A 72,089-nucleotide genomic window follows, 5' to 3' on the forward strand; every position below is an offset into this window, starting at 1 on the left:
TTGATAAACTCTCGATGGTTCAGAACCGAAACAAATTCAAAATTTAAATAAAAGCAAACAACAAAAGTTTTCAGATGTTAAAACTAAAATGTTCGGATCGTGACAAATACTGCGTAGATAGTTATGGTGAAGAAACAATATTTTTATAAAAAGTTTAAATGCACTTAAATGATTAAAACAGTAGGTAAAACTATTAAATAAATGCCTTTGATATTTTATAAAATCATAAACTATTTTATCTTGAGGTAAAAACTTTTTAGGGTAGTGGGTTGTTTTGGAACACTAATTTGTAGCTATTGTCATATTTTACTAAACTATGAATAAAGTGTAACTAAAATAAAACAGAAAAGGAAAAGACACCCCCCCCCGCGCGCTGGGCCAAGTGGCCCAGCTGGCCTTAGCCGCCCGAATGGGCCGGCCCACCCCCTACCTACTAACCCACTCCCCCTCCCAGCGGAACCCTAGCCCACTCCCCCGATTCCCCACTCTCCCCCTCTCCCGATCCCGATCTGGATCGGGATATTGCCCCCAACCGCGGGCGCCGACGCCCGAAGCTCACCGCTCCCGACGCCGCGATGCCGCCGCCTGGCGCGTCCCGCCGCCACCTCGCCACAGGACCGCCCTCGTCGCGCCGGACCGCGCCGTTCCCGGCCTCCTCCCCGCCGGCCGTCTCCGGCTCGCCTTCCCCCACCGCACCCACGAGACGCCCACGGCGGGGGGCTCGCCCCTCGCGTGACCTGCACGGGCGCCGGCCCCGCCCCGAGCGCCCTACGCCACTTCGACCTCCTCTTCCTCCCCGGCGAGTCACCTGAGCAGGAGCGCCTCTGCATCGAGCTCGTCGATGTCTTCTTCAACCTTCGGCCACCCGCACGTCGTCGCCGATTTCGTCGCCGTCGAGCCTACCCCGAGCCCTCTTTGCACCTCTACAGGCTCGACGTGAGCCCCCACTTCCTCCTCTCTCTCTCTCGATGTCGTTCGCTAGCTGTACGCAGCCCCCCAACTTGCCCGAGCTCGCGTTCGCCCCGGCCATCGCGCCTCTGTACCCCGCGCCCACCTCCGACCGTGAACGCGCTGGGCTCCCCTGCCCGTGCCCGTCTGCGCTCCCGCGCACCCCCTGGCCGCGACCCTGCGCCGCCTGCTCGAGCATGCGCCGCGCCCTGGCCTCACCCCGCCGCGCCCGGCGGCCGTCGCCCGCATGCCCGGGTCCGCCTCGTCGGGCGCCTGGCGCCGCCCGCCCCGTAACCCGTCGCCCTCCTACCACGCACCCGCTAAGGCCCCCCGGCCTATGACAGCAGGGGCCCAGCCCCAGAACGTTATTAAAAAAAAAAAAAGAAAGAAAGAATTTAAAATAAATAAATAAAACAATAATAATAATAATAATAAGAATAAATTAATTAATAAAGCTAATAAATAAAATAAAAATAAAATAATAAATAAAATAATAAATAAAATAAATTAATAATAATAATAATAAGAATAAATTAATTAATAAAGTTAATAAATAAAATAATAAATAAAATAATAAATAAATTAAATTAATAATAATAATAATAAGAATAAATTAATTAATAAAATTAATAAATAAATAAATAAAGAAAATAAAAGTTAAAAATAATTTTAATTAATTAACTAAGTTAATTAAGTTAATTAATTCTGTTTAAATTAATTAAACAGTAATTATTTAGCTAAACACTAATTAACCTAAACAGTGAATGACAGGTGGGTCCCACTGGACCCACATGTCAGTTTGACTTAGTCAACCCCTGTTGACTGCTGATGTCAGCATGACATCATGCTGATGTCATAAATCCATTTTCGAATTGATTTAAATGATTAATTAAATTCCAGAAATTAATAAAATCTTTAGAAAATCATATCTTTTAATCCGTAACTCGGATTAAAATATTTTCAACATGAAAATTGCTCAGAACGACGAGACGAATCCGGATACGTAGTCCGTTCGTCCACCACACCTCCCTAACATATCGAACTCGCACCTTTCCCCCTCCGGTCATCTGTCTGGCATAGGTCCGGAACCGGGAAAACATTCCCGGTTGAATTTCCCCCTTCACCTATTCGTGTAGACATACGTTAGGTCACACCCGACACGTCGTATTACCACGTTATGCTTTGTGATGCTATGTTTGCTTTATATTTACTGTTTCTTCCCCCTCCTCTCTCCGGTAGACCCTGAGACCGATGCTGCCCCTGTGATCGACTACGTCGACGACAACCCCCTCCTTGCCAGAGCAACCAGGCAAGCCCCCCCCTTGATCACCAGATATCGCCTACTCTACTCTCTACTACTTGCATTAGAGTAGTGTAGCATGTTACTGCTTTCGATAAATCCTATTCTGTTGCATAGCCTGTCATTGTTGCTACAGTTGTTTTCCCTTACCTGCTATCCTACTGCTTAGTATAGGATGCTAGTTTTCCATCAGTGGCCCTACATTCTTGTCCGTCTGCTGTGCTATACTATCGGGCCGTGATCACCTGGGCGGTGATCACGGGTATATACTATATACATTATATACATGACACATGTGGTGACTAAAGTCGGGTCGGCTCGAGGAGTACCCGCAAGTGGTTCTGATGAGGGGGCTGAAAGGACAGGTGGCTCCACCCCGGTAGAGGTGGGCCTGGGTTCCTGACGGCCCCCGACTGTTACTTTATGGCGGAGCGACAGGGCAGGTTGAGACCGCCTAGGTGAGAGGTGGGCCTGGCCCTGGTCGGCGTTCGCGGATACATAACACGCTTAACGAGTTCTTGGTATTTGATCTGAGTCTGGCCATTTGGTCTATACGCACTAACCATCTACGTGGGAGTAGTTATGGGTATCCCGACGTCGTGGTATCAGCCGAAGCTCTTTTGACGTCAGCGACTGAGTGGCGCGTGCCGTGTTGGACCGCTTGACGTAACCGCCGTGATCGTGTGGGTTGCTAGGTCTGCTCGCGGCCGCGTTCGCAACGTGCAGGTGTGCATAGGGCGATGGGCCCAGACCCCTGCGCGCATAGGGTTAGACCGGCGTGCTGACCTCTCTGTTGTGCTTAGGTGGGGCTGCGACGTGTTGATCTTACGAGGCCGGGCATGACCCAGGAAAGTGTGTCCGGCCAAATGGGATCGAGCGTGTTGGGTTATGTGGTGCACCCCTGCAGGGAAGTTTATCTATTCGAATAGCCGTGTCCCTCGGTAAAAGGACGACCCGGAGTTGTACCTCGAGCTTATGACAACTAGAACTGGATACTGAATAAAATACACCCTTCCAAGTGCCAGATACAACCCGGTGATCGCTCTCTAACAGGGTGACGAGGAGGGGATCGCCGGGTAGGATTATGCTATGCGATGCTACTTGGAGGACTTCAATCTACTCTCTTCTACATGCTGCAAGATGGAGATGTCCAGAAGCTTAGTCTTCGACAGGACTAGCTATCCCCCTCTTATTCCGGCATTCTGCAGTTCAGTCCACTGATATGCCTCTTTACACATATACCCATGCATATGTAGTGTAGCTCCTTGCTTGCGAGTACTTTGGATGAGTACTCACGGTTGCTTTTCTCCCTCTTTTCCCCTTTCTATACCGGATTGTCGCAATCAGATGTCGGAGTTCAGGAACCAGACGCCACCGTCATTGACGACTCCTACGACACTGGAGGTGCCTACTACTACGTGCAGGCCGCTGACGACGACCAGGAGTAGTTAGGAGGATCCCAGGCAGGAGGCCTGCGCCTCGTTCGATCTGTATCCCAGTTTGTGCTAGCCTTCTTAAGGCAAACTTGTTTAACTTATGTCTGTACTCAGATATTGTTGCTTCCGCTGACTCGTCTGTGATCGAGCACTTGTATTCGAGCCCTCGAGGCCCCTGGCTTGTATTATGATGCTTGTATGACTTATTTATGTTGTAGAGTTGTGTTGTGATATCTTCCCGTGAGTCCCTGATCGTGATCGTACACATTTGCGTGCATGATTAGTGTACGGTCAAATCGGGGGCGTCACAAGTTGGTATCAGAGCCAACTGCCTGTAGGAATCCCCCTTCCACACTCCTTGGCCGAAGTCGAGTCTAGTCAGTGAAAATTGTTTTACTAACATGGCTGTGTGGCTTACGGGCCCACGTCGCCATTGGGTGGTAGTAGGATCTTTTACTCCTCGACCTTTACTCTGGGACTCTGACATCTCTTCTATTCGGGTTAAATGAATTTTGCTAAATCTAACATTAGGATCTCGTTATCACTTTCACCCGGAGAGCCCCTTATTACTGATGATCGTCTGTTGCACGTGAAGACCCTGAAGATACTCTCCGCTGATAACCCGAGAACTTGTGTTCATCGCTTTTGCAATTCCCTTTCATCGATAAACTCCTATGGATAACCACGTATACTCGCCATTCATACAATATTTCCCAGTTGATCTTGTTATTGCAAGATACCCCGAAATTCTCTCTGTTGTTCCGAGAATCCTTTTGAGCTTACTGCCTTGCTGTTCCTTGTCATCTGAATACCCCTACGGATAATTCTCGCACTTACCGAGTATCCGCTCATCCCCAGTTGATTCAAGTATTCCACAATAGTCTTCAAAATACTATTCGATCTTCCGTAAATCTTCAGGAGCCTGTTGCTCTTGAAATTCTTGCTTACTAGCATTATGATTAATCCCATAAGTCTCGAAATCTTATTGGCACCCTTTGTCATTATCTTTTTGAGTCCGTTGATTCAATTTGTTGCGAATGCTCGCAAACCTCAATCATATTCTAGAATTCATTCTTCCGGCTCAGACGCCATTCTAAACGTGAGCTGGATCTCGACCTATCTAATTGCCATCGATGGTACCCCTAAGCCTACTCAACTTATCCATCCTTGCTCAGAGCGTTGCTTCTGACCCCCTGATTTGGAAATCATAATTCCTTTGCATTTGAACTTTGAGTTAGTCAGTTGTTTCTATAATCAGACCTCCTTACATTCTTCTTCCTCTGGTTGAGTACTGATGCTCACATCAGATCCCTTGTGGACCACCAGACCCTTTTGTCGGATCTTATCCGACAATGTACTCCATATTAAATAAGCTTGTGAGCTTTTCCTCGGATACATGATGCCTTTGGTAAATTGTATCCTCTGCTTTGTCGACCGTGCTCTACTTCTGAGCTTGTGTTATTTACTCCTGAAGTTTGTAGTATATCTTTCTTCGATGCCCCGATGGGTTGAACCTATGCCTTCCTTAATCTGTGTGAACCCGAAAGATTTCGCGGGACATACTTATCTGGTATTGCACCAGGTAAAACTTTCGACATCTAATGTCATTATCAAAATACGAGAGGCGAAGGGAAGGTTATGCATTGAAGAAGTGGGAGTCGACCTTGAACTTTGTGTTCATGCCCATGGACACGATGTAGATCTTATCATTAAAAGCTTCTCTTAAATTAATTATTCCCTTGGTATAAGTTCATCTTATATCTGGGATCTGGCCTTTTGCAATCGTGGTTCCGACCATGTTCTCCTTTAAATACCATTTCTTGGACAAGTTAAATCACTTGTCTTCTGCAGGTCAATACGCCTGCCCAACCTCTATTATGATCTACCTTTGAGTGTTACCCCTGGTATCTCGGGGATATCTTACCATTGCACTACATCTTATAAACCTTGATGAAGTACTACCTTACCTTGTCTTTGTCACTTCATGGGCTCTGGGTTGTTTGTCAACCGAGAACACCGATTAGTGAATCAAGTCCGCACTCCGATTCAATAACTCTAGGTAATTTTTGTTGCTTACGAGTTTAATAATCCTTCAAGTCATTCCTAGCCTTATCGGCTATATCATTATCGTGCAAACTTTTTAACTGTGCTACCCGGTCCTTCCCGGAACACAACTTCGATGATGAACTAAGCTTACGTCGATCTTCCTCGTCATATTAGTTCGCCTTGAACAACAAGCTTGATTTCAAGTTTGTGTCGTACCCTTGGTTCCATTAACCTATCGCTTTCATCATTCCTTTGACTTGATGTCATCATCAATCAATTACATCTTCTTGAAAACCTCTCGACAATTTGTCGTGATCATTGTCAAACAATTTGATTTCTTCCAAGATATCTATCAAATTCTGGATGAGAAATACCATCCTTGCCCTCGATGATTTGTTTTATCATCGACCATTTTATTGCCTTCCATTCAACACAAACTTGTTCGTGTTTTGTGTTGTACCTTGATTTCCTTGCTATCTAGCTTATGATATGTTCTACCCTGGAGTATTACCATCTTTTATGTCAAGAATGTCGTAAGAATCTCACCACCTCGTATGACATCTTGGTACAGTGATACTTCTCCCCATCACCATTCTTTCTTGGTCCCCGTGTTGTTTCTAAAAGGAATACCGACCAATGGTCTGTGATGTGTTAATTCTAAACTTCTAGCAACCCTATTGCTTTGAAGTTATTGGTCTATAGTTTCATTCTACGTCTATGGTTTAATGAATCACCGTTCTAACATTGATCATTCTACCTAAGCCCATATTCGGGTGCACCTTTCAACCAATGTTTAACTGTGTATGTTTTCCTCGAGCATACATCATTAAGTCATTCGATCTAGCTAATGTTATCTCCTTGTTCACACAGTGATGGAGATCCATCTTTTGGGAATCTCGATGGAGTGTCGCTGAGTCAATCAGTCACCTCCTCACCTCTCCTTGATGTAATGATGAACCCTTGTCCGGAACTCGCTTCCATAGTTCATCTCCCGAGAATCTCCGATGTCGTTTCGACAATTTGTGTTGCACCTTTGTTCTCAGGCACCCTGAGTCTGAGTTATCCTGACACCAATCAGATCTGAATCTCGGTCAGATATGATGGTTGGAACATATTTCCAAGAGTTATAACATTGGCCTATTTATGACCCGGTAAGGTGATGATACCCAGCACACCTGGCGGGAGGACCTAATGTTATAAGTTTTCCCTTTTAGCAAGTTTAGCTATTCTTCCATGAGGAAATTGTAAGACTTACTCTATAAGTTGTTCCTGATGGATCCTCTTTGTTTCCAAAGTCTGATCTTCACCTGTTGACCATGTCAATGCTATCTCGAAGCATGTCTATGGTACTCCGATTTTCAACAGGAACATTTGAAGCCCAATGCTAAATGTTTCCTGCTCTATTATCCAAACACCGTTGTATGGGTAATGTCATGAAATTTCTCTCCCCTACCTAAAGAGTTTTCTACATTATATCCTGTCATGAATATCATGCTCAGCTTGTCCTTGGGAAGGATATACCCTTGAAATATGTGTTTAAACACATTTTCCTTTCCATTCTTCTGTTTAATCTGATAATCATATTTTCCTTTCCATTGTTTGGTTTAACCTTTCTGGTGATCTATATGATCTAAGCAGTAATATTCTCCTGCTTATGTAAACACCTCGGTGTACAACTCTGTCAGTAAGACCCTGTTATTATTGTTGGTGACATTTCGGTAACCACTGATGGACGAGAACTTTGCCTAATGGTCCGCCTCGTTTCAACGAGCAGGAAAATGGTTCTCTTCGTCCCTCGCCCTTGGTACCGACGATGTTGCTGACATATAACTGACAGGTTATGCTCTGACATGCCTTGCTTGCATGATCGTGCAAGACTTCACCACCCTTCCTACTTTAACCCACCTGGTGGGCCCATAACCCACAGTTCCACAGGATCGAAACCTGACTCTTATGTACCCCCCTGTTTCCAAGGTTGTTCCTCGCACCTGGCCTCGTATGTAATTCACGAGCCACCTTCAGGTCTGATATCGGACACAATACTTATTCCCGTTGCTTTGACCCTTTCACGCCCTATAACAGGCATCGAACGATTGCCTGCCCGCTCGAAGCTTCCCAGGTTACCTCCTTACTTTGCTCTCGATATTTTCTTAAGTTTCGATTCGGGGGTTACCTTTCGCCACCTTCCTCGATGCTGTCGACCCGATAGACAACCTTGTCGAGGCCCGTTCTCCCAGAATGCCCACCCCTTATTCTTTCATAAGTACGATGGAGTTCCCCGAAGAAAGGACGACAACATCATCATGATGCATAGGAATAAAGAATTGAAGACATCAATGAAAGGGATTAACTTCTTCGAGAAGATCCGTTATAATTTCGTAACCAGAACTTTCCCCCTTACCCCCACCTCCTAAATCTCGGGACGAGATTTCTTGTAGTGGAGGAGAATTGTGACGCCCGGATAATTAAGCTACAGTAATCCCTCGTTAACGATGCCACGTCACCCCGTTACTGTTGATAAACTCTCGATGGTTCAGAACCGAAACAAATTCAAAATTTAAATAAAAGCAAACAACAAAAGTTTTCAGATGTTAAAACTAAAATGTTCGGATCGTGACAAATATTGCGTAGATAGTTATGGTGAAGAAACAACATTTTTATAAAAAGTTTAAATGCACTTAAATGATTAAAACAGTAGGTAAAACTATTAAATAAATGCCTTTGATATTTTATAAAATCATAAACTATTTTATCTTGAGGTAAAAACTTTTTAGGGTAGTGGGTTGTTTTGGAACACTAATTTGTAGCTATTGTCATATTTTACTAAACTATGAATAAAGTGTAACTAAAATAAAATAGAAAAGGAAAAGACACCCCCCCGCGCGCTGGGCCAAGTGGCCCAGCTGGCCTCAGCCGCCCGAATGGGCCGGCCCACCCCCTACCTACTAACCCACTCCCCCTCCCAGCGGAACCCTAGCCCACTCTCCCGATTCCCCACTCTCCCCCTCTCCCGATCCCGATCTGGATCGGGATATTGCCCCCAACCGCGGGCGCCGACGCCCGAAGCTCACCGCTCCCGACGCCGCGATGCCGCCGCCTGGCGCGTCCCGCCGCCACCTCGCCACAGGACCGCCCTCGTCGCGCCGGACCGCGCCGTTCCCGGCCTCCTCCCCGCCGGCCGTCTCCGGCTCGCCTTCCCCCACCGCACCCACGAGACGCCCACGGCGGGGGGCTCGCCCCTCGCGTGACCTGCACGGGCGCCGGCCCCGCCCCGAGCGCCCTACGCCACTTCGACCTCCTCTTCCTCCCCGGCGAGTCACCTGAGCAGGAGCGCCTCTGCATCGAGCTCGTCGATGTCTTCTTCAACCTTCGGCCACCCGCACGTCGTCGCCGATTTCGTCGCCGTCGAGCCTACCCCGAGCCCTCTTTGCACCTCTACAGGCTCGACGTGAGCCCCCACTTCCTCCTCTCTCTCTCTCGATGTCGTTCGCTAGCTGTACGCAGCCCCCCAACTTGCCCGAGCTCGCGTTCGCCCCGGCCATCGCGCCTCTGTACCCCGCGCCCACCTCCGACCGTGAACGCGCTGGGCTCCCCTGCCCGTGCCCGTCTGCGCTCCCGCGCACCCCCTGGCCGCGACCCTGCGCCGCCTGCTCGAGCATGCGCCGCGCCCTGGCCTCACCCCGCCGCGCCCGGCGGCCGTCGCCCGCATGCCCGGGTCCGCCTCGTCGGGCGCCTGGCGCCGCCCGCCCCGTAACCCGTCGCCCTCCTACCACGCACCCGCTAAGGCCCCCCGGCCTATGACAGCAGGGGCCCAGCCCCAGAACGTTATTAAAAAAAAAAGAAAAGAAAGAAAGAATTTAAAATAAATAAATAAAACAATAATAATAATAATAAGAATAAATTAATTAATAAAGCTAATAAATAAAATAAAATAAAATAATAAATAAAATAATAAATAAAATAAATTAATAATAATAATAAGAATAAATTAATTAATAAAGTTAATAAATAAAATAATAAATAAAATAATAAATAAATTAAATTAATAATAATAATAATAAGAATAAATTAATTAATAAAAATTAATAAATAAATAAATAAAGAAAATAAAAGTTAAAAATAATTTTAATTAATTAACTAAGTTAATTAAGTTAATTAATTCTGTTTAAATTAATTAAACAGTAATTATTTAGCTAAACACTAATTAACCTAAACAGTGAATGACAGGTGGGTCCCACTGGACCCACATGTCAGTTTGACTTAGTCAACCCCTGTTGACTGCTGATGTCAGCATGACATCATGCTGATGTCATAAATCCATTTTCGAATTGATTTAAATGATTAATTAAATTCCAGAAATTAATAAAATCTTTAGAAAATCATATCTTTTAATCCGTAACTCGGATTAAAATATTTTCAACATGAAAATTGCTCAGAACGACGAGACGAATCCGGATACGTAGTCCGTTCGTCCACCACACCTCCCTAACATATCGAACTCGCACCTTTCCCCCTCCGGTCATCTGTCTGGCATAGGTCCGGAACCGGGAAAACATTCCCGGTTGAATTTCCCCCTTCACCTATTCGTGTAGACATACGTTAGGTCACACCCGACACGTCGTATTACCACGTTATGCTTTGTGATGCTATGTTTGCTTTATATTTACTGTTTCTTCCCCCTCCTCTCTCCGGTAGACCCTGAGACCGATGCTGCCCCTGTGATCGACTACGTCGACGACAACCCCCTCCTTGCCAGAGCAACCAGGCAAGCCCCCCCCCCTTGATCACCAGATATCGCCTACTCTACTCTCTACTACTTGCATTAGAGTAGTGTAGCATGTTACTGCTTTCGATAAATCCTATTCTGTTGCATAGCCTGTCATTGTTGCTACAGTTGTTTTCCCTTACCTGCTATCCTACTGCTTAGTATAGGATGCTAGTTTTCCATCAGTGGCCCTACATTCTTGTCCGTCTGCTGTGCTATACTATCGGGCCGTGATCACCTGGGCGGTGATCACGGGTATATACTATATACATTATATACATGACACATGTGGTGACTAAAGTCGGGTCGGCTCGAGGAGTACCCGCAAGTGGTTCTGATGAGGGGGCTGAAAGGACAGGTGGCTCCACCCCGGTAGAGGTGGGCCTGGGTTCCTGACGGCCCCCGACTGTTACTTTATGGCGGAGCGACAGGGCAGGTTGAGACCGCCTAGGTGAGAGGTGGGCCTGGCCCTGGTCGGCGTTCGCGGATACATAACACGCTTAACGAGTTCTTGGTATTTGATCTGAGTCTGGCCATTTGGTCTATACGCACTAACCATCTACGTGGGAGTAGTTATGGGTATCCCGACGTCGTGGTATCAGCCGAAGCTCTTTTGACGTCAGCGACTGAGTGGCGCGTGCCGTGTTGGACGCTTGACGTAACCGCCGTGATCGTGTGGGTTGCTAGGTCTGCTCGCGGCCGCGTTCGCAACGTGCAGGTGTGCATAGGGCGATGGGCCCAGACCCCTGCGCGCATAGGGTTAGACCGGCGTGCTGACCTCTCTGTTGTGCTTAGGTGGGGCTGCGACGTGTTGATCTTACGAGGCCGGGCATGACCCAGGAAAGTGTGTCCGGCCAATTGGGATCGAGCGTGTTGGGTTATGTGGTGCACCCCTGCAGGGAAGTTTATCTATTCGAATAGCCGTGTCCCTCGGTAAAAGGACGACCCGGAGTTGTACCTCGAGCTTATGACAACTAGAACTGGATACTGAATAAAATACACCCTTCCAAGTGCCAGATACAACCCGGTGATCGCTCTCTAACAGGGTGACGAGGAGGGGATCGCCGGGTAGGTTTATGCTATGCGATGCTACTTGGAGGACTTCAATCTACTCTCTTCTACATGCTGCAAGATGGAGATGTCCCGAAGCTTAGTCTTCGACAGGACTAGCTATCCCCCTCTTATTCCGGCATTCTGCAGTTCAGTCCACTGATATGCCTCTTTACACATATACCCATGCATATGTAGTGTAGCTCCTTGCTTGCGAGTACTTTGGATGAGTACTCACGGTTGCTTTTCTCCCTCTTTTCCCCTTTCTATACCGGATTGTCGCAATCAGATGTCGGAGTTCAGGAACCAGACGCCACCGTCATTGACGACTCCTACGACACTGGAGGTGCCTACTACTACGTGCAGGCCGCTGACGACGACCAGGAGTAGTTAGGAGGATCCCAGGCAGGAGGCCTGCGCCTCGTTCAATCTGTATCCCAGTTTGTGCTAGCCTTCTTAAGGCAAACTTGTTTAACTTATGTCTGTACTCAGATATTGTTGCTTCCGCTGACTCGTCTGTGATCGAGCACTTGTATTCGAGCCCTCGAGGCCCCTGGCTTGTATTATGATGCTTGTATGACTTATTTATGTTGTAGAGTTGTGTTGTGATATCTTCCCGTGAGTCCCTGATCGTGATCGTACACATTTGCGTGCATGATTAGTGTACGGTCAAATCGGGGGCGTCACATCGTGCGATGATGATGAACGGGGTTGTCGGAGAGTTAGACGGCAAAGATGTTGTCACAGTAGACAACCATGGCCTTTGACACGCTAAGATGGAGCCATGAACACTCAACGGCGGCATTAGCCACAGCCCGATACTCGGCCACGGCACTTGAATGGGACACCGTGGGTTATCGTTTAGACGATCACGATATGAGTGATGGCCTGAGGTATACACAGTAGTCGGATATAGAGCGACAAGTGTCGGGATAGCCGTCCCAGTCGGCAGCGGAGTAGGCGACCAAGTCGGTGCAGGAAGATGCCGTCAACGTGAGACCTAGAGCCATGGTGCCGCGGATGTAGCGCAATATCCACTTCACTAGGTTCCAGTGCGACTCTCGCGGAGCATGCATGTGGAGGCACACCTACTGGACGCCATACTGCAAGTCCGGCCGAGTGAGCGTCAATTACAAAATGGCGCCAAAGATGGATCAGTAGAAGGCAGCATCCGGCGAGCCGTCGAGTGCGGAGACCTTGGCCTTCGTGTCGATAGGCGTAGGTACAGGCTTATAATTAAGTATGTCGGCACGCTCGAGTAACTCCTAGTCGTTACTGGGGTGTAGAATAAGCTATTCTACACTCATGCTTAGAATATCGTTATATTATACCTAGTAATAAAGTTATTATTGCTTTTGGCGGTACGCCAATGTTAATTTTTGCAGAAAAGTCCTAGAAGTTTATAAGAATCAACCCGCAGTCCACCATAACCCAGCCGTAGGTGAAAAAAAATCACTTGTCTCGCCGGATTTTATGTCAGAAACTGAGCTAGATCTACACATGCGTTCTGGCGCCTGTACTTGGGCTTTCATCTAGAAAAGGCAAAAAACTCAAAAACCAATTAACTTAGAGTAATAGGAGGGCGAATCCTATTTGGCGCTGCAGGCGCCCGTTAATGTGTATTATGCAAATGGGTGCCTGAAGCGCCCCACACTGGGCCGGTCAGTTTCCGCGTAAGTTATTCCGCAAAAATAAGCGCGCCATCGTGGAGACTGGAACCACAAATCTCCCGCATTGAGGTTCGACAGTATAACCACCCCGCCTCGTAACTCTTTCGCTCAATTATTCTTTCCTTTTTCTTTTTTCCATTTTCTGTTTTCTGTTTTCTTCTTCTTCTTCCTGGTTTCTTTCCCTCATTGATTATTTTATTTTATTTTCTTAAATACGTCAACTTTTTCAAAATTGATGATGTATTTTTCAAATTCGATTAACTTTTCTTTTCAAAGTCTATGATTTTTTCTATCTTTCGTGAACTATTTTTAAAAATCGATGATTTTGTTTCAAATCTGATGATCTTTTTTCAAATTCGATGAACTTTTTCTAAATTTGATGAATTTTTTTCAAAATCTATGATCTATTTTCAAATTCAATGAACATTTTTCAAATTGGATGGACTTTTTTCCAAATTCGATGAACTTTTTCTAAATTTGATGAACTTTTTTTCAAAATCTATGAACTGTTTTCAAATTCAATGGACATTTTTTCAAATTGGACGAACTTTTTTTCAAATTTGATGAATTTTTTTTAAAATTGATGATTTTTTAAAAAAATCTATGAACTGATTTCAAATTAAATGAACATTTTTTCAAATTGGATGAACTTTTCTTCAAATTGGATGTACTATTTTCAAAAATTGATGAACTTTTTTCAGTTTTGTGAACTTTCTCCAAAATTGATGAAATTCTTTCAAAATTTTATGAACATTTTTCAATTTTTTGTGAACTCTTTTTTCAAGTTAATGAACTTTTTTCAAAATGATTGAACTTTTCTTGAATAGGGCAATGTTTTTTTGCCTGTTCATGAACTTTTTCCGAAATTTCCGAAATATATATATGTTAGTTTTGTTCCAATAGAAGTATTAAATAGTATTGTTTTCGGACTCTATACGACTGAGTGGTCATGGTGCAGTGGTTGCTCTGTTGAGACTACCACGAGTAACATGAGGGTTCGGATCCCTCCTCTCGCTTATAATTTCCGAGGATATTTTTTGCGCGTCTGCTTTTTGAGGAAGCTGCTGGGCCGGCCTGCTAGGATCCGGCTTGCCTGCTCCCTCTCCATGCTCCCATCCGTGCTCCCACTTCATCCTACGGCTGTTCTTTTTCCTTTTTCTTTTCTAATCTAATCATCTCCCCCCCTGATTTTCAAGGGGTGGGGCCGGGCCTTATTTTCTTCCAATCAAATCAAGCCACGTATGCGGGAGCACGGATGGGAGCATGGGAAGGGAGCAGGCAAGTCTCGTCCGGCCCGCTAAGCGGCGCACGCGAGCGCTAGGAGGGTTAAGCGGCGCTGGATGCGCCGAGTGGCAGCTCCCTAATAGTAGGAATCAAACTCCCATCCCGCTACTCCCCTCGTGGGCTGCATCCAATTGGGTTATTCAATCTATCTAATGAATTTGGAGTTTGTTTTTCAATCAAATAGTCCAACCTCGCCCCTTTATGTCAGGTCCCACCACTTAATATACGCTTGCGAGTTGTCCGGAAATCAACAAGCATTATCTATATCTATACCAATATAAAAAGACCCAGTGGGGCAGATCCAACAGATCTCGGCCATCCATTCGCATTCATCCAACATTTGTTATTGTCCTAATGGTGAACGACTAAACGCATTTAACGCTAAACACAAATTTCGCTTCCGTGGTCACCTTCCTTTTGCACGAAAGGAAAGAAACTGCGCACGTCAATCAAGAAAAAAAGGAAAGTACTTTCTCTTTCGTGATCACTTTCCTTTGGCACGAAAGGAAAGAAACTGCCCATGTCAATCAACAAAGAAAGAAAGGAAAGTAACCGCTGCATCATCGCTCCGCCCCCAAATCGACTCCAGCCGCTGCACCTTCACGACGCCTCCCCCAGCGCCTCGAGCCTGGCTTGGCTGTCGGGGATGGTGCATCCTCCTACAGCCAGCCATTTGGAAGCCGCCTCCTACACCGCCTAGCAGGCCGTCGGGGACGCCTCATGTTCCTCGATGTTATTCGCCGTCCATCCGGGCGGCTCCGCAGACAGCTGTCTCACTATCTTCGTATCCTCGACATATCCTCCAACCGGATCCTTTGATCTCCTTCTTGGCGGGGAGAATGGCGAGAAATAGAGTCAGCGGTGGTCTCCCTGATCGGCTCTCACTCTATCTGCCATGCTTGGTGCCCTTCCGTGGTCGACATCGAGCAGGTGCCGACCGACGCTGCCCCCCGGGTTCTCAACTTCCACAGGTTGCATCCACCCGGCCGGGAACCAACCCAGGCTCAAGCGACGACCATGGCCATTGGATCTGTCATTGCGTTAAGTTTGGCTAGTTACATGTCCTTGCCACGCACCAGCCGCCAAGTGTCATATTGATCTGATGTCTTTTTCTATTCCGTTGTGTTATCAGAATCTGATCAGATCGCGTTTTTAGCTAATTAGCAATTTCAGATATGTAGACTGAAGGAAATATGCCCTAGAGGCAATAATAAAGTTAGTCCTTATTTCATGATAAATGTTTATTATTCATGCTAGAATTGTATTAACCAGAAACTTAGTACATGTGTGAATACATAGACAAAACATAAGTGTCCCTAGTATGCCTCTACTTGACTAGCTCGTTTATCAAAGATGGTTATGTTTCCTAACCATATACATGTGTTGTCATTTGATGAACGGGATCACACCATTAGGAGAATGATGTGATGGACAAGACCCATTTGTTAGCTTAGCATTATGATCGTTACAGTTTCATTGCTACTGCTTTCTTCATGACTTATACATGTTCCTCATACTATGAGATTATGCAACTCCCGAATACCGGAGGAACACTTTGTGTGCTATCAAACGTCACAACGTAAATGGGTGATTATAAAGATGCTCTATAGGTGTCTCCGAAGGTATTTGTTGGTTTGGCATAGATCGAGATTAGGATTTGTCACTCCGTGTTTCGGAGAGGTATCTCTGTGCCCTCTCGGTAATGCCCATCACTATAAGCCTTGCAAGCAATGTGACTAATGAGTTAGTTGTGGGGTGAAGTATTATGGAACGAGTAAAGAGACTTGCCGGTAACGAGATTGAACTAGGTATGATGATACCGACGATTGAATCTCGGGCAAGTAACATACCGATGACAAAGGGAACAACATATGTTGTTATGCGGTTTGACCGATAAAGATCTTCGTAGAATATGTAGGAGCCAATATGAGCATCCAGGTTCCGCTATTGGTTATTGACCGGAGATGTTTCTCGGTCATGTCTACATAGTTCTCGAACTCGTAGGGCTCGCACGCTTAACGTTCGATGACGATTTGTATTATGAGTTATGTGATTTGATGTACCGAAGTTTGTTTGGAGTCCCGGATGAGATCACGGACATGATGAGGAGTCTCAAAATTGTCGAGAGGTAAAGATTTATATATTGGAAGGTTGCATTTGGACATCGGAATGGTTCTGAGTGATTCGGGCATTTTTTCGGAGTATTGGGAGGTTACCGGAACCCCCCGGGAGAAGTTATGGGCCCTATGGGCCATAAGAGGGACGCACACCAGCCCACAAGGGGCTGGTGCGCCCCCCCTTGGGCAGGAGGACGATTAGGACTAGGAGAAGGGGGCTACCCCCTTTCCTTCTCCTTCTCCCTTCCCCCTTTCCTACTCCGTGTGGGAGGTGGAATCCTACTAGGACTAGGGAGTCCCAGTAGGACTCCACACCTTGGTGCGCCCCCCTAGGGCCGGCTGCCTCTCCCTCTCCCTCCTTTATATACGGGGGCAAGGGGAACCCCAAAGCCACACAAGTTGATCTTTTAGCCGTGTGCGGTGCCCCCCTCCACAGTTACACATCTCGGTCATATTGTCGTAGTGCTTAGGCGAAGCTTTGCGCCGGTAACTTCATCATCACCGTCACCACGTCATCGTGCTGACGGAACTCTCCCTCGGCCTCAACTGGATCAAGAGTTCGAGGGACGTCACCGAGCTGAACATGTGCTGATCGCGAAGGTGCCATACGTTCGGTACTTGGATCGGTTAGATCGCGAAGACGTTCGACTACATCAACCACGTTACTAAACGCTTCCGCTTTCGGTCTATGAGGGTACGTGGACACACTCTCCCCGCTCGTTGCTATGCTTCTCCTAGTTAGATCTTGTGTGATCGTAGGATTTTTTTTTGAAATACTACGTTTCCCAACAGTGGCATCCGAGCCAGGTCTATGCGTAGATGTTATATGCATGAGTAGAACACAAAGAGTTGTGGGCGATAATAGTCATACTGCTTACCAGCATGTCATACTTTGATTCGGCGGTATTCTTGGATGAAGCGGCCCAGACCGACATTACATGACTGCGTTCATGAGACTGGTTCTACCGCCGTGCTTTGCACACAGGTGGCTAGTGGGTGTCTGTTTCTCCAACTTTAGTTGAATCGAGTTTGGCTACGCCCAGTCCTTGTTGAAGGTTAAAACAACACACTTGACGAAAAATCGTTGTGGTTTTGATGCGTAGGTAAGAACGGTTCTTGCTGAAAGCCCGTAGCAGCCACGTAAAACTTGCAACAACAAAGTAAAGGACGTCTAACTTGTTTTTGCAGGGCTTGCTGTGATGTGATATGGTCAAGACGTGATGATATATAAATTGTTGTATGAGATGATCATGTTTTGTAACAGTTATCGGCAACTGGCAGGAGCCGTATGGTTGTCGCTTTATTGTATTAAATGCAATCGCCATGTAATTGCTTGACTTTATCACTAAGCGGTAGCGATAGTCGTAGAAGCAATAGTTGGCGAGACGACAACGACGCTTCGATGGAGATCAAGGTGTCAAGCCGGTGACGATGGTGATCATGACGGTGCTTTGGAGATGGAGATCAAAGGCACAAGATGATGATGGCCATATCATATCACTTATTTGATTGCATGCGATGTTTATCCTTTATGCATCTTATTTTGCATAGTACGGCGGTAGCAATATAAGATGATCTCTCACTAAAATTTCAAGGTATAAGTGTTATCCCTGAGTATGCACCGTTGCGACAGTTCTTCGTGTTGAGACACCACGTGATGATCGGGTGTGATAAGCTCTACGTTCACATACAACGGGTGCAAGCTGATGACCCACAAGTATAGGGGATCTATCGTAGTCCTTTCGATAAGTAAGAGTGTCGAACCCAACGAGGAGCAGAAGGAAATGATAAGCGGTTTTCAGTAAGGTATTCTCTGCAAGTACTGAAATAAGTGGTAACAGATAGTTTTGTGATAGGATAATTTGTAACGAGCAACAAGTAACAAAAGTAAATAAAGTGCAGCAAGGTGGCCCAATCCTTTTTATAGCAAAGGACAAGCCTGGACAAACTCTTATATAGAGAAAAGCGCTCCCGAGGACACATGGGAATTATCGTTAAGCTAGTTTTCATCACGTTCATATGATTCGCGTTCGGTACTTTGATAATTTGATATGTGGGTGGACCGGTGCTTGGGTGCTGTTCTTACTTGAACAAGCATCCCACTTATGATTAACCTCTATTGCAAGCATCCGCAACTACAACAAAAGTATTAAGGTAAACCTAACCATAGCATGAAACATATGGATCCAAATCAGCCCCTTACGAAGCAACGCATAAACTAGGGTTTAAGCTTCTGTCACTCTAGCAACCCATCATCTACTTATTACTTCCCAATGCCTTCCTCTAGGCCCAAATAATGGTGAAGTGTTATGTAGTCGACGTTCACATAACACCACTAGAGGATAGACAACATACATCTCATCAAAATATCGAACGAATACCAAATTCACATGACTACTAATAGCAAGACTTCTCCCATGTCCTCAGGAACAAACGTAACTACTCACAAAGCATATTCATGTTCATAATCAGAGGGGTATTAATATGCATATAGGATCTGAACATATGATCTTCCACCAAATAAACCAACTAGCATCAACTACAAGGAGTAATCAACACTACTAGCAACCTACTAGTACCAATCCCGGACTTGGAGACAAGAATTGGATACAAGAGATGAACTAGGGTTTTGAGAGGAGATGGTGCTGGTGAAGATGTTGATGGAGATTGCCCTCTCCCGATGAGAGGAGCGTTGGTGATGACGATGGCGATGATTTCCCCCTCCCGGAGGGAAGTGTCCCCGGCAGAACAGCTCTGCCGGAGCCCTAGATTGGTTCCGCCAAGGTTCCGCCTCGTGGCGGCGGAGTCTCGTCCCGAAAGGTTGCTTATGATTTTTCCCTTGACGAAAGACTTCATATAGCAGAAGATGGCCACCGGAGAGCCAACAGGGGGCCCACGAGGCAGGGGGGCGCGCCCTGGGGGTAGGGCGCGCCCCCCACCCTCGTGGCCAGGTGGGGCCCCCTCTGACGTACTTCTTCCGCTCAATATTTTTTATTATTTCCAAAAATAACTTTCGTGGAGTTTCAGGACTTTTGGAGTTGTGCAGAATAGGTCTCTAATATTTGCTCCTTTTCCAGCCCAGAATTCCAGCTGCCGGCATTCTCCCTCCTTATGTAAACCTTGTAAAATAAGAGAGAATAGGCATAAGTATTGTGACATAAGTGTAATAACAGCCCATAATGCAATAAATATCGATATAAAAGCATGATGCAAAATGGACGTAAAGCTTAGACCTCGCTTGTCCTCAAGCGGAAGCCGATAACGATAAATATGTCCACATGTTTAGAGGTAGAGGTGTCGATAAAATAAAATACGGACATGAGGGCATCATGATTATTCTCATAACAGCAACATATATGGATATTGTCATATGATTTCTTATGCTCAAGTAATAATCTATTCACAATGCCAAGTATGAATCAGAAACTTTATTGAGAACTAACAAACTATAATCTCAGTCATTGAAGCAATTGCAATTTATCATAACATCAGAAAGAGTCTATGTCAGAGCTTTCTAGCAAGTCCACATACTCAACTATCATTTAGTCTTTCATAATTGCTAACACTCACGCAATACTTGTGGTTACGGAGTTTTAATCGGACACAGAGAAAGATAGGGGCTTATAGTTTCGCCTCCCAACCTTTTACCTCAAGGGTAATGTCAACAATAATAATTCATGCTAACCCATATCCAATTAGATATATGTATCAGGATCTTTCCAACACCCTGTGCTTGCCAAAGGATAAAATGTAAAAAGGAAAGGTGAAGATCACCATGACTCTTGCATAAGGTAGAAGATAATAATAAAAGATAGGCCCTTCGCAGAGGGAAGCAGAGGTTGCCATGCGCTTTCAGGGTTGGATGCACAAAATCTTAATGCGAAAGAACGTCACTTTATATTGCCCCTTGTGATATGAACCTTTATTATGCAGTCCGTCGCTTTTATTTCTTCCACATCACAAGATCGTATAAAGCTTATTTCCTCCACACCAATCAATCATACATATTTAGAGAGCAATTTTTATTGCTTGCACCGATGACAACTTACTTGAAGGATCTTACTCAATCCATAGGTAGATATGGTGGACTCTCATGGCAAAACTGGTTTAAGGGTTTTTGGAAGCACAAGTAGTATCTCTACTTGGTGCTAAGAATTTGGCTAGCATGAGGGGGAAAGGCAAGCTCAACATGTTGGATGATCCATGACAATATACTTTATCTCAGATATAAGAAAACATAACCCATTACGTTGTCTTCCTTGTCCAACATCAACTCTTTAGCATGTCATATTTTAATGAGTGCTCCCAATCATAAAAGATGTCTATGATAGTATATCTATATGTGAAACCTCTCTTTCTTTATTACTTCCTATTAATTGCAACGATGACCAAAGCTATGCTTGTCAACTCTCAACAATTTTTAATCATCATACTCTTTCTATGTGAAGTCATTACTCTCGATAAGATCAATATGATCTCTTTGTTTCTTTTTATTCCTTTCTCTTTTCTTTTATTCACTCAAGATCATGGCAAAATAATCAAGCCCTTGACTCAACACTAATCTTTATTATATAGCTCACGGACTCGATTACATAGAGAGATCGTAAAGCAAAACTCAAAACTAGATCGTACCATAAACTTTATTCTACTAGATCAAGATACTACTAATGGGATCGAACTAAGAAAAACGGTAAAGATAGGAGTGTGATGGTGATACGATACCGGGGCATCTCCCCCAAGCTTGGCAGTTGCCAAGGGGAGTGCCCATACCCAAGTGATTATGTCTCCTTCTTCGGGGATGGTGTAATATTCTTGGCGATGATGCCTCTCAGGATACGATTCTCCTCCTCGAGCTTATTGACTTGCTGCTTGAGGTCCATTATTTCCTTACGAAGCTTTCCTGTAATAGCTAAAGCTCCTTGCACCAAGGGTGTTGCATAGCTGCGGGAGAACAAGCGACACTCTTCTTCATATTTTCATAAGAAATAAATCTAACATTGGAAGGGATAACCGAGTTTGGAATGGCTGAGCTCTGTAGTTCTCCCATCGTGAACCTAGCTCGGAAGCGAGAAGTGACTTCTTGATCCTCCATGGAATCTATCCTCATCAAATCAGCCTCCAGCTCTTCCTCCGTTGCTGGCCCAAAGTGGTCAGCGTCGCTGTTTGTCCTTGGTTCCGATGCCGGATGAGACACCCGGCTCTCCCCGACTGACTCTTGAGAGGACATCTTGCCCTAATCTGCAGCTGCAACAACTCGAAACAAGAACAGAGAATATTTGCGTGATACAGGAGTCAAAACCTTCGGGAGAATATATAATGAATTTTACCGACCAAAATACGTATCGTGCAAGAAAATGGAGTCCGGAGAGCACACGAGGTGCCCACGAGGTAGGGGGCGCGCCCAGTAGGGTAGGGCGCGCCCTCCACCCTCGTGGAGCCCTCGTGTCCTTCCCGAACTGCTTCTTATTTTTCTATTTTTCTAAATATTCCAAGACGGAGAAATATTGCCATAAAAACTGTTTTGGAGTCGGTTTACTTACCGTACCACATACCTATTCCTTTTCGGAGTCTGAAACGTTCCGGAAAGTGTCCCTTATGTATTCCTCCGGGGTTACGGTTTCAATAACATTGGTTTCAACATTTATGGGATTACCTGAGATATAATGTTTGATTCTTTGACCGTTCACCACCTTCGGATTTGTGCCTTCGAAGTTGTTGATTTTTATGGCACCGGAACGATAGACCTCCTCGATAACGTAAGGGCCTTCCCATTTAGAGAGAAGTTTTCCTGCAAAAAATCTTAAACGAGAGTTGTATAGCAATACATAATCACCTACATTAAACTCACGCTTTTGTATCCTTTTGTCATGCCATCTTTTAACTTTTTCTTTAAACAACTTGGCATTTTCATAAGCTTGGGTTCTCCATTCATCAAGTGAGCTAATATCAAATAACCTCTTCTCACCGGCAAGTTTGAAATCATAGTTGAGCTCTTTAATAGCCCAATATGCCTTATGTTCTAGTTCGAGAGGTAAGTGACATGCTTTTCCATAAACCATTTTATACGGAGACATACCCATAGGATTTTTATATGCAGTTCTATAGGCCCATAATGCATCATCAAGTTTCTTGGACCAATTCTTTCTAGATCTATTAACAGTCTTTTGCAAAATTAATTTGAGCTCTCTATTACTCAATTCTACTTGACCACTAGACTGTGGGTGATAAGGAGATGCAATTCTATGATTAACATCATACTTAGCAAGCATTTTACGAAAAGCACCATGAATAAAATGTGAACCACCATCAGTCATTAAATATCTAGGGACTCCAAACCTCGGAAAAATAACTTCTTTAAGCATTTTAATAGAAGTGTTATGATCAGCACTACTAGTTGGAATAGCTTCTACCCACTTAGTAACGTAATCAACAGCAACTAAAATATGTGTGTATCCATTAGAGGCAGGAAAAGGTCCCATATAATCAAAGCCCCAAACATCAAATGGTTCAATAACAAGTGAATAATTCATAGGCATTTCTTGACGTCTACTAATATTACCAATTCTTTGACATTCATCACAAGATAAGACAAACTTACGGGCATCCTTGAAGAGAGTAGGCCAATAAAAACCAGATTGCAATACCTTATGTGCAGTTCTATCTCCAGCGTGGTGTCCTCCATAAGCCTCGGAGTGACACTTGCGTAGGATCTGTTCCTGTTCATGCTCAGGTACACAACGTCTAATAACACCATCTACTCCTTCTTTATAAAGATGTGGGTCATCCCAAAAGTAATGTCTCAAATCATAGAAAAACTTTTTCTTTTGCTGGTATGTGAAACTAGGTGGTATAAATTTAGCAACAATATAATTAGCATAATCAGCATACCATGGAGTAGTACGAGAGGCATTTATGACATTTAATTGCTCATCAGGAAAGCTATCATCAATAGGTAGTGGGTCATCAAGAACATTTTCTAACCTAGACAAGTTGTCTGCAACGGGGTTCTCAGCTCCCTTTCTATCAACAATATGCAAATCAAATTCTTGTAGCAAGAGAACCCATCTAATAAGTCTAGGTTTAGCATCTTTCTTTTCCATAAGATATTTAATAGCAGCATGATCCGTGTGAATAGTTACTTTAGAATCAACAATATAAGGTCTGAACTTATCACAAGCAAATACAACTGCTAAGAATTCTTTTTCAGTAGTAGCATAATTTCTTTGAGCATTGTCTAGAGTTTTACTAGCATATTGAATAACATTTAATTTCTTATCAACTCTTTGCCCTAGAACAGCACCTACAGCATAATCACTAGCATCACACATAATTTCAAAGGGTAAATTCCAATCAGGTGGCTGAACAATAGGTGCAGAGATCAATGCTTTCTTAAGTATTTCAAATGCTTCTACACAATCATCATCAAAGACAAATGGTATATCTTTTTGTAATAAATTAGTCAGAGGCCGAGAAATTTTTGAGAAGTCCTTAATGAACCTCCTATAAAATCCGGCGTGACCAAGGAAACTTCTTATACCTTTGATGTCCTTGGGACATGGCATCTTTTCAATAGCATCAACCTTGGCTTTATCAACCTCAATACCTCTTTCAGAAACTTTATGCCCCAAGACAATACCTTCATTAACCATAAAGTGGCACTTTTCCCAATTCAAGACAAGATTAGTTTCTTCACATCTCTGCAAAACTCGATCAAGGTTGCTCAAGCAATCATCAAAAGAGGATCCATAAACGGAAAATCGTCCATGAAAACCTCACAAATCTTTTCACAAAAGTCAGAGAATATAGCCATCATGCATCTTTGAAAGGTAGCAGGTGCATTACATAAACCAAAAGGCATACGTCTATAAGCAAAAGTACCAAAAGGGCAAGTAAAAGTAGTCTTTGATTGATCATTGGCTGACACAGGTATTTGAGAGAAACCAGAATAACCATCTAGAAAGCAAAAATGTGTATGTTTGGATAATCTTTCTAGCATTTGATCGATAAAAGGTAAGGGGTAATGATCCTTTTTAGTAGCCTTATTTAATTTGCGGAAATCAATTACCATCCTATAACCTGTAATAATTCTTTGCGGAATCAATTCATCTTTATCATTAGGAACGACGGTAATACCTCCCTTCTTAGGGACACAATGGACAGGACTTACCCACTGACTATCAGCAACGGGATAAATTATACCTGCCTCAAGGAGCTTTAGTATTTCTTTTCTTACCACTTCTTTCATCTTAGGATTCAGCCTTCGTTGATGATCACGAACCGGTTTGGCATCTTCTTCCAAATTTATTTTATGTTGACATAGAGTGGGACTAATGCCCTTAAGATCATCAAGAGTATATCCAATAGCAGCACGGTGCTTCTTCAGAGTTTTCAATAATCTCTCTTCTTCATGCTCTGAAAGGTTAGCACTAATAATAACAGGATATATCTTTTTCTCATCAAGATAAGCATATTTAAGAGTATCAGGCAACGGTTTTAAGCTCAAACACGGGATCACCCTTGGGTGGAGGAGGATCCCCTAGGATTTCAACAGGCAAATTGTGTTTCAGGATGGGTTCCTGTTTAAAGAATACTTCATCTATTTCCCTTCTTTCATTCATAAACATATCATTTTCATGGTCTAGCAAATATTGTTCTAAAGGATCACTAGGAGGCACGGCAATAGAAGCAAGACCAATTATTTCATCCTTACTAGGCAATTCCTCTTCACGGTGTTGTCTACTAAATTTAGAGAAATTAAATTCACGAGACATATCACCCAAACCAATAGTAACAACATCCTTTTCGCAGTCTATCCTAGCATTAACAGTGTTCAAGAAGGGTCTACCAAATATAATGGGACAAAAGCTATCTTGTGGGGAACCAAGAACAAGAAAATCAGCAGGATATTTAGTTTTCCCACACAAGACTTCAACATCTCTAACAATTCCCATTGGTGATATAGTATCTCTATTGGCAAGCTTAATTGTGACATCAATATCTTCTAACTCAGTAGGTGCAATATCATGCTTAATTTCTTTGTATAAGGCAATAGGTATTGCACTAGCACTAGCACCCATATCACATAAGCCATGATAACAATGATCTCCTATTTTAACAGAAATAACAGGCATGCCTACCACAGGTCTATGTTTATCTTTAGCACAAGGTTTGGCAATTCTAGCAGTTTCACCGCAGAAATAAATAACATGCCCATCAATATTATCAGCCAAGAGATCTTTAACAATAGCAATATTAGGTTCAACTTTAACTTGCTCAGGAGGTGTATAAGTTCTAATATTGCTTTTACGAACCACAGTTGAAGCTTTAGCATGATCCTTTATCCTAACAGGGAAAGGTGGTTTCTCAACATAAGAAGTAGGAACAATAGGATCATTATAAGTGATAGTCTTTTCTTCAACTTTAATAGGTGCAGCTACTTTTACTTCTATGGGAGGATGATATTTAAACCACTTCTCCTTGGGGAGATCAACATAAGTAGCAAAAGATTCACAGAAAGAAGCTACTATCTCAGAGTCAAGTCCATATTTAGTGCTAAATTTACGGAAAACATCGGTATCCATAAAAGATTTAACACAATCAAACTTAGGTGTCATACCTGACTCCTTACCTTCGTCGAGATCCCAATCTTCAGAGTTGCGTTTAATTCTATCCAATAAATTCCATTTGAATTCAATAGTCTTCATCATAAAAGAGCCAGCACAAGAAGTATCGAGCATGGATTGATTATTACGAGAAAGCCGAGCATAAAAACTTTGAAGAATTATTTCTCTTGAGAGCTCATGATTGGGGCATGAATATAACATTGATTTAAGCCTCCCCCAAGCTTGAGCGATGCTTTCTCCTTCGCGAGGCCAAAAATTATATATATAATTGCGATCACGATGAACAAGATGCATAGGATAAAACTTCTGATGAAATTCCAATTTCAATCGTTTGTAGTTCCATGACCCCGTATCATCACATAGCCTATACCATGTCGATGCATCTCCCTCCAAAGATAAAGGGAAGACCTTCTTCTTAACAACATCATCGGGTATACCTGCAAGCTTAAATAATCCACAAACTTCATCCACATAGATTAGGTGCTCATCAGGATGCTTTGTTCCATCTCCTGCAAAAGGATTAGCTAGCAGTTTTTCTAACATACCCGAAGGAACTTCAAAGGGAACATTTTCATTTTCAGTAGGTTCAGTAGGTTGAGGAGCAACTCTTTGCTCTACTGGTCGGGGTGAAGATACCCCAAACAAGCCCCTCAGAGGATTACTTTCCATAGTAACAAGTGACAGTAAATTTCAGCACACTATATAAATTTTTCCTTACCAAATTCCACCTACCAAAGGCGCTTCACTCCCCGGCAACGGCGCCAGAAAAGAGTCTTGATGACCCACAAGTATAGGGGATCTATCGTAGTCCTTTCGATAAGTAAGAGTGTCGAACCCAACGAGGAGCAGAAGGAAATGATAAGCGGTTTTCAGCAAGGTATTCTCTGCAAGTACTGAAATAAGTGGTAACAGATAGTTTTGTGATAGGATAATTTGTAACGAGCAACAAGTAACAAAAGTAAATAAAGTGCAGCAAGGTGGCCCAATCCTTTTTGTAGCAAAGGACAAGCCTGGACAAACTCTTATATAGAGAAAAGCGCTCCCGAGGACACATGGGAATTATCGTCAAGCTAGTTTTCATCACGTTCATATGATTCGCGTTCGGTACTTTGATAATTTGATATGTGGGTGGACCGGTGCTTGGGTGCTGTTCTTACTTGAACAAGCATCCCACTTATGATTAACCTCTATTGCAAGCATCCGCAACTACAACAAAAGTATTAAGGTAAACCTAACCATAGCATGAAACATATGGATCCAAATCAGCCCCTTACGAAGCAACGCATAAACTAGGGTTTAAGCTTCTGTCACTCTAGCAACCCATCATCTACTTATTACTTCCCAATGCCTTCCTCTAGGCCCAAATAATGGTGAAGTGTTATGTAGTCGACGTTCACATAACACCACTAGAGGATAGACAACATACATCTCATCAAAATATCGAACGAATACCAAATTCACATGACTACTAATAGCAAGACTTCTCCCATGTCCTCAGGAACAAACGTAACTACTCACAAAGCATATTCATGTTCATAATCAGAGGGGTATTAATATGCATATAGGATCTGAACATATGATCTTCCACCAAATAAACCAACTAGCATCAACTACAAGGAGTAATCAACACTACTAGCAACCTACTAGTACCAATCCCGGACTTGGAGACAAGAATTGGATACAAGAGATGAACTAGGGTTTTGAGAGGACATGGTGCTGGTGAAGATGTTGATGGAGATTGCCCTCTCCCGATGAGAGGAGCGTTGGTGATGACGATGGCGATGATTTCCCCCTCCCGGAGGGAAGTGTCCCCGGCAGAACAGCTCTGCCGGAGCCCTAGATTGGTTCCGCCAAGGTTCCGCCTCGTGGCGGCGGAGTCTCGTCCCGAAAGATTGCTTATGATTTTTCCCTTGACGAAAGACTTCATATAGCAGAAGATGGCCACTGGAGAGCCAACAGGGGGCCCACGAGGCAGGGGGGCGCGCCCTGGGGGGTAGGGCTCGCCCCCACCCTCGTGGCCAGGTGGGCCCCTCTCTAACGTACTTCTTTCGCTCAATATTTTTTATTATTTCCAAAAATAACTTTTGTGGAGTTTCAGGACTTTTGGAGTTGTCCAGAATAGGTCTCTAATATTTGCTCCTTTTCCAGCCCAGAATTCCAGCTGCCGGCATTCTCCCTCCTTATGTAAACCTTGTAAAATAAGAGATAATTGGCATAAGTATTGTGACATAATGTGTAATAACAGCCCATAATGCAATAAATATCGATATAAAAGCATGATGCAAAATGGACGTATCACAAGCCAGTTTTGCACACGCAGAATACTCGGGTTAAACTTGACGAGCCTAGCATATGCAGATATGGCCTCAGAATACTAAGACCGAAAGGTCGAGCGTGAATCATATAGTAGATGATCAACATAGTGATGTTCACCATTCAAAGCTACTCCATCTCACGTGATGATCGGACATGGTTTAGTTGATATGGATCACGTGATCATTTAGATGACTAGAGGGATGTCTATCTAAGTGGGAGTTCGTAAGTAATATGATTAATTGAACTTTAATTATCATGAACTTAGTACTAATAGTATTTGCATAACTATATTGTAGATCAATAGCTCGCGATGTAGCTCCCCGTTTATTTTTTGATATGTTCCTAGAGAAAACTAAATTGAAAGTTGATAGTAGCAATGATGCAGACTAGGTCCGTGATCTGAGGATTATCCTCAATGCTGCACAGAAGAATTATGTCCTTGATGCACCGCTATGTGACAGAACTATTGCAGGAGCAGATGCAGACGTTATGAACGTTTGGCAAAGCTCGGTATGATGACTACTTGATAGTTTAGTGCACCATGCTTTACGGCTTAGAACCGGGACTTCAAAAACGTTTTGAACGCCATGAAGCATGTAAGATGTTCCAAGAGCTGAAATTTGTATTTCATACTCATGCCCGAGTCAAGAGGTATGAGACCTCTGGCAAGTACTTTGCCTACAAGATAGAGGAGAATAGCTGAACCAGTGAGCATGTGCTCAGAATGTCTGAGTACTACAATCCCTTGAATCAAGTGGGAGTTAATCTTCCAGATAAGATAGTGATTAATAGTTCTCTAGTCACTATCACCAAGTTACTGGAACTTCGTGATGAACTATAATATGCAAGGGATGACGAAAACGATTCCTCGAGCACTTCGCGATGCTGAAAACGGCAAAAGTAGAAATCAAGAAAAGCATCAAGTGTTGATGGTTGACAAGACCACTAGTTTCAAGTAAAAAGGGCAAGGGAAAGAAAGGGAACTTCAAGAAGAATGGGAAGCAAGTTGCCACTCCCATGAAGAAGCCCAAAGCTAGACCCAAGCCTGAAACTGAGTGCTTCTACTATGAAGGAAATGGTCACTGGAAATGGAACTGCCCCAAATACTTGGCGGATAAGAAGGATGACAAAGTGAACAAAAGTATATATGATATACATGTTATTGATGTGTACTTTACTAGTGTTCATAGTAGCCCCTGGGTATTTGATACTGGTTCAGTTGCTATTATTAGTAACTTGAAACAGGAGTTACAAAATGAATAGTGACTTGTTGAGGGCAAGGTGAGGATGTGTGTTGAAAGTGATTCCAAGGTTGATAAGATCACCATCGCACACTCCCTTTACCTTCGGGATTAGTGTTGAACCTAAAATAAATGTTATTTGGTGTTTGCGTTGAGCATAATATGATTGGATCATGTTTATTGCAATACGGTTATTCATTTAAGTCAAAGAATAATTGTTATTCTATTTACATGAATAAAACCTTTTGTGGTCATACACCCAAGGTGAATGGTTTATTGAATCTCGATCGTAGTGATACACATATTCATAATATTGATGCCAAAAGATGCAAAGTTGATAATGATAGTGCAACATATTTGTGGCACTGTCGTTTAGGTCATATTGGTGTAAAGCGCATGAAGAAACTCCATGCTGATGGACTTTTGGAATCACTTGATTATGAATCATTTGATGCTCGCAAACCATGCCTCATGGGCAAGATGACTAAGACTCCATTCTCCAGAACAATGGAGCGAGCAACTGACTTATTGGAAATAATACATACTAATGTATGCGGTCCGATGAGTGTTGAGGCTCGCGGCAGGTATTGTTATTTTCTGACCTTCACAGATGATTTGAGAAGATATAGGTATATCTACTTAATGAAACATAAGTCTGAAACATTTGAAAAGTTCAAAGAATTTCAGAGTGAAGTGGAAAATCATCGTAACAAGAAAATAAAGTTTATATGATTTTATCGCGGAGATGAATATTTGAGTTATGAGTTTGGTCTTCATCTGAAACGATGTGGAATAGTTTCACAAGTCACGCCACCTGGAACACCAGAACGTAATGGTGTGTCCGAACGTCATAACCATACTTTATTAGATATGGTGCGATCTATGATGTCACTTACTAATTTATCACTATCGTTTTGGGGTTATGCATTAGAGACAACTGCATTCACGTTAAATAGGGCACCATCTAAATCCGTTGAGACGGCACCATATGAACTGTGGTTTGGCAAGAAACCTAAGCTGTCGTTTCTTAAAGTTTGGGGCTGCGATGCTTATGTGAAAAGGCTTGAACCTGATAAGCTCGAACCCAAATCGAAGACATGCGTTTTCATAGGATACCCAAAGGAGACTGTTGGGTACACCTTCTATCACAGATCCGAAAGCAAGATATTCGTTGCTTAGAATGGATCCTTTCTAGAGAAGGAGTTTCTCTCGAAAGAAGTGAGTGGGAGGAAAGTAGAACTTGATGAGGTAATTGTACCTTATCTCGAGTTGGAAAGTAGTTCATCATAGAAATCAGTTCCGGTGATGCCTACACCAATTAATGAGGAAACTAATGATGATGATCATGAAACTTCAGATCAAGTTACTACCAAACCTCGTAGGTCAACCGGAGTAAGGTCCGCACTAGAGTGGTACAACAATCCTGTTCCGGAGGTCATGTTACTTGACCATGACGAACCTACGAACTATGAGGAAGCGATGATGAGCCCATATTCCGCAAAATGGCTTGAGGCCATGAAATCTGAGATAGGATCCATGTATGAGAACAAAGTATTGACATTGGTTGACTTGCCCGATGATCGGCAAGCCATAGAGAATGAAATGGATCTTCAAGAGGAAGACGGACGCTGATAGTAGTGTTACTATCTACAAAGCTCGAATTGTTGCAAAAATGTTTTCGACAAGTTCAAGGTGTTGACTACAATGAGATTTTCTCACTTGTATCGATAAAAGTCTGTCCGAATCATGTTAGCAATTGCCGCATTTTATGAAATTTGGCAAATGGATGGCAAACCTGCATTCCTAAATGGATTTCTTAAAGAAGAGTTGTATATGATGCAACTAGAAGGTTTTGTCGATCCTAAAGGTGCTAACAAAGTGTGCAAAGCTCCAGTGATCCATCTATCACTACAAGAAATATGTCAACTAGTGACCTTCTGTCAGTGACCCTGGAAGATTGGTCATAGATCTACGACCATTTGAGACCAATTGGTCAAAAGCTGCTCGGGGGGCTCCAAACCCTCAACTATATCGACCATTTTGGCCATAAAGGTCGTAATTTCCTTACACGAAATGGTCATAAAGCAGACAACACTGATCCGCTGCCTTATTTCTAGCTGATCACGACCAATATAGATGGTCATAACCTTGTAAATTGTGGTGGATTGCTATGACTAGGCGCCACCACATCAGTTTTGCCTATGTGTCATCTCCATGTGTCAATTTTTGCCCTAGGTTGTGAAGCAACCTATATTTCTGTCATTCCCAAAATTCCCAAAAAAATTGGGCATTGTTTACTATCCAAATCATTGCCTCATGACAATATTCAACTCCATTTGCCTGGTAAATCTTCCTCGGCAAATTTCCAAAGTTTTTTATTCAACTCAAACTATTGTGAAGGAAGTACTAGCTAGGCATATCCTAATGAGCTGAATTTTTGCCACATCTTCTATATTCCCAAGTCATAGCTCTCCACAAAATTTGAGCCCGATCTAACAATACATGTGAGTGTGGCTTCAACATTCATATTTCTGTCCAGTGTGGTACGTTGCAAAGCAAATGACACCTAGGCTCCTCCATTTGAGCTGCAAATTTTCCAAGATAGTTTCCTTAGTAGATGATCATCCTCGGCTAAAACTCAGGCCCATTGGCCATGTGCATTTCCCGTACCACTAATCAAACACCTGGGTGCTAATTCATGTTTGAGCATTGTTCGGTCTCGTCGTGAGATTCTTCTGTTGTTATTTTCTTCCAAGCATCTACCTGGGGAGTGCCAAACCTACTAGACATGCCTAGGCTTCCCAGAACGCATGGCAACGCCATGGTCACGCGGTGACCACGCGGCGGGCATGCGAGTCTACGCGCTTTGGAGTTGGGGCTCTGGACCACCGTCCAAACCTCAACGTATCACCACCAAACCATGTATTTATGGTTAAATAGATACCTATATACCTAGAAATGATTTTTGGAAAAAATAAAGTGCAAACTATAAGGCAGCTGCAGTTCAAGTTTGACCCGCTTCCTACTGAATCAGCGGAAATTTGTCTTTTTCACCAGAGGTGGATAAAAACTTTTTACACCCAAACATTTTGTCAATTGTGCATTAAACATGGCCTTGTATTTTATAAAATTGATTTGGTCCATTTTTGCAACAATTATTTGGTAGTTCCTTCACAAAAAACCTCATTTCGGGCACTCGAAAAATGGAAAATGAATTTTCCGTGCAAAGAAAATGAAAACTCCCTTAGGCAACATTGTTTGGAATTCCAAGATGCACCCTTGTGCAAAATATGAGATCATTTGAACAAACTATTCCATGAATGTGGCCATAAGATTGATCATTTGGCTTGAAAGCCATGAATCTTCACGCATGATAACTCATTGCTGAGAACACTTTTTAAAGATAATTGTCATATTACAAGTTTATTATTTTTCCTGGAAACTTGGTCACATATGATGACACAATGCGAAGGTTTTCCAATTTTTTGTTTTTTTTGACTTTTTTATGCCCGTTTCAAAATGCGGTCAAAACGGCGGGCTTGACCGTTCCTAGCTAGTTGTTGAATCTTAGAAACCTTTTGATGTTTCTCTGATTAAATAGATAGTTATGTACCAAGAAATGATTCTTGGAAAAAATAAAGAGCAAACTATGAGGCAGCTACAGTTCAAATTTGACCCGCTTCCTACTGAATCGGCGAAAATTTGTCCTTTTCACCAGAGGCGGATCAAGGCTTTTGACACCCAACCATTATGTCAACTGTGCATTAAACATGGCCTAGTATTTTATAAAATTGATTTGGTCCATTTTACAACAATTATCGTTCCTTCACAAAAAAAACCCTCATTTCGGGCACTCAAAAAATGGAAAATGAATTTTCCATCCAAAGAAAATGAAAACTTCCTTAGGAAACATGGTTTGCCATTCCAATACGCACCCTTGTGCACAATATTAGATCATTTAAACAAACTATGCCATGAATGTGGCCATAAGATTGAGCATTTGGGTTGAAAGCCATTAATCTTCACACATGATAGGCCATTTCTGAGTGCACTTTTCTAAAATAATTGTCATAATACAAGTTTATTATTTTTCCCGGTAACTTAGTCACATATAATGACACAATGCGAAGGTTTTCCAATTTTTTGATTTCTTTTTGAATTTTTTATGCATGTTTCAAACTGCGGTCAAAACGGCGGGAATGACTGTTCCTAGCTAGTGGTTAAATCCTGAATTTTTTTGGTGTTTCTCTGATTAAATAGATACTTAAGTACCTAGAAATGATTTTTGAAAAAAATAAAGAGCAAACTATGAGGCAACTGCAGTTCAAATTTGACCTGGTTTCAGCTGAATCGGTGGAAATTTGTCTTTTTCATGAGAGGTGGATCAAACCTTTTGACACCCAACCATTTGGTCAATTGTGCATTAAATATGTCCTAGTATATTAGAAAATAGATTTGATACAATTTTGCAACAAATATATGGTAGGTCCTTCACAAAAAAACTCACTTTGGGCACTCGAAAAATGGAAAATGAATTTTTCGTGGATAGAAAATAAAAACTTCCTTAGGCAACACTGTTTGCCATTACAAAATGCACCCCTGTGTATAATATGAGATCATTTTTTGAATTTTTCATGTGAAAAATTAGAAGAAAACAAAAGGAAAAACACATTTACATGTGCTCTATTCTCATAGGTGGAATTAGCTGTCACACGGATCGATGACATGGCCCCCATCCATCCATCCATCTCTCCATCCCACGTCCATCATCCATCTATCTTCAGAAAAAAGAAAAAAGAAAAGAAAAAGGGTAACCCCCACCCCCACCCGCAGCCCGACCAACCAAACCCTAACTCCTCCCATCTCTCCTCCCATCGCACTCCTCCTTCCTCATCTCCTCGCTGCCGCCACCTCCTCCCCGTCCTGCAGCGGCGCGTCCCGCCACCTCCTCCTCTCCGTCCCGCCACCACCTCCTCCTTCCTCGACGCGTCCCACAACGGCGCCCACCTCGTCGCCTGCCGGCCGCCCTCGCGGGTGGCTGCGTCCGCCAGCCCCACCGGCGACCTGCTACCCCATCGCTGGCTTCTCCCTCACCCCTCTCTAACCCTAGCTTCTCGTCGCCGGTGGCGGTGCCCTCATTCCCTCGCGTTGCACCTGAACCTCCCTCCCGCTCCTAGCTTTTCTTCCTCCTCCTCCACCGCTAGGGTTTTGTCTCCCCGATCCCCAGTCCCCGAAGCTCGGATCCAGCAGAAGCAGTGATGGCAGCCGCGGGAGATCCTCTCCAAGGTTCAGACAAAGCCCGCTGATGGAGCTGCAGCCGCCGGAGGGGCCGACGCGTCGGATGCGACCGCCGCCCCGGCCACCCCCGCCGAGGACCTCAAGATCTGGGATGCGCGTCGGATGCGCTTCCCCAACCACGACAACAACGACGCCGTGAGGTGAGCCCTATACTGTACTATAGCTGCTAGAGTAGGTTATTCTTTTAAGCTGGATCTGTGCAAGGTTGCAACGTTGGTTCTATATTTTTGTTGATGGAGTAGATGAATTATTTGTATAGCTGTAGATGCTGAGTAGATGATCTGGTGTACATTTTGTGGCTGGAAACAAATTACTAAGCAAGGTGAAGCCCTGAGCTTGACTTCATCGCTGTGCTCTATGTATATTTATTTACTGCTATAACATGGATATATATTTAGCTTTAATGTTAGTTGTAGCGCTAGCACGTCCATATGTGCAAGAAAAGGGTTAAGACAGAACTATGCTTGCTAGTACTATCTCTCTAAAACATGTGCAATTTGAATCCCAACAATCCAACCTGGTAGGGGGAGATTTTGCCTTGTTAGAGTTGTATTGCGATTTAATTTAGTGCTACATGGTTTTAGATTTCTTTGTTAACTTGAGCAGGGAAACATGAGTAAACCGTGGGGACAATATATGTGGGACAACGAAGGTTGTGGAGTAATGCTTTTGTGAATCAGTTTGCTATTTGTATCCAAGCTGAGTAAACTTTGATGTGGTTACTGCAAAAGCTCTTGTTTTATATCTAACTGTACTAGGTATGTTTTCATGAAATGTACAATAAGTGGCCTGGGATCCCTCACATGAATCTGTACCAACCATGTTTGATCCGATGGCCCAGTATCAATTTTTCTATTCTTCTACCACAAGCCCAAATTCTACTCTAGTTGCTCCCTATTAATTCTCAGACCAATGATAAGATGATGAAATTTCTTACTGCCTTCAAGGTCAACTGTGCTGCCACCTTTCTTGCTAGAAAATCTTAGTTTTTTTAGGCATATAAATAGGCATATAAATTGGCCTGTGCATTTGGCAGATATAGTAGTGTTTGTACTAACAGATTGAGCACAAACATTATTTGTTAAGAGGGCCCTGCAGTTATATTTTGGCTGCCTTTTGCTCCTTCATTTTTGTGTGTTTGAAAATAATACAACTGACATGCTTTACTTCTTCCACGTGCAGTGATTGCTAAAAATGACAGGGATGAGATCGACCGCCAAGAATGATGCATAGCTTAACTGCTGTCGTAGTCGATTTCCAACAGGGAATACCTTTCTAGACTCCAACCTTCACAGTTGTCGTTGATTCATCTTGCTAGCAACTGAGTAGCTTTTTTGCATACTTCTGTCAACAGCTCAATGCCACCAAATCTTTTTGCCGTTCTTCTCTATTATACAACATCTGTTATACATCATACAGTGCCGAGCTCCTCATACACCAATCATTGTACAAACATATCATGAGTGGTAGGAAAATTTTGAACCTGTAGTATGTCACCTTGTTTTCCAGATGGGCAATAGACGTCGTCATACTGTATTGTAATAGTGTCTTACTGGGTTTCAATTTGGTTTACTTTGTACAATGCTTGCACTGGAAATGTTGAACTATCGAGCCTCCTCTACTCTGTTCTGCTATATGATTACAATTGCAATAGTATTATTGGATCTGTTAATCAGTGCCTACATGTTAGATCGGCTTGATTTTGAGATGCAGCGAGACTCTGATGTTTCTGAATTCTGATGTGAAGGCATGTCTACATCAGTACAACTTTGCATGCATATTTTATTGACTAGATATATACGTGTTGACTGTCTGTTCCTCTAGTTTCCTGATGTGCATGTTTATTTGGATGCACTGAACCTTTGCATGTAGTAATAGTTCTCTGATATACATGCAACCTGATGGAACTTTCATGCTCTGCCATTGACCTACCATGAATATATATTACTACAACAGCCTGTTACTATTACTACATGCCATCTTTTTATTTTCAGTAGTGATTTTGATGCAACCTGATGGAACTTTCATGCTCTGCTGGTGAGAATAAGATGTTATAGTCTAGATATATGATGCAAAGTATGTTGTATTTACACACTTGTATCAAACTGCAGCAACCGCACAGGTGAGTTGAGGCAGGGGATAGAGAGGTTGAGCCACTCGGGTGCTGATCATGTACAGCTGCGCTCTTTCCAGAGTCGACGCGACCAAATCAATGATGCAATGCTTTTGCTGTTGTTGCTGCATGTCTTCATCAACTTAGTTGTTCCACAGGGAGAGATATAAATCCTTCACTTGTTCACTTTGTAATCTGCAGATTACTTCTTCCATTAATCACCTAGTGCTCCTGTTAGTGAGATTCATCTAGTATTTTTTTTGCAAAGCATGCAATGGTTTGGAGTAGTTGATCATGGCTCATACATGGAACCTCTAGCTGAACAATAAGATAGGTTAGTTAGTGTAGTAGAGGAAGAAAGATGATATATTTATTATTTGCTTTTGCTGCTTCTATATACACATGTATGTATGTTTAGTTATTCGACATGCTTCTGAAATTGACTGTGGTTTTAGACCGAAACACTATGCTTGTTCAAAGAGTGTCCATGTTGTGTGATATATGATGCTGCTCCGTTGTGCATCTCTCTTTTCTTGTGTGCCGCATCATTGTAGATATGCTTGATAGAGTAAATGATTTCAGTTCTGGTTGTGTCAAATCTTTACTATGTACCATGCTTAGTGTTTATTTTACTTAGGCATTGGGCATTGGAATTTAGGCATTTATGTATATTTTTAGTTCTGGATGTGTCCAATGCAAACATTACTGTCAATTGTCAAGTTGATTCTAAAATGTCTTATTAAGTTCATTTCAGATGGTTATTTCTGGATTTAGTACGAATTTATTGTTGACCTGGCCTATGCTCTGTACCAATTTATTGCATTATTTTGTTATTTAGTGTTAAATATGCTGTTAGATTTACTTTTATTTTGTTCCTAAACATTTTGTTCTATAACGTGCAGATGCTGGCCTTTCATGTTTCTTTGCGAATATCAGGACAAAGAAGTCGGAGGAAGCATAGTTCTAGCTCATTGGAGCTAATTCTGAGAGTAATTTGATGTAGCAGAACTTGGCTCATGTGATTGTATACTTGTAGAGCTTGTTATCTGATTGTATACTTGTAGAGCTTGTTATCTGATTGTAATCTTGATGCTGATCACATTTGTATGTGTGTTATATGATGTAGCACTTTGATGGTTGATAATATTTGAAGTATTTCCTGTGTTTTCTGTGTGCCAATTTAAACACTAGGTATTTATTTATGTTAAATTAAAAAATTGAAGAATATGGCCCTGACAGCTAGGACCTAGTACCAGTACCTAACAATGCGGACCCACTTGACTAGTGAACCCATTTTATATAAAAAAATGAAACTGTTGAGACAAAAAGGCCATGGCCCAAAAATAAAAAGGCTGCAATGTTGGGCTTGGCCCAGGAAGTCGACCAAAAATTGACAGGAAAAAAAAATATAGGAAGGCTGAATTGTTGGGCTCGGCCCATGTAAAACACCGAATCGGACCGGGCTGAATCTTATCAATGACCTTTTCATTTGGTCACAATTTTGCCACGTCAGATTGCCACGTCGGATCCGACGTGGCCTGGGCAGAGAGCTAGTGACCAAAACAGAAGGTCATAGAATCAACGACCTTTTTTTTTGGTCGTGGAATTCCACGACCTTCTCACAGAGAAGGTCGTTAATTTCAGTTTACGACTGCCAGCTTTTGACCTTCTGTTTTTGGTCACAAAAAGGTCGCAAATGAAAAACAATGACCTTTCAGTGACCAATAGTGATGGTCACAAGTTGACATATTTCTTGTAGTGTATGGACTGGTGCAAGCATCTCGGAGTTGGAATATACGCTTTGATGAGTTGATCAAAGCATATAGTTTTATACAGACTTGTGGTGAAGCCTATATTTACAACAAAGTGAGTGGGAGCACTACAACCTTTCTCATAAGTATATGTGAATGGCATATTGTTGATCGGAAATGTCGGGGATATACCCCGCGGTGTAACCCCCCGGATGTATGACCCAGCTGGAGCTTGGCGACTCATTGGCAACCCGCCCAGACCTGGCGGTTTACGGGCAACCCGCCTGAACGTTGCAACTCACTGGTGACCCGGCGGGCGGGTCAGGCGGATGACAAGGCCCAAGGCCCAGTAGGCCAGCTCATGTGATGGTGGGCCGGCTTAAGAGGAAAGGCGTGAGGAATATTTCCCTTACAAGGAATCAAGACCCGGACTTGTATCCGGCTTGTATTAGAAGAGAGAATAATCCTAATCCTACTAGGACTCCATATGTAACCCGCCCCTCCAACTTATATAAGGAGGGGCAGGGCACCCCAACAAAGGGGAGACAAAAATAATCTCTAAGGCAAGACACAACAAAGGGGAGCCGGCTTGTACATCAACTCCCTCATGAGCATAATGAGACCTAGCCACAAACAACATGTAGGGCTATCGCCGGATGATGTTTCCCAGGGCCGAAGCTGTCTAAACCCTTGTCTTGTGTGTTGACTCGCCTCGCATCTCTCGATTCCGACCAACCCCTTCAAGCTACCACATAGATGCGTTGGCCTCACGACTAAGTCCTCATACTAGGACATCTGCCGTGACTGTCGGTGTACAAAAATAGGGGCCCTCTTTGTACCCCTTTACTTGTGCACGGGCAGTTAGAGCCGCACCTACGGCCACACTTAGCAGGATAGAGGAAGGAAGCAAAAGTACAAGACCACCAGAGAAGCACCAAGCCAGAGGCGCGAGGAGCAAAGGGACAAGGTGGGCTTTCCCCGGCAAGAGCCTTGCCGGGGCAGCTTACGTAGCCCCGGCAAGAGCCTTGCTGGGGAAACTTGCCCAACACCAGCGAGGCCGCCACCCTTGAGCCTAAGAGTTCCAACACCATCAACGACATTGGAACCAAGACTGGGAGGCGCCTGCATGGTGGCATGCAGATCTTTGTGAAGGCAAAGGGCCTGCGAGGCCTAGATAGGAACCAGAGAACAAGACAACAGCAAGGCTCCTTGCCGAGGATGCCCACGAGGCCCCGGCAAGGCTCCTGCCGAAGATACCCGCAAGGCCCCAGCAAGACCCTTGTTGGGAATATCAGCAAGACCGCGACAAGGCCTTGCCGCCCCGTCACCGCCCCAGCTCAGCGGCCGACCCACCATCTAAGCAAGTACCCACGTGGCAGTACGTGGCGCCTAAGCCAACTAGTCAAGCACCTGGGTGGCATGCAGATCTTCATGAAGACCCTGCCACCACACCAGCTAAGCAGGCTGCCAGCCTACATGGCGCTGCATGCCTCGTTGGCCTGGACGCGTGTCGGAGCAAGGCGAAGCGGCGACGGATGGGACGGGCTTCCTTGCCATCTGCTACCTCTTGAGCACTGCGTTGGTTTTCCCTTGAAGACGAAAGGGTGATGCAGTAAAGTAGCGTATGTATTTCCCTCAGTTTTTGAGAACCAAGGTATCAATCTAGTAGGAGGCCACGCTCGAGTCCCACACACCTACACAAACAAATAAGAACCTCGCAACCAACGCGATAAAGGGGTTGTCAATCCCTTCACGGTCACTTACGAGAGTGAGATCTGATAGATATGATAAGATGATATTTTTGGTATTTTTATGATAGAGAGAAATAAAGATGCAAAGTAAAAATAAATGGCAATAAAAATAGCTAAGTGTTGTAAGATTAATATGATGGAGAATTGACCAAGGGGCCATAGGTTTCACTAGTGGCTTCTCTCAAGAGCATAAGTATTACGGTGGGTGAACAAATTACTGTCGAGCAATTGATAGAATTGAGCATAGTTATGAGATATCTAGGTATGATCATGTATATAAGCATCACGTCCGCTACAACTAGACCGAAACAATTCTACATCTACTACTATTACTCCACACATCGACCGCTATCCAGCATGCATCTAGAGTATTAAGTTCAAAAGAACAGAGTAATGCTTTAAGCAAGATGACATGATGTAGAGGGATAAACTCATGCAATATGATATAAACCCCATCTTTTTATCCTCGATGGCAACAATACAATACGTGCCTTGCTGCCCCTGCTGTCACTTGGAAAGGACACCGCAAGATTGAACCCAAAGCTAAGCACTTCTCCCATTGGAAGAAAGATCAATCTAGTAGGCCAAACCAAACTGATAATTCGAAGAGACTTGCAAAGATAACCAATCATACATAAAATAATTCAGAGGAGATTCAAATATTTTTCATAGATAAACTTGATCATAAACCCACAATTCATTGGTCTCGACAAACACACCGCAAAAGAAGAATTACATCAAATATATCTCCAAGAGAATTGAGGAGAACTTTGTATTGAGATCCAAAGAGAGAGAAGAAGTCATCTAGCTAATAACTATGGACCCGAAGGTCTGAGGTAAACTACTCACACATCATCGGAGAGGCTATGGTGTTGATGTAGAAGCCCTCCGTGATCAATGCCCCCTCCGGCGGAGCGCTGGAAAAGGCCCCAAGATGGGATCTCACAGGTACAGAAGGTTGTGGCAGTGGAATTAGGGTTTTGGCTCCGTATATGATGTTTCCAGGGTGTATGGGTATATATAGGAGGAATAAGTACATCGGTGGAGCAACATGGGCCCCACGAGGGTGGAGGGCGCGCCCGGGGGAGGTGGGCACGCCCCCTACCTCGTGCTCTCCTCGTTGATTGCTTTACGTAGACTCCAAGTCCTCTGGATCACGTTTGTTCCGAAAATCACGTTCACGAAGGTTTCATTCCGTTTGGACTCCGTTTGATATCCTTTTCCTTTGAAACACTGAAATAGGAAAAAAAATAGCAATTTGGGCTGGGTCTCCGGTTAATAGGTTAGTCCCAAAAATAATATAAAAGTGTATAATAAAGCCCATTAATCACCAAAACAGAATATAATATAGCATGGAACAATAAAAAATTATAGATACGTTGTAGACGTATCAAGCATCCCCAAGCTTAATTCCTGCTCGTCCTCGAGTAGGGAAATGATAAAAACAGAATTTTTGATGTGGAATGCTACTTAGCATAATTTTCAATGTAACCCTCTTAATTGTGGTATGAATATTCAGATCCGAAAGATTCAAGATAAAAGTTTAATATTGACATAAAAGTAATAATACTTCAAGCATACTAACTAAGCAATTATGTCTTCTCAAAATAACATGGCCAAAGAAAGCTCATCCCTACAAAATCATATAGTTTGGTCATGCTCCATTTTCGTCACACAAGAATGCTCTCATCATGCACAACCCCGATGACAAGCCAATCAATTGTTTCATACTTTAGTAATCTCAAACTTTTTTCAACTTTCACGCAATACATGAGCGTGAGCCATGGATATAGCACTATGGGTGGAATAGAATATAATGATGGGGGTTATGTGGAGAAGACAAAAAAGGAGAAAGTCTCACATCAACGCGGCTAATCAACGGGCTATGGAGATGCCCATCAATTGATGTTAATGTGAGGAGTAGGGATTGCCATGCAACGGATGCACTAGAGCTATAAATGTATGAAAGCTCAACAAAAGAAACTAAGTGGGTGTGCATCCAACTTGCTTGCTCACGAAGACCTAGGGCATTTGAGGAAGCCCATTGTTGGAATATACAAGCCAAGTTCTACAACGAAAAATTCCCACTAGTATATGAAAGTGACAAAACAAGAGACTATCTATCATAAGGATCATGGTGCTACTTTGAAGCACAAGTATGGAAAAAGATAGTAGCATTGCCCCTTTTTATTTTCTTTTCTTTTTTTGGGCCTTTCTTTTTTCTTTTGGCCTTTATCTTTTTTTGGGACAATGCTCTATGAATGATGATCATCACACTTCTATTTATTTACAACTCAATGATTACAACTCGATACTAGAACAAAGTATGACTCTACATGAATGCATCCGGCGGTGTACCGGGATGGGCAATGAATCAAGAGTGACATGTTTGATAATATGCATGGTGGCTTTGCCACAAATACGATGTCAACTACATGATCATGCAAGGCAATATGGCAATGATGAACGTGTCATGATAAACAGAACGGTGGAAAGTTGCATGGCAATATATCTCGGAATGGCTATGGAAATGCCATAATAGGTTGGTAAGGTGGCTGTTTTGAGGAAGATATAAGGATGTTTATGTGTGATAGAGCGTATCATATCACGGGGTTTGGATGCACCGGCGAAGTTTGCACCAACTCTCAAGGTGAGAAAGGGCAATGCACGGTACCGAAGAGGCTAGCAATGATGGAAGGGTAAGAGTGCGTATAATCCATGGCTCAACATTAGTCATAAAGAACTCACATACTTATTGCAAAAACAACAAGTCATCAAAAACCAAGCACTACGCGCATGCTCCTAGGGGGATAGATTGGTAGGAAAAGACCATCGCTCGTCCCCGACCGCCACTCATAAGGAGGACAATCAAAGAACACCTCATGTTTCAAATTTGTTACACAACGTTTACCATACGTGCATGCTACGGGACTTGGAAACTTCAACACAAGTATTTCTTAAATTCACAACTACTCAACTAGCACAACTTTAATATCACTACCTCCATATCTCAAAACAATCATCAAGCATCAAACTTTTCTTAGTATTCAACACACTCATAAGAAAGTTTTTACTAATTTTGAATACCTAACATATTAGGACTAATTTCCCAATTTAAGCAAATTACCATGCTGTTTTGTAGGACTCTCAAAATAATATAAGTGAATCATGAGAGAACAATAGTTTCTATAAAACAAATTCACCACCGTGCTCTAAAAGATATAAGTGAAGCATTAGAGCAAAACTATATAGCTCAAAAGATATAAGTGAAGCACATAGAGTATTCTAATAAATTCCGAATCATGTGTGTCTCTCTCAAAAGATGTGTACAACAAAGATGATTGTGGTAAACTAAAAAGCAAGGACTCAAATTATACAAGACGCTCCAAGCAAAACACATATCATGTGGTGAATAAAAATATAGCTCCAAGTAAAGTTAGCGATGAACGAAGACGAAAGAGGGGATGCCTTCTGGGGCATCCCCAAGATTTGGATTTTTGGTGTCCTTAGATTATATTGGGATGCCATGGGCATCCCCAAGCTGAGGGTCTTGCCACTCCTTGTTCCATAATCCATCAAATCTTTACCTAAAACATGAAAACTTCACAACACAAAACTCAACAGAAAATCTCGTGAGCTCCGTTAGCGAAAGAAAACAAAAAACCACTTCAAGTTACTGTATTTAAATCATTATTTATTTTTATTGGTGTTAAAATTACTGTATTCCAACTTTTCTATGGTTTATAAACTATTTTACTAGCCATAGATTCATCAAAATAAGCAAACAACACACGAAAAACAGAATCTGTCAAAAACAGAACAGTCTGTAGTAATCTGTAACTAACGCAAACTTATGGAACTCTAAAAATTCTGCCAAAATAGGACGACCTAAATAATTTGTTTATTGATATGCTGCAATTGGAATCAGTATTATATCACGTTCTGGTAATTTTTAAAAATTGTTTCGTGAACAGAAAGTTTCTAGAATTTTTAGCAAGATCAAATAACTATCATCCAAGAAGATCCTATAGGTTTAACTTGGCACAAACACTAATTAAAACACAAAGACAAATCTAACCCAAGGCTAGATCAAAGATTTATTGAATAACAGCAAGTAAAAATATTGGGTTGTCTCCCAACAAGCGCTTTTCTTTAAAGCCTTTTAGCTAGGCATTGATAATGTGATGATGCTCACATGAAAGACAAGAATTGAAGCGCAAAGAGAGCATCATGAAACACGTGACAAACACATATAAGTCTAACATACTTCCTATGCATAGGCATCTTATAGGCAAAAAATTATCATAGTAAGCAAAAACTAGCATATGCAAGGAAGAGGAAAGAAACAATAGCAATCTCAACATAACGAGAGGTAATTTAGTAACATGAAAATTTCTACAAACATATTTTCCTCTCTCATAATAATTACATGTAGGATCATAAGAAAATTCAACAATATAGCTATCACATAACATATTCTCAACACAATCCACGTGCATGCGAATTTGACACTCTTCCAAAATAGTGGGATTATCATTAACTAAAGTCATGACCTCTCCAAGCCCACTTTTATCAAAAATTGCATAAGATTGATCAAAATCCAAATATGTGGGATCTAAAGTTGACACTCTTCCAAACCCACTTTCAATATTATTGCAAACACTATCATCAATCTCATATTCATCATGGGGCCTAAATAAATTTTCAAGATCAAAAGAAGAATCACCCCAATCTTGATCATTGCAACAAGTAGTAGACATAGAAGAACTAGCATCCCCAAGCTTAGGGTTTTGCATATTATTAGCATGATTGACATCAAGAGAATTTATAGTAAAATCATTGCAATCATACTTTTTATTCAAGGAGCTATCGTGAATCTCTTCATAAATTTCTTCATCACAATTTTCAGATTCACGAATTTCAAGCAAAACCTCATAAAGATAATCTAGTGCACTCAACTCACTAGCAATAGGTTCATCATAATTGGATCTTTTAAAGCGATTAGCAAGTGGATGAGGATCCATAAACTTTTAGCAAGAGAAGATGCAAGCAAAAAGAAGGTACATGGTAACACAAGATCGAACGGAAGGAGGGCGAATAAAACAGCAAAGGTGAAGTGGGGGAGAGGAAAACGAGAGGCAAATGGCAATGTAATGCGAGGGATAAGAGTTTGTGATGGGTACTTGGTATGTTTTGACTTGTGCATAGATCTCCCCGGCAACGGCGCCAGAAATGGCTCGTTGTCGGGAGATCAAATCTTGACTTGACTTTGCGTAAGCCTCCCCGGCAACGTCGCCAAAAATCCTTCTTGCTACCTCTTGAGCACTGCGTTGGTTTTCCCTTGAAGAGGAAAGGGTGATGCAGTAAAGTAGCGTAAGTATTTCCCTCAGTTTTTGAGAACCAAGGTATCAATCCAGTAGGAGGCCACGCTCGAGTCCCACACACCTACACAAACAAATAAGAAGCTCACAACAACCGCGATAAAGGGGTTGTCAATCCCTTCACGGTCACTTACGAGAGTGAGATCTGATAGATATGATAAGATGATATTTTTGGTATTTTTATGATAAAGAGAAATAAAGATGCAAAGTAAAAGTAAACAGCAATAAAAATAGCTAAGTGTTGGAAGATTAATATGATAGAGAATAGACCCGGGGGCCATAGGTTTCACTAGTGGCTTCTCTCAAGAGCATAAGTATTACGGTGGGTGAACAAATTACTGTCGAGCAATTGATAGAATTGAGCATAGTTATGAGAATATCTAGGTATGATCATGTATATAGGCATCACGTCCGCGACAAGTAGACCGAAACGATTCTGCATCTACTACTAGTACTCCACACATTGACCGCTATCCAGCATGCATCAGTATTAAGTTCAAAAGAACAGAGTAATGCTTTAAGCAAGATGACATGATGTAGAGGGATAAACTCATGCAATATGATATAAACCCCATCTTTTTATCCTCGATGGCAACAATACAATATGTGCCTTGCTGCCCCTGCTGTCACTGGGTAAGGACACCGCAAGATTGAACCCAAAGCTAAGCACTTCTCCCATTGCAAGAAAGATCAATCTAGTAGGCCAAACCAAACTGATAATTCAAAGAGACTTGCAAAGATAACCAATCATACATAAAAGAATTCAGAGGAGATTCAAATATTGTTCATAGATAAACTTGATCATAAACCCACAATTCATCGGTCTCGCTCGACAAACACACCGCAAAAGAAGAATTACATCAAATAGATCTCCAAGAGAATCGAGGAGAACTTTGTATTGAGATCCAAAGAGAGAGAAGAAGCCATCTAGCTAATAACTATGGACCCGAAGGTCTGAGGTAAACTACTCACACATCATCGGAGAGGCTATGGTGTTGATGTAGAAGCCCTCCGTGATCAATGCTCCCTCCGGCGGAGCGCCGGAAAAGGCCCCATGATGGGATCTCACGGGTACAGAAGGTTGCGGCGGTGGAATTAGGGTTTTGGCTCCGTATATGATGTTTCCAGGGTGTATGGGTATATATAGGAGGAAGAAGTAAGTCGGTGGAGCAACGTGGGCCCCACGAGGGTGGAGGTCGAGCCTGGGGGAGGTTGGCGCGCCCCCCACCTCGTGCTCTCCTCGTTGATTGCTTTACGTAGACTCCAAGTCTTCTGGATCACGTTTGTTCCGAAAATCACGTTCCCGATGGTTTCATTCCATTTGGACTCCGTTTGATATCCTTTTCCTTCGAAACACTGAAATAGGCAAAAAACAGCAATTTGGGCTGGGCCTCCGGTTAATCGGTTAGTCCCAAAAATAATGTAAAAGTGTATAATAAAGCCCATTAATCATCCAAAACAGAATATAATATAGCATGGAACAATAAAAAATTATAGATATGTTGGAGACGTATCACCGTCCCCGATAAAGCAAGAGGACACCTAAGTAGCACATTTAATGCATTTTGTCCTGTGATATCAGGCGGTAAGCTTGTACACTGTACAACTTTCCACCTTCTGTGTGCCACTGTGGCAGCCCCTTTGACTATAAAAGGTGGCCCGCGGCGTACTGAGAGAGGATTCAGACTTTTTGGACTCTGCACGCTTTGTAGCTAGTCCAAGAACACCAGATAAACACAAACCAAGAGGAGTAGGATATTACGCGTCACTCGCGGCCCAAACCTGGATAAACCCCCCGCGTTGATCTTCTAAACCCGCTCTTTCCACAGCCCCGCGCCCGCCAACCGTAGAAGGGATTCCCCGTGATCCCATAGGTGTCGTTTCAACCGACATCTTTGGCGCGCCAGGTAGGGGCGCGAGCTGTGAGAAATCCGCTTTTGATGCCGATGCCTTGACTTCATCATCACGATGGCCCCCAAGAAGAAGGGGATGACAACGATCAGGTCGTCTGGAGCAGGCCCGTCCGCACCAGCGCGGGCGGGCGATGGGGTGGCCACGGATGGCGCCGGAGGCGCCGCCCATGAGCATCCACGACACTCTGGCACACGGACCCGGACGAGCGACATCGTACGGGCCTAAGAAGACGAGCCACACGCCTCTGGCCCCGGGGACGGGGCTGTGCTGCCCATGGGCGGAGCGGCGGCCTCCCGGACGCCCCCGCCGGGGCCCGCGCCACGGCCTTCCTAGGCCGCGCGCGATGAGCAACACCGCGACGTCGCCGCCCCCGGGCGCCGCGGCGGGAAGAGCCCTGTGCGTCACTCTCAGGACGCGTCGGGCCAGCATGCGCGCCAGGACGCAGGCGGAAGCGGCGCGCGATCGCGAGACCGTGATAGAGCTCCTTCTAACGTGGTTAGAAGTCGGAGCGCGTCATGGTCCACGCAGCTTTCGCTGCCCCCCACGCCAGCAGAAGCGCTGGCGCGCGTACAATTGCTCCTTGACTTCCCGCCCGCTGTGGAGAAGCTCAACGAGTGGAGAGCCACCATTCGAAGCCTCGTCAGTTTCGCCAACAAAGATGAGCCACTCCCAGCGGGACCCTCATGCCGACGTTCTGTCGAGCCGATGTGTGCCGGCGGTGGGAGGATCGGGGATGATGCGACCATGGTGCACTCTCGTCCCCCGCGGCCGCGACAGCAGTCGCTGGCTCACCGGGCCGACATCCGCGACGATGTTTCTACGACGTCATCTGACCCGCGAGCCCGCCGCGACCAACGCCAAGTCCTTCAGGAGCGAGCCCAGGAAGACGCTCGAACCACCATCGAACGATGACGGGAGACGCGCCATCAGTCAGATCGGCGTGCGGGGCCTACTATGGACCACCCGGCGACCTGCCTTACGAGGTGGGTTATCCAGCCTTTACCTGAGAGCTGCGGCAGTTCCAGTGGCCCTCCCACCGCATGTTCAAGCCTGATGTTGGCGAGAAGTACAATGGCAAGACTCACCCGTCGGAGTTCCTCAGCATCTCCACCATCGCGATGCAAGCTGCCGGAGCTCGCGACGACAAGGTGCTTGCCAATTACTTCCCGTTGGCACTCAAACCCAACGTCATGTCATGGTTGATGCATTTGCCAGTGGATTCCATTTCTTCTTGGTCGGATTTGTGTCATGAGTTTGTTGGCGCCTTTAGTGGAGGCCAACAAGCTCACGGCCAGGCAAGCGATTTGCATATCATTCCCCAGAAAGAATGCGAAAACCTGCGCAAGTACATACAGAGATTCGTCCGGGTGCAGTACAACATCCCAGATGTTCATCCCGCCGCTGTCATTAGCGCATTCCATCAGAATGTGCACAACCGCAAGATGCGTGAAGAGTTGGAGATGAACAAGGTCAAGGATGTAGCCGAACTTTATGTTCTAGCCGATAGATGTGCTCGAGCTGAAGAGGGGAGGAAGTACCCCGGTGAAGACGCCGGTGCAGAAACCGACTCCACAGACGAAGACACCGCCGCCCCAACAAAGAAGGGCCGGCGCCGCAACAGGAAGCACAAGGGCAAGACTGTGCTCGCCGTTGAGGGATCCGGCGACCCCGGTGCCGCCAAGAAGGCCAAGGCTGACGACCCCGGCAAGGAGGTTGCCGGGTGCGCCGCCTGCCGGGCCTTGGCGGCCGCCGACAAGCCAGGGGGCTTCGACAAGCAATACTGCAAGATCCATCGCACCAAGGGCCATGACCTCCAGAACTGCCGACAAGTTGAGCTGCTTGCAGAAAAGCAAAAAGCTGAATATGAGAGGCGGGACAAGGAGAAATGTCAGGATGGTGCTGAGGGGTCCGGCAAGAAATGTGGCGTCCAAGGAGGTCACCGCGGCAAAGATAACCAACAAGAGAGGCCCGCTCGGGGCCGCGACAAGAAGGAGGAAGATGATGATCATGACAAGGACGACGAGTCCGGCGAGCACGAGTTCTAGAAAGCTACAGAGGCCATGCGCGTCGACGGTGGCGCCTCGCTGCACACCTCTCACCGCCAACTGAAGCAGTGGGCGCGTGAGGTCACTGCGGTGGAGTCGTCGTTCGATGCCCAGAAGCCACTGAAGTGGTCCCGCACACCCATCATTTTCGACACCGAGGACCACCTTGATCGCACAACTGTGGTCAGGTGTTTGCCATTGTTGGTTTCGCCAACAATACGCAACCTCAAGGTGATGAAAGTGCTGGTCGATGGTGGGGCTGGTCTGAATTTGATATCTCCCGCTGTGATCAAGAGGCTGCAGATTCCTGATGGAGATCTCGAAGAGACGGGCACGTTTCAAGGGGTCAACCCGGGAAGGAGCTAGCCTAAAGGTAGAATCACGCTGCCCATTACATTTGGGGGTGAGCTGAACTATAGGACGGAGAAGATCATCTTTGATGTCTCCGAGAACCCCTTGCCATACAATGGGATCCTTGGCTGCCCAGCGCTGGCTAAGTTTATGGAGGCGTCCACTATGCCTATAACACATTGAAGATGTCGGGGCAGCTGACCATCATCACCGTCCCCTCCGACAAGAAAGACGCGCTCATCTGCGCCGACCAACTCTACCGAGAGGTAGTTGCAGCAACTGCCACCAAGGCACTTGCTCCTGTCGCTGAAGCTCCGGGAAGGAAGAAGGCCGGCAAGACCTCTGCCGGCAAGACCCTTTCCGGCGAGACCCTTTCTGGCCAGACCTTTTCCGGCAAGACCTCTTGCACCCACTCCGGCAAGCGCACCTCTTTGGAGTGCTATGCTCCGGTTGAGGACGTGCCAGAGAGCTCCACTGGCAAGAGCAAGAAGTCCAAGGCTGCTCTATCAGACGCCAAGAAGGTGTCCGTCAAGGAGGACGGCACGGGCGAGGCTTTTACCATAAGCTCCACCCTCGAGAGCAAATAGGAAAGCGCGCTCGTCGCCTTCCTGTGGGTGAGTGTCGATGTATTTGCATGGCAAGCATATGACATCCCCGACGTTCCCAGGGAGGTGATTGAGCACCATCTTGCTGTCTGTCCTCACGCGTGGCCCGTCAAGCAGAAGGTCAGGAAGCAAGCTTTGGAGCGACAAGAGTTCATCATTGAAGAGATCAGGAAGTGATACGTCTCCAACGTATCTATAATTTATGAAGTATTCATGCTATTATATTATCCGTCTTAGATGTTTTATATGCATTTATATGCTATTTTATATGATTTTTGGGACTAACCTATTAACCTAGAGCCCAGTGCCAGTTTCTGTTTTTCCTTGTTTTTGAGTTTTACAGAAAAGGAATACCAAACGGAGTCCAATTGACATGCCAATTTTTGTTGATTTTTTATGGACCAAAAGAAGCCCCTGGAGCAAAAGAGTTGGGCCAGAAGAGTCCCGGGCTGTCCACGAGGGTGGGGGCGCACCCACCCCCCTAGGCGTGGGCCCCTGCCTCGTGGACGACTCAGAGGCCCCCCTGACATGAAACCAACGCCAAAAATTCCTATAAATACAGAAACCCCCAGAAATTAACCTAGATCGGAAGTTCCGCCGCCGCAAGCCTCTGTAGCCACGAGAAATCAATCTAGGCCCTCTCTGGCACCCTGCCGGAGGGGGCCATCATCACCGGAGGCCATGGAGGAGGATCTCGGAGGGGCCATCATCGCCATGAAGGCAAAGGACCAGAGGGAGAACCTCTCCCCATCTAGGGGGGAGGCCATGGAGGAGGAAGCACAAGGGGGAGAACCTCTCCTCCTCTCTCTCGGTGGCGCCGGAGTGCCATTGGGAGGGGAATCATCGCCGCGGTGATCGTCTTCATCAACATCACCACCATCATCACCATCCTCATCTCTTTTACGCGGTCCACTCTCCCGCACCCCGCTGTAATCCCTACTTGAACATGGTGCTTTATGCCAAATATTATGATCCAATGATGTGTTGCCATCCTATGATGTTTTGAGTAGATATCCTTTGTCTTTGGGTTGATTGATGATCTAGATTGGTATGAGTTGTATGTTTTATTTTGGTGCTGTCCTATGGTGCCCTCCGTGTCGTGCAAGCGTGAGGGATTCCCGCTGTAGGGTGTTGCAATACATTCATGATTCGCTTATAGTGGGTTGGTGAGTGACAGAAACACAAACCTGAGTAAGGGGGTTGTTGTGTATGGGAATAAAGAGGACTTGATGCTTTAATGCTATGGTTGGGTTTTACCTTAATGATCTTTAGTAGTTGCAGATGCTTGCTAGAGTTCCAATCACAAGTGCACATGATCCAAGAAGAGAAAGTATGTTAGCTTATGCCTCTCCCTCATATGAAATTGCAATAGTGATTACCGGTCTTGTTAACGATTGCCTAGGATAATTCCGCACACCGACCCATCATTATTCCACACTCGCTATTTATATTATTTAGTAATATATTCTAACTTTATGATAACAGCACCTACTTTTATGTTTTAAGCTCTCCGATATCATGCAAAGTTATCCTCTTCATACCCACAACATAGTTTTATTTCTCGTTTCTAGTTGGAAGCAAACGTTCGGTGTACGTAGAGTCGTATCAGTGGCAGATAGGACTTGAGAGAATATTGATCTTACCTTTAGCTCCTTGCGTGTTCGACACTCCATACTTATCACTTCCGCCATTGGGAATTGCTAGGATGATTCCCTGCACTTGGGGATTATCAGGAAGTTGGAGGCGTCAGGACTGGTTAGAGGAGTACTCCACCCCACGTGTTTGGCCAATCCGGTGGTGGTGCGTAAGGCGAATGGGAAGTGGAGGCTGTGTATTGACTACACAGATATCAAGAAAGCCTGCCCAAAGGATCCTTTCCCTCTGCCACTCATGGACCAGATTGTAGACTCCACTGCCGGGTGTGACCTGCTGTCATTCCTCGACGCCTATTCAGGATACCACCAGATCTTCATGATGAAGGAAGACGAAGAGAAGACCGCGTTCATCACCCCCTGTGGTACGTACTGTTTTGTACGAATGCCTTTTGGGTTGAAGAGCGCTGGTTCGACGTTTTCCCGGGCGGTCCAAATTGGTTTTGAGCCCCAGCTCCTTAGAAATATGGAAGCCTATATGGATGATATAGTAGTCAAGACCAAGGACAGGGCCACGCTCGTACAAGATCTAGAAGAAACATTTGCAAATCTGCGCAAGATCAACCTCAAGCTCAACCCAGAGAATTGTGTGTTCGGTGTCCCGTCCAGCAAACTTCTTGGGTTCTTTGTGTCTCAACGCAGAATCGAAGCAAATACCGACAAGATCAAAGCTATTGAGCAGATTCAGGCGCCGAAACGAGTCAGGGACGTCCGTAGGCTCGACGGCCGCGTTGTTGCCTTGAGTAGGTTGATCTCCAAATCTACTGAGCGTGCCCTCCCCTTTTTCAAAGTTATGAAAAAGGCGGGTCCAGTAAAATGGACTCCGGAGGTAGAGGTAGCGCTGCAAGATTTGAAGAGGTACCTTTCCTCCACGCCGATACTAGTCACACCTAAACCACAAGAGCCGTTGCTGCTATACTTAGCGGCAATGAATCAAGTGGTCAGTGCTGCGCTAGTGGCGCAGAGGGAACTCGAGGGAGAAGTAGCAGTAGCAGCGGAGCTGTCAGATGATTGGCCGGGGCCCTCCCCGGTGGGCCTTGACGCCGGCAAGGCGGAACCCCTGGCAAGGCCCGGTCCCGGCAAGGCGGGGTCTGTGTAGATGGGCGAAGTTGGACAGAAGAAGAAGAAGGTGAAGCACCCAGTTTATTTTGCCAGTTCCCTCTTGCAGGGGGCTAGGTCAAGATATTCTGGTATGCAGAAGCTACTTTTCGGCCTCCTCATGGCCTCGAGAAAGCCGTGCCACTATTTCCAAGCACATGAGATCACCGTTGCCACCCGCCTCCCGTTGCAACGAATCTTGCACAACCCAGATGCAACTGGGAGGATTATGGAGTGGGCATTGAAGTTGTCGAGCTTTGGCCTCAAGTTTGAAAGCGCTTCAACAATCAAGAGCCGAGCCTTGGCAGAGTTCATAGCATAATGGACCGCAACGCCCGACAAGGAGATTCAAGAGACCACCCTTCCCGGCAAGGAGACGAGCAGTGAGTGGATTATGTACTTTGATGGATCTTTCACACTCCAAGGTGCCGGCGCCGGCATACTACTCGTCGCACCCACCAGAGAGCGCCTCAAGTACGTAATCCGGATGCACTTTCCCCGGGAAAAATCAATGAACAACACAGCAGAGTACGAGGGATTGCTGGCCGGTCTTAGGATCGCGGCAGACCTCGGAATCAGGAAGCTCATCGTCATAGGTGATTCGCAGCTCGTCGTCAAGCAAGTGAACAAGGATTACCAGAGCCCGTTGATGGAGGCCTATGTGGATGAAGTGAGGAAGTTGGAAGAGCGCTTTGACGGATTGCAAGCAGGGCATGTTCCCCGAGCGGAGAACGGCATTGCTGACGACCTGTCAAAATGCGCTGCCCTCAAGTTGCCTCTGGAACCAGGTACCTTTGTGCTTCAATTAACTCAGCCATCCGTTGATCCATCGGTAGGACAGAACAAATGAAGGAAGGCGGGCCCCGGCAAGTACTTTCCCGCTGAGCTCCCAGGAGCCGCCGGCAAGGACGTTGCCGGGTGTCCCAAGCCTGCCGGAGAGCAGCAAACCCCCGGCAGGGCCTCAAGTCCTGGCCATAGAGGCAGCTGCCCTTACTGCCAAAGATGTGCCTTTAGTCCTTGCTGTCGAGCCCCAGGCTCCGGCATGGGCACAGTCCACCGTCCGTTTCCTCCAAACAGGAGAGCTCCCCGAGGAGCAGGAAGAAGAAGAGAAAGTAGCCCATCAGTCCAGCATGTACCAGTTTGTGGATGATGCCCTATACAGAAGGAGACCTAATGGCGTGAAGTTGAAGTGCATTCCTCGGGAAGACGGGCTGAGGCTGTTGGCAGAGATACATGGAGGCATGTGTGGCTCCCACATAGGGTCACGAGCCCTTGTCGGCAAGGCATTCTGGCAAGGTTTCTTCTGGCCCACCGCTCTCCAAGATGCGACCGCACTAGTAACCAAGTGTGAAGCGTGCCAGTTCCATTCAAAGAAGCTTCATCAACCAGCCCAAGCCCTTCAGACAATCCCTCTTTCCTGGCCATTTTCGGTCTGGGGCTCGACATATCGGGTCCTTTTCCCCGTGCCGTCGGGGGCTTTGAGTACTTGTACGTTGCTATCGACAATTTCACAAAGTGGCCGGAGGTGGAGCTAGTAAGAAAGGTGACAGCACAGTCAGCCATCAAGTTCTTCAAGGGACTAGTCTGCCGTTTTTGTGTGCCAAACAGAGTCATCACCGACAACGGCACGCAGTTCACGAGCCGCATCTTCATGCAGTACATTCGAGACCTCGGCAGCAAGGTCTGTTTTGCTTCTGTTGCTCATGCCAGAAGTAATGGCCAGGCTGAGAGGGCGAATGCAGAAGTGCTGCGAGGCCTCAAGACCAGATCTTTTGACAAGATGCACAAGTGCGGGAGGCGCTGGATTGATGAGTTGCCAACGGTTCTTTGGTCGATCAGAATGACGCCAAATCGAGCCACTGGCTAGACGCCCTTTGTCCTGGTATATGGGGTAGAAGCAGTTCTCCCCACGGAACTCATATACGGGTCACCTCGAGTGCTCGCTTGTGATGAGCTTGAGCAAGAGCAGTTGCGCCAAGAGGATGCGATGCTCCTTGACGAAGATCATCTTCGGGTTGCTATGCGAGCCGCTCGTTACCAGCAAGCCTTGTGCCGCTATCATAGCCGCAAGGTTCATGCTCGAAGCCTTGAGGAAGGCGACCTTGTTCTTCGGCGGATTCAATCTGCCAAGAATTCAAACAAGTTGACACCGAAGTGGGAAGGCCCTTATCGGGTAATACGAGTCACCAGGCCCGGCCCGGTCCGCCTGGAGACCGAAGATGGCATTCCGGTGAGCAATTCCTGGAATATCGAGCATCTTCGCAAGTTTTACCCCTAAGGCGCGGTTGCCGGGAGCCCCGGCAACCCCAATTTTGTACCAACCTTGCCGGTAAGGCATGTAACCCTTTGTACAAAGCCAGGCGCAGACCCTGAGCATAAATAAATGAAGTGCTGGCGCCCTAAGTTTTAGCATGCATGCTAGGTTGAGTCTCTCTCTTTGTTAGGGTTGATAGTGCTTAGCGGCGACTAACCCCTAGCATAGAGGTTGAATATGCGTCTTTCTACCTCTTGAGCACTGTGTTGGTTTTCCCTTGAAGAGGAAAGGGTGATGCAGTAAAGCAGCGTAAGTATTTCCCTCAGTTTTTGAGAACAAAGGTATCAATCCAGTAGGAGGCCACGCACGAGTCCCTCGCACCTACACAAACAAATAAGATCCTCGCAACCAACGCAATAAAGGGGTTGTCAATCCCTTCACGGTCACTTACGAAAGTGAGATCTGATAGATATGATAAGATAATATTTTTGGTATTTTTATGATAAAGATGCAAAGTAAAATAAAAGGCAATAAAAATAGCTAAGTGTTGGAAGATTAATATGATGGAAAATAGACCCGGGGGCCATAGGTTTCACTAGTGGCTTCTCTCGAGAGCATAAGTATTATGGTGGGTGAGCAAATTACTGTTGAGCAATTGACAGAATTGAGCATAGTTATGAGAATATATAGGTATGATCATGTATATGCATCACGTCCGCGACAAGTAGACCGACTCCTGCCTGCATCTACTACTATTACTCCACACATCGACCGCTATCCAACATGCATCTAGAGTATTAAGTTCAAAAGAACAGAGTAACGCTTTAAGTAAGATGACATGATGTAGAGGGATAAACTCATGCAATATGATATAAACCCCATCTTGTTATCCTCGATGGCAACAATACAATACGTGCCTTGCTGCCCCTGCTGTCACTGGGAAAGGACACCGCAAGATTGAACCCAAAGCTAAGCACTTCTCCCATTGCAAGAAAGATCAATCTAGTAGGCCAAACCAAACTGATAATTCGAAGAGACTTGCAAAGATAACCAATCATACATAAAATAATTCAGAGAAGATTCAAATATTGTTCATAGATAAACTTGTTCATAAACCCACAATTCATCAGTCTCAACAAACACACCGCAAAAGAAGATTATATCGAATAGATCTCCACGAGAATCGTGGAGAACTTTGTATTGAGAACAAAAGAGAGAGAAGAAGCCATCTAGCTAATAACTATGGACCCGAAGGTCTGAGGTAAACTACTCACACATCATTGGAGAGGCTATGGTGTTGATGTAGGAGCCCTCCGTGATCAATGCCCCCTCCGGCGGAGCTCCGGAAAAGGCCCCAAGATGGGATCTCACGAGTACAGAAGGTTGCGGCGGTGGAATTAGGTTTTTGGCTCCGTATCTGGTAGTTTGGGGGTATGTAGGTATATATAGGAGGAAGAAGTACGTCGGTGGAGCAACATGGGCCCCACGAGGGTGGAGGGCGCGCTCAGGGGGGTAGGCGTGCCCCCTACCTCATGCCCTCCTGATTGCTTTCTTGACGTAGGGTCCAAGTCCTCTGGATCACGTTTGTTCCAAAAATCACGTTCCCGAAGGTTTCATTCCTTTTGGACTCCGTTTGATATTCTTTTTCTGCGAAACTCTGAAATAGGCCAAAAACAGCAATTCTGGGCTGGGCCTCCGGTTATTAGGTTAGTCCCAAAATAATATAAAAGTGTATAATGAAGCCCATTAAACATCCAAAATAGAATATAATATAGCAAGGAACAATAAAAAATTATAGATACGTTGGAGACGTATCAAGCATCCCCAAGCTTAATTCCTGCTCGTCCTCGAGTAGGTAAATAATAAAAACAGAATTTTTGACGTGGAATGCTACGTATCATAATTTCAATGTAATTCTTCTTATTGTGGCACGAATGTTTAGATTTGATATGATTCAAGATAAAAGTTTAATGTTGACATAAAAACAGTAATACTTCAAGCATGCTAACCAAGCAATTATGTCTTATCAAAATAACATCGCCAAAGAAAGTTATCCCTACAAAATCATATAGTCTGGCTATGCTCCATCTTCCCTACACAAAATATTCATATCATGTACAACCCCGGTTTTAGCCAAGCAATTGGTTCATACTTTTTAACGCGCTTCAGCCTTTTCAACTCTTACGCAATACATGAGCGCAAGCCATGGATATAGCACTATGGTGGAATAAGGTATAATGATAGGGGTTATGTGGGAAGACAAAAAAGAGGAGAAAGTCTCACATCAACGAGGCTAATCAACGGGCTATGGAGATGCCCATCAATTGATGTCAATGCAAGGAGTAGGGATTGCCATGCAACGGATGCACTTAGGGCTATAAGTGTATGAAAGCTCAAACAAAAAGAAACTAAGTGGGTGTGCATCCAACTTGCTTGCTCACGAAGACCTCGGGCATTTGAGGAAGCCCATCATTGGAATATACAAGCCAAGTTCTATAATGAAATTTCCCACTAGTATATGAAAGCGACAAAATGAGAGACTCTCTATCATGAAGATCACGGTGCTACTTTGAAGCACAAGTGTGGTAAAAGGATAGTAACATTGTCCCTTCTCTCTTTTTCTCTCATTTTTTTATTTGGGCCTTTTCTCTCTTTTTATGGCCTCTTTTTATTTATTTATTTAGTCCGGAGTCTCATCCCGACTTGTGGGGGAATCATAGTCTCCATCATCCTTTCCTCACTTGGGACAATGCTCTAATAATGATGATCATCACACTTTTATTTACTTACAACTCATGAATTACAACTCAATACTTAGAACAAAATATGACTCTATGTGGATGCCTCCGGCGGTGTACCGGGATATGCAATGAATCAAGAGCGACATGTATGAAATAATTATGAATGGTGGCTTTGCCACAAATACAATGTCAACTACATGATCATGCAAAGCAATATGACAATGATGGAGCGTGTCATGATAAACGAAACGATGGAAAGTTGCATGGCAATATATCTCGGAATGGCTATGGAAATGCCATAATAGGTAGGTATGGTGGCTGTTTTGAGGAAGATATAAGGAGGTTTATGTGTGATAGAGCGTATCATATCACGGGGTTTGGATGCACCGGCGAAGTTTGCACCAACTCTCAAGGTGAGAAAGGGCAATGCACGGTACTGAAGAGGCTAGAAAATTGCGGAAAGGTAAGTGTGCGTATAATCCATGGACTCACATTAGTCATAAAGAACTCATATACTTATTGCAAAAATTTATTAGCCCTCGAAGCAAAGTACTACTACGCATGCTCCTAGGGGAAGGGTTGGTAGGAGTTAACCATCGCGCGATCCCGACCGCCACACAAAGGATGACAATCAATAAATACCTCATGCTCCGACTTCGTTACATAATGGTTCACCATACGGGCATGCTACGGGAATCACAAAGTCCAACACAAGTATTTTTCAATTCCACAATTACTCAACTAGCACAACTATGATATTACCACCTTTATATCTCAAAACTATTATCAAGCATCAAATTTCTCATGATATTATAATTAAAGCAAATTGCCATGCTATTTTAAGACTCTAAAAATAATATAAGTGAAGCATGAGAGATCAATAGTTTCTATGAAACAAATCCACCACCGTGCTCTAAAAGATATAAGTGAAGCACTAGAGCAAAACTATAAAAAATATAAGTGAAGCACATAGAATATTCTAATAAGTTCCAATTTATGTGTGACTCTCACAAAGGGTGTGTACAGCAAGGATGATTGTGTTAAACTAAAAAAACAAAGACTCAAATATTACAAGACGCTCCAAGCAAAACACATATCATGTGGTGAATAAAAATATAGCTCCAAGTAAAGTTACCGATGGAAGTAGACGAAAGAGGGGATGCCTTCCGGGGCATCCCCAAGCTTTGGCTTTTTGGTGTCCTTAGATTATCTTGGGGTGCCATGGGCATCCCCAAGAATAGGCTCTTGCCACTCCTTGTTCCATAATCCATCAAATCTTTCACCCAAAACTTGAAAACTTCACAACACAAAACTCAGCAGAAAATCTCGTGAGCTCCGTTAGCGAAAGAAAACAAAACACCACTTCAAGGTACTGTAATGAACTCATTATTTATTTATATTGGTGTTAAAACTACTGTATTCCAACTTCTCTATGGTTTATAAACTATTTTACTAGACATAGATTCATCAAAATAAGCAAACAACACACGAGAAACAGAATCTGTCAAAAACAGAACAGTCTGTAGTAATCTGTAACTAACGCAAACTTCTGGAACTCAAACAATTCAGCCAAAATAGGACGACCTAGAAAATTTGTTTATTGATCAGAACCAATTGGAATCAATATTTTATCACGTTCTGGTGATTTTTAACAATTGTTTTCGTGAACAGAAAGTTTGTGGAATTTTCAGCAAGATCAAATAACTATCATCCAAGAAGATCCTATAGGTTAAACTTGGCACAAACACTAATTAAAACATAAAAACAAATCTAAACAGAGGCTAGATCAAATATTTATTCCTAAACAGAAGCAAAAAGCAAAAAACTAAAAATAAAATTGGGTTGCCTCCCAACAAGCGCTATCGTTTAACGCCCCCTAGCTAGGCATAATAGCAAGGATAGATCTAGGTATTGCCATCTTTGGTAGGCAATCCATAAGTGGCTCTCATAATAGATTCATAAGGTAATTTTATTTTATTTCTAGGGAAGTGTTCCATGCATTTCCTTAACGGAAATTGGAATCTAATATTTCCTTCCTTCATATAAATAATTGCACCAATCGTTCTAAGGAAAGGTCTACCAACAATAATAGGACATGAATGATTGCAATCTATATCAAGAACAATGAAATCTACGGGCACATAGTCCCTATTTGCAACAATAAGAACATCATTAGTTCTTCCCATAGGTTTCTTAATAGTGGAATCCGCAAGGTGCAAGTTTAAAGAGCAATCATCAAAATCACGGAAACCTAGCAAATCGCACAAAGTTTTTGGAATCGTGGAAACACTAGCACCCAAATCACACAAAGCATAGCATTCATAATCTTTAATTTTAATTTTAATAGTAGGTTCCCACTCATCATAAAGTTTTATAGGAATAGAAACTTCCAACTCAAGTTTTTCTTCATAAGATTGCATCAAAGCATCAACGATATGTTGAGTAAAAGCTTTATTTTGGCAATAAGCATGAGGAGAATTTAGCACGGATTGCAATAAGGAAATACAATCTATCAAAGATCAATTATCATAATTAAATTCCTTCAAATCCAAAATAGTTGATTCATTAATATCTAGAGTTTTGTTCTCTTCAATCCCACTTTTACCAATTTTTGCATCAAGATCTAACAACTCCGAATTTTTGGAACGCCTTCTAGGTAAAGGTGGATCATATTCAGTCCCATAATTATCAAGATTCATATTGCAAAACAAAGATTTAATAGGGGACACATCAATAACTTTTAGATCTTCATCTTTATTTTCATAGAAACTAGAAGAACACGCTTTCACAAAGCAATCTTTCTTAGCACGCATCCTAGCGGTTCTTTCTTTGCACTCATCAATGGAAATTCTCATGGCTTTGAGAGACTCATTGATACCATGCTTAGGAGGAATAGATGTAAGTTTCAAAGAATGAACATCAAGACAAATTCTATCAACGTTCCTAGCAATTCATCAACTTTAAGCAATTTTTCTTCAAGCAAAGCATTGAAATTCTTTTGCGAATTCATAAACTCCTTAACACTAGTCTCAAATTCAGAGGGCATATTATTAAAATTTCCATAAGAATTGTTGTAGGAATTACCATAATTATTAGAGGAATTACTAGGGTACGGCCTAGGATTAAAGTTTCCTCTATACGCGTTGTTACCAAAATTATTCCTACCAACAAAATTCACATCCATAGATTCATTATTATTCTCAATCAAAGTAGACAAAGACATATCATTAGGATCAGAAGAAACACTCTTAGTAGCAAATAATTTCATAAGTTCGTCCATCTTTCCACTCAAAACATTAATTTCTTCTATCGCATGCACCTTTTTATTAGTGGATCTTTCGGTGTGCCATTGAGAATAATTAACCATAATATTATCTAGGAGTTTAGTAGCTTCTCCTAAAGTGATTTCCATAAAAGTGCCTCCCGCGGCCGAATCTAAAAGATTTCTAGAAGCAAAATTTAATCCGGCATAAAAGTTTTGTATAATCATCCATAAATTCAAACCATGTGTAGGGCAATTACGTATCATTAATTTCATCCTCTCCCAAGCTTGTGCAACATGTTCATGATCAAGTTGCTTAAAATTTATAGTATCGTTTCTAAGAGAGATGATCTTAGCGGGAGGAAAATACTTAGAGATAAAGGCATCTTTGCACTTATTCCAAGAATCAATACTATTTTTAGGCAAAGACGAAAACCAAGCTTTACACTACTAGTAAAAGGCCTACTAGTGGCGCACCAGTTTTGCCTACTAATGGCGCACTACTGGTGCGCCACTAGTACCACACCACTAGTATTTTTTACTAATGGCGCACCACTAGTGCGCCATTAGTATAGGCCACGGTGCGCCATTAGTATGCCTCCCAGGGGGCCATATTTACCCATGTGCCTAGCCATACTAATGGCGCACTGCGGGGTGATGCGCCATTAGTATCCTTTGGCATACTAATGGCGCACTGCGGTGTGATGCGCCATTAGTATCCTTTGGCATACTAATGGCGCACGTTGGGGTGATGCGCCATTAGTATCCTTTGGCATACTAATGGCGCACTGCGGTGTGATGCGCCATTAGTATCCTTTGGCATACTAATGGCGCACGTTGGGGTGATGCGCCATTAGTATGTATATTAGGGATTATTTTTTTCTTCTTTTCTGATTTTTGCATAGATTACAAAATATATTATTGGACAGAATATAAGCAGCACCACACAGCAACAGCAGATTCATCGAATACAATAGAAGATTAGTCTCCGAATACAATTCATCATATTAGTCTCCGAATTAAAAGACCGAACAAAGATAGAACATTACAAGTCTCGAGACCGCGAGTAGCGAGTTTGTCTTCACATTACAAGTCGATATCGATCATCTAAACTACCATCACATAGAAGAGAGCTGCGGTCATCACGATGAGCATCATCCCGATGAAACTGGTCTTCATCCGGTTCCTCCAACGCTCCCTCCTCTCTCCCGCTAGATAGCGCGCGTATCTAGATTCCGCCTCCGCCCTAGTGGTGTACCCTTTGTAACTGTTACCGCTGAAACGGTGAACCTGTCTCCGACACTCCTCCCAGTCGTCGTAGACTCCGGGAACCTTACCCTTGTACACGACATACGACGGCATCTCTATGCACTAGCCAAACAACAGACAATACATAAGCAATATATAAGTATGCAACAAAAGGATCGGAAGAGAAAAGCAAGACATTAATAGCACGATTCATGGTCCTACTAATAAATAGCATCGATTACATCTAAGTTGAACGACTGTCCAAACCAAAGAGACATACAAGTTCATTAAAGTTTAATTACAACATGAGCTAATCAATGTTTCAGAACTACACATAGCATCACTACTTTCGACTCGACTCATGGGACCGGAGCGTGGATGAAGCCGCCGTCTGTCGTGATGGTCATGAAGTCGCGGGCGTTGTCAGCCTGCATTTGTAGCGTTGTGTCTATCTCGCTGTTGGACGGTTGAAATTTGAGGTAGAACTGCCCCGAGGTACGAAGGACATCTTGATGGATGATTTCTGCAAACTCCGACTGGATGCGAAAGAATTCTTGTCAGATGTCCGCGTCCTGGATTGCCGCCAAGCTTGCGGCCCAATCTTTGAGATTATTTGGTAGCAGAAGGTGATTATGGTCCCGTACGATCGCCCGCATGTGATGGAGGCGTAGTAGGCATCCTTCTGACCACCAGGCGGCTGCTTGACGCAGGGGAACGTCGTATTGTGGGTGAACACGTGCCTGCCGTACCTACGATATGGCCTCTTAAAGGTGCCTCCAGATGCGGCATAGACGGGGAGAGCATCATCAAGAAGTTTCTTGATATTTGTGTAGTCTATCTTGGAGTCACGGTCCGGGTCGAAATACGTGGCCATGGAATATTTCGGGCTTAAGAGGATGAGTGTGCAATGTGTGTCACTGCACAGAACACAGAATGTTAGAAAAAAAAGAACGATCGAAATCTAAGAAATCATATGTTACGGGGCGGTTAGGAGATGACTTACTCGGGAAAGTAAGGCACGAGGAAGTTATCCTTATCTGGGTTTGCCAGAATGACGCCTTCGAGGTGTGAACTCGCGACTTGCCGGTCCCCAGCGCTGCCCAAGATCTTGGCACGCATGTAGAAGGGGTCGACTATCACAATGTCCGGGGTCTTGTCTCTAATGATCCGCATCTCCATACTCAGCGAGAACAGCCGAACGAAGGTGTAGTGCAGCGGATGAAGGTTAAGCATAGCAAAGATGTCATCAAACCGCAGGACGATCGTACCCCCGACGGCGCTATCCACAAAGCCCTTGCCCTCTGGCACCTTGGCCACGAAAACCGGGTATGCCACATCATTCTCTCTGAGACGCCGCTTCTCCAAAGAAAGAACACTGTCATGGAGACTCCGCATAGCACCGGTTGCAGCATTGAGCATATTTGTCGGTAGCATCGGCCTACCCGCCACATGCACCCTCCTCGAGATATCCTTAGGTGAAGGTGGCCCGTCCTGAGCACGGATCGTACTCGGTGCCGGCTGGCTCGCACTGGCGCCCTTGTTAGTCTTTCGTTTCCGTCCCTTCTTCCTGATCTGCTGTAATGGGATCGAGTTCTGCTCACAGACCGCCTTCTTGAGCGTGTTGGGGCTGATAATATTTGGCACCTCAGCTATCTGAGGCTCGGTGAAGGCGGCAGCTGGAGGCGTCTCCTGAGAACTGAACGCCAGACGACGCCTGTTGCAATTGGGTTTCTCCGCCGTACCAGCTAGATCGCGGTCGTCTTTTTCAGGGTTGGGTTCTTGAGAAGGAGGCCCGCAGAACTCGTCACCGTACCCATGTTCGGCAAAGTACTTATCGACGTTGGAAAATGTACCGCCGTCGTTGTCGTCGTCGTCCGGATCCTGTGCCATATGCATGTCCGGATCCTGTGCCATAGGGATGTCCGGCATGTCCGGTAGCGTTGCGGCGTTCTTGCCATGGCTTGGCGCTGGCACGACTGGCGGTCTTGTCTGTGGGGTGGTGTCCCCCGCCCCCAAACGAATCTGGCTCTTCGGCCAAAGCAGGGGCCAGCTTACACAGGCGCTGAGGGTCATCACATCATCTTCGTCGGCCCCAGCGGGTCGAATCGGAGGTAACAACTCGTCGCAGCCTGGCAGCACCCGAACCAGTTCAACCCTATACAAGGTGGGTGGCATCGGATTACCGTGGAACACGCGGTTGCCCGGTTGAACGATTCTGCCCTTGGCGACATCGACCAACTCGCCGCCCACGAAGTGCAGGAGAGTGCAAGGAACATCGGTGGCGCCCTGCGAAAACATGTAGGGCGTCAGGGATGCCCAGTCAAAGGCAAGGAGATGAAGTCATCGGCCGAGAGGCTTAGTTACCGTGATGCCGTCGAGCTCGGCTAATGTCGAGGCACCGCCAACGGCGGGCGTGCGCGTGCAACTGACGGAGGGGCCGCTTGCTGGCGAGGTGCCGGCCGGCGTACACCCGGGTGCATTAAGGTCCAATGCCCGTGCCGGCGCCGGAGACACGAATACCGCCTCCGCCGGAGACACCAATGGCGCCGCCTGCGCGTTGTGCGAGTTGCTGGCCGTGAAGCTGGGAACCGGGGGAGGCCCCTGTTGGCCGCCCGCAATCCACGTCGTCAGCCCCTGAATCAAGGTAGGCACAATGGCGGTGAGCGTCGTTCCCAGTTGTTGTTGCACTTGCTCTTGGACAATCTCCGGAATCCGCGCCACTTGTGCCTTGAGTTCTTGAACCTCGCGCGACTGGCTTTCCGAGCTGGTCTTTTTCTCCTTTCGCCCACCAGCGGTATAGTATGACGACCATTTTGTGGACAAGCCTTTGCCGGCCACACGACCAGCTGACGACGGCTTACTGAGCTTATCCTTGTTTTTCATTACGTTCAACGCCCTATTTAAAGGGGTGTCAAAAGGGGAGCTCTGAGACGACCCCGCGCTACTGCTTTCAGCCTCCTGCGGAAGGAATGTGAACCATTTAGAAATTTGGCTTCATTAATTAGAATGCAACCATATGGAGCTAATTACGCGGGGGTGTATTCCTTACCAGAACAAGCTCAAGCGCCCTGGTCTTCGGATCCGTGGTAAGCTCCTTTGTTACCGGGTCCTCCTTGTACCGGGCCCTGACAAAGTTCCTGGTCTGCTTGTCACGTAATTTCTCGAAGCGGGGCGGTAGGCCTTGCTCGGCACGCTCCGCGTCCTCCTTGTCCCATATAGGCTCCGCCACTCTGTAACCGCCGGGACCGAGTTGGTGGACCCCTAAGTTCAACTCCCGCATTTCTTTCCCCCACTGACTTGATTCGGAGGTTGCGCTGCTCTCGCACTTGATCTTGAACTCCTTGTAGTCATCTTCGCTCATCAAAGGATATTTCGCCTTGATCTTCTCATAACTATCACCTTTTTCAATCATTGCCTTCACCGTGCTTCTCCATGTAGACAGGGCCGTGCTCATCCTCGTGAGGGCGGCACTGTTCACTTTATTCCCTGAGAGGCGTGTGTTTGCAAACTCAGCGGGGAACTTGTATCGTTCGTGCAGCTTCGTGAAGAGGAGGCTGCGCAAATTCCCTCGGTCCTTATGCCTTAGGTTCTCGGTGTTGATCGAGACGGTGCTCCGGAGAATGCACCCGAGCTGAACCGAGTACCCCTTGACTACATGTTTGGGCGCCGTTGGATGCCCGTCGGAGTTCACTTCAGTAAATTCCTCCTTGACGGTGCCGAGCACGTTCGGGCGCCGGTCCTTCCGTTGCCTCTTCGGTTGGCTGCCATCTGTGCGTGCGCCGCCATCATCAGTGGTGGCATCCTCGGCGGCACCATCAGTGGTGTCATCCCCGACGCCACTAGGGGTTGTGTAGTCAGGATCGGTGTCTTCCGCGGCGGCGTCCTCATAGCGGTGAGGTTCTTCCTCCATCTCCTGGGATAGCTCCCAGAATTGCTTGCCGCCCGAACCGCCGGCCTCATCGTTGTGGGCCATGTTTCGCTCTAAATAGGAAAAAAGTTTGGTCAAAAAGTTGGTTATTGTCAAGGAACAAGATCATGGTCTCATCATTTAGGGTTTGTCGACACCGAGGCATCCTAAAAGCTAAGCTTTTATCATTTAGGGTTTGTCGACGCCGAGGCACCCTAAAAGCCTAAGCGTACATCATTTAGGTTCTCATCGACACCGAGGCACCCTAAAAGCTAAGCTGGGAAGGAGAATTCTAAGTTGGGCCTAATCACTTGGCTCTATTGCCACCTATGGTTTAATGCAGCAAGAATAAAGGGGCAGTTGATCCTACTTAATTAAGTACTAAGATACCCCGGCCCATGCATTAGTCGCAAGTACCCCATATGTCCTATTTTTAGCAAAGTCATGCTAAAATTCACGGAAAATTTCAGCATGACCTTTGCTGAAAATAGGACATATGGAGTACCCGAATTTGCCGGAACGGAAGTTAATCGACATTCCGGCAAACTCAAGGGCCTCTCGGGGTACAGCAGCAGCATCACAAGTCCTAGATTATGATGATACAACAGCAAGTTGAAAAAGCTGAAGTTCTCAGCATGAAGAATCACACAACACAGCACCTACATTATGATGATACATTTGGAGATTGCACATACAGTTTTCACATAAGCATAATTGTTCTGGAGATTGCACATACAGTTTTTGACAGCACAGCACCTATGACAGCACATACAGTTTTTCACATTTGGAGATTGCACATACAGTTTTCACATAAGCATGAAGAATCACACAACACAGCACCTATGGCAGTTTTCACATACATGAAGTTCTCAGCATAAGCATAATTGTTCTGGAGATTGCACATACAGTTTTTGACAGCAAAAATTCAGAAAATGCATTTTTGTCAGTAACACAGAAAACAAAAACCATCAAAAAATTTGGGTACATATTTGGGTACCTCTATACAATTTGGGTACCTCTATACAAGGTGGTGTATACAAGGTGGTACATATTTGGGTACACAGAAAACAAATACAATTTGGGTACATAAGTGTTATACATTTCTCTGAATAGTATACAAGGTGGTGTAGATCTCTAAGGAGCTGCATTAAAAGGGAAGGGCGTGCGGCAAGATGCCATCAAGCTCCCAGCAGCAATGGTCACAAGTGACAGGAGCTGTGCCTGCCACTAGAATGAGCACTTTTAATTTTTTGCTTCTTCTTTTTTGAGATAGAAGCACTTTCAGTCTCAGAAACAAAGATCACACATCTTTATAAAATCAACTTTACAGGAAGTATTCGTGTTAGGAAACATTAATAAGTATCTAAGTGTTTTCAGTTCATTTTATACAAAAGACAAACAACAACCCTTTTCTTTTGCACCGGAAGAAAATGCTAGTACTATGTGATAAGCTTTAGAAAATGGAGTACTTACAGCAACTGTGTAGGCAATCAATCCAGGCTTCTCCTGGTGATCCAAAGCAACAAAGAATAGAAGAAAAGCACCAATATACCAGGGAATTGCAGCCAAGAAGAAACCTAGTAAGAACCTTCAAAACAAAACCAACCTAAAGTCTTTAATATGGATTGATTGTGCTTTCATTTTAAATTTGCAGGTAAGAACAATGAACTTATAGAAACTCCTTAATATGAATATTATACCGATGATAAAAGAAGTGAGACAAGAAGTGTCTGCAGCCTTGAGTAGATTCCCGGGACCTGAAGGTTGTTCACCCTGCTCATATCAAATATTATGTTGTATTAGCAGCAAGTAGACAAGCCTCCATACATCAAGCCCTAGTTATCTTATGCCAGTAAATATAAAATAAACAAACTTAATAGGTGGTTTATTTTTACTCTGCTCTCACCCTTCCTATTGCGTAGTTACTGTGTTCCCAATGTCAGTGAATTTGCAGTCTTCAAAGATCAGAAAGTTGTGCTCTTCAGCAATCTTCAGAAAACAATTTAAGAATCATCAAATAAAAAACAAGCAATATAACAGTAGTTCTTGTGCTCATCCAGTAGCAACATCTTTCATACATGATCAGTAGTCATGTACCAAATTTTTATTTAAACTGAATTTGCAAATCACCAAGAGCTCTACTAGTTTCAGACTAGATTTACAGAAACTAGCTGCCTTAAGATTGATAACAACAGAACCCACTAGCTGCCTTAAGCATCTCATCAAAAAAATAACAGGAGGGGATCCCTAACTACAAGTATGCTGATAACTAAAATCAAGCAGAAAACCTTGGATGGCTGCGGCGGCGGTTGCGGTCTGGCGGCAGGTGGGAGGAGACGGGGCGACAGCGGCGAGGCTTTCTGGGCTCTGGGGGAGAGGGCGAGGGGAAGCGAAGGCGAGGGAGGGGGTGGGTGGGTGCGGCGAAGGCGAGGGAGGGGTGGGTGGGGGCGGCGGAGCCCGGGAGCTAGGTCGGCGTCGGTGCAGCGTCGTGCTCGCCGGAGGTAGCCATGGTGGGAGGAGGCAAGAAAACCTAGGGGGAAGGGGGAGGGGAGGAGAGGGGAGGAATCACCTGTGGGAGAACGGCAGGCTGCCGTAGGAGAACACCGACGTCGAGGAGGCTGCGGGCAGCGGCGCGTTGAGGAGGCGGCGCGTCGAGGAGGCGGCGCAGTGGGTCGGGGGATGGGGGAAGGGAGGGAGGGGACGTACGTGCTGGGGCGGGGCGGCGAAGGAGCGGCTGGGCGCGGGGGCGGCGGCGCGGGTGGATCTTTGCGAGGGAGAGGGACGAAGGGGAACTGGCGAGGGAGAGGGAGGAATTAGCTATAGGGGGGAACATTCTAATGGCGCACCACGAAGCGGTGCGCCATTAGAATGTTTTTTATATAGCAATGGCGCACCCACGATCGGTGCGCCATTAGTAAACTTTTTTTTATGTAGCAAAGGCGCACCAGCCAGAGGTGCGCCATTAGTAGACTTTATTATTATTATTTTTTGTTGCATGTAATAATTTTTTAGAAAATGAATATGAATATGAAACAGTAATAATTTTTTATAAAAACAGTAATAATATTTATGAATATGAAAAAATCATCAAATTTATTATTTGAAAATATAATCAAATTTGTTTTTTTTGCAATTTTAGTTGCATTCATTTGTGACGGTGGAGCGGGCCGGGGAGGGTGCGGGGGGTCGGCGGCGGCGGTGGAGCGGGGAGGGTGCGGGGGGTCGCGGCGGCGGTGGAGCGGGGAAGGGTGGGGGGGTGCTCGGCGGCGAGGGGGATCTGGCGAGGGGGGATAGCGATCGAGATGGAGGGGGATCGAGATCGAGTGTCGACCTCATGAATATTCAATATTTTTTCATATTGAATATGAAAAAATATCATCAAATTTAAAAAATATTCATGAATTCAAAAAGTGCCCATGAAATTTAAAAATATTCATGAGTTCAAAAAATATTAATAATAAACATAAATAAATATTCATGAGGACACTAGAACAGAAGAAATATCATTTCAATATGTCGAAATACAATCGAGAAATGGAGTTCTTAGCTAGCTATCTGTTCACAATCTTCTTGCCCTTATTTTTCGTAAATGGAGTTCTTCTCTTGAACGGACGTCCTTTAGGTAGGGTGGTCCTGCTTCTTCTTGTGGTGTATGCTGATACTTCATCGTCGTCGTCATGTTCCATCTTCGGGTCGCCGTACTTGTCGAAGTCTTGCTCATTGGCAACTCCATCCATTCCGATGATCTTCCTTTTGCCTCTCCTCACGACAACACGACTGGGCTTTGACGGGTCGGTAATGAAGAAGCATTGGTCCACTTGGGAAGCCAGTACCCATGGCTCATTTTTCGCGGTGACGTTCGCGCCTGCGGTCTTGGATTTGGCTTCGGGTATAACCATGGTGGTGACATACCGGTCTTCTTTTATGACGCTCTTGGCCCATCTGACACGGAACATCGGGACCTTCTCTCCAGCGTAGCTCAGCTCCCAGATCTCCTCGATCCTTCCGTAGTATCTGTCCTTGTCGTTACCGGTGTAGGATTCCATCGTTACCCCGGAGTTCTGATAACCATCGCTCTTCATGTCCTTGTCCTCGGTGTAGAATGTGTAGCCGTTGATATCGTACGCCTCATACGTCATCAGGTTGTGCTCGGCGCCCTGTGACAAGGCGAATATGAGTTGTTCTTCCGCGGAAGAATCCTCATGTAAAGGGTACGACAGAAGCTTCTGCTTGAACCAACGCGTGAAACATGAGTTGTGCTCTTTGATTATATCTCCGTCCGTCCTCTGTTGGCCTCGGTCATTGTACGTCTTCTCAATAAACGTTTTGTGCTGTACCACCCAAGGATCGACCATGTCTATGTGTTGTAGCGCGACTAGGTTTGCTCTTTCAAAGTCGGCGAGTCGACCATCGAAGTCGACATGCATTTCGCGGCGACCCTCACGGTGACCCCATCCAGCGAGCCTGCCGAGGTGCCTGTTGACGGGCAGACCAACGGGGTTCTCGATGCCTAGATAATTCGTGCAGTAGGAGATGCACTCTTCGGTCAGAAAGCCCCTGGCTATGCTTCCCTCTGGACGTGACATGTTGCGAACGTATCCTTTGATGACACCATTCATCCTTTCGAACGGCATCATGCTGTGCAGGAACGTCGGCCCGAGTTGGATGATATCCTCCACGATATGGACCAGCAGATGCACCATAACGTCGAAGAATGCGGGAGGGAAGTACATCTCAAGCTCGCATAGTATCACCACGATCTCTTCCTGTAGCCTTCTGAGTTGCCTCACGCCAACCGACTTCCGAGAGATGACGTCGAAAAAGTTGCATAGGCCAAATAGCGTTTCACGGACGTGCGCGTCCATGATCCCACGGATTGCAACTGGAAGTATCTGCGTCATCAGCACGTGACAGTCGTGAGA

The sequence above is a fragment of the Triticum aestivum genome, chromosome 3D (genome assembly GCF_018294505.1).
Source record: "Triticum aestivum cultivar Chinese Spring chromosome 3D, IWGSC CS RefSeq v2.1, whole genome shotgun sequence".
NCBI classification, from domain to species: domain Eukaryota; kingdom Viridiplantae; phylum Streptophyta; class Magnoliopsida; order Poales; family Poaceae; genus Triticum; species Triticum aestivum.